Source organism: Amphiura filiformis, chromosome 19 (assembly GCF_039555335.1).
Source record: "Amphiura filiformis chromosome 19, Afil_fr2py, whole genome shotgun sequence".
In the NCBI taxonomy this organism is placed as follows: Eukaryota; Metazoa; Echinodermata; class Ophiuroidea; order Amphilepidida; family Amphiuridae; genus Amphiura; species Amphiura filiformis.
In genome coordinates, this window is record NC_092646.1 from 39,846,211 (window position 1) to 39,904,142 (window position 57,932).

Here is a 57,932-nt window from a genome sequence, read left to right on the forward strand (position 1 = left end):
CCATTTTGTTCCGACCCGTTTAATAGTTTTGAGACACATAATGGGCATAAGGACATCTGACTAAGGCTACTGACAATTGCCCGGTGACTGACCTCGCTGTGTGTGTGAGTCGAGCATGATATGGTACGCCATAGGTCATAATTATGCTTTTAGACTACCCACGATTGGCCTATACACTGCGCTATATAATTCGGCACATATAAAATCAGAATTATTGTCAGTTTTTGAGTTCAAGACGCAAGCTTCTGTCTCAAGACGCAAGCTAACGACTATCATATCTGTTCAACACATATATTCAAGTGCAAGGAACCACATCTGGTTTCTTTAGACGAAATCATTTACGGGAGTTATTCATCATTTTCTACCCCGGTATCCAAAGATTTTCGTCTGAATAGCAAAATCGTGCATAGCACATTCACGTGTATCGATCCCGGGTATTGATTTTAGTATATCTGGTGTACCAAGTAATTATTAGCCAGGCGATGTCGGTGTGCTCCGTCGTTTTAGTAAACACGGATTAATAAACACATCCGACTTATTTCTTCAACTGTTTTGACTATTATATAGTTTTGAAATTTACTTTTTAACAAAAAAGCATTTGGTTGACAATTGACATCCCTTTTCAAAATATTATTTTGAATTATTTTATCTTTAAAAGAATCAATCAAAATGTGGTTTTGTTAACAAAGTACATTTCAAAAATATAATAATGTCTATACACTTCGTGTAACGGTAACATATTGGTTGTTATGGTTGTTGTTGCTACCATGGCTACTGCCCTCCCCCCTATTACTCCCCAAGTAACGATATCACATTACAGCTTAGAGGTACAATATCCTCTTCGATATTACTCCTTTTATTACCAACACTATTCAATCATTTGATTCCATTACACGAGAAATGTACATTATTGAAGACATCGTTGATATTACATATTATGTCTTTAATTGTTGAATACTTGGATTCAAACAGCCAGGACCAACTCAAACAATTTGCTGTCTACATTTTGGATCAACATAAATAATTTAAACTGCAAACAAGTCGCTGGTATCGGTTTTAGATACGAATCATTCTTCATGTTGGGGACTGTTGCATATATACACGAATCGTCATCCCTAAACCGATTTTAGTTCAGAAAGCAGAATTCAGATGGATCTCGCCCTGGTTGATGCCCTGTATTGGAAGAATAAGAAATAAAAATAATTTCTCTGATAATTACGGCAACTTAACAAGAATCATAAGACAATGTAGAAAACATTTACAAAATATTAACGAAAATGCTTCTTCCTTTTAAAGGAACACTGCGGCAATCACAACATTATGCCTTATATGTTAGAAAAATAATCACGTTGTTTTATTAAAAACAAACTCATATTGGCCTTAAAAACGAATAAAAACAGCTGTCTCTCGCCACGCAATATTCAAATTTTGCGAGCACCGAAATTGCCTGTGGCAATGACGTCCCTGTAACACAATGAAGGCTGACGACAATTGAGCACTTATAACCATGACGTCATTGACACAGGCAATTTCGGCGCGGGAATTTTGACAGCCGGCTGTTTTTATTAATTTGCTTTATGGTCATGAGTTTCTTTTAGATAAAAGCACACGATTCCTGCTTTATAATTATTTTTACATATCAGGCAAAAATGTTGTGATTGCCGGAGTGTTCCTTTAAATGAACAAGGTGATTTTTTTTTAATCACGTGAGCTGTTTCATCAATTATTTTGATTTTTTGTGTTTGTCACGATTCACTATTACAATGACCTTAAGATTATCTATTTTTTACCACCTTGTTTAGCCAAATCGGAGGTTATAAATCATATAGAGCCTGTGCCTGTAGCATACCACATAACGAATTTCTACCAACATTTGACAAGCAGTGAAGACACGAGGCGTACCGACCAGGTCAATGGGGTCAAGTCCACCTCGGCTCGAAATACTGGGACAAAATCTACCAGACGTTGTAATATGCCTCGTCATTTAGCGTGTAAAGCCCATATCCAAATTTAATTTTGGCAATTTTAGTAACAGGCCAGTATATGTTGATTTGAACACCCCCCCCCCCCCCCCTCGCGCTCGGTGACCCCGTTCCGCACCCTATAATTTATTTTATGTAACATATTGACCAGTCATATACTGCCGTATGTTGTGAAACAACCTAATGTATAGTCACCACAATAACAGATCGTACCTCAGGGTGAAGCCAACTTGTCAAATGAAAAGTTCAAGGCAGATGTAACGTAATGAAATGACGGGTATAACATTTTACCTTATTAAATTCGCAAAGGTTTTCTTACCATGTTCCTCTGTTAAGTCTTGACACACTCGATTGTATTCACTGGATGCCATAAGGTTCTCCTGGGCTTTGTTCCACCACGTTGTTAAATCACTATCCACACGTAGCATAAGACCTGGACCAGAGTTATAGCACTTGATTTCGGTCTCGATTTGGTCTAACTGGTCGGCACTGATTACATTATTTAATGCAAAAGCTACGTCTACCTGTAAATTTTTATAATAAACATGATTAGTTTTTTTTAAAGAAAATAGTACTGATATAGTTAATACAAAGCATCTGTAAATTAAAAGGTTAAAATAAACATCAAAACATACAAAGTACGTCGGACCCTTTTCGCTATATTTTAGAAACCCACACTTGTGACGGGTCACATGTTTCGAGACTCGAGAAAATGAATTGCCTGAACTCGGATTTTCCAATTTTCCATGTAGAAATAATACAGTGATTGGAGTCTTTTAGGGCGAGTTTCTCGACAGGGATGCCCTTGAGGCTACTAAGCCTAGCCCGCTCTCGAACCCCGAGTCGGATTTTGTGTCTTTTGTGTATTATTTTATTTCCACTTGACATTTTATGTGTCCTGCATGTGTGAATGATACTTCTATATTCGTTACTGACAGAAAGCCTACAGGGTGTGATTCCCCTGAGTAAAGCAAAAATGGTTTCACAATTCAAACAAATCATTCGAATGTTTGTCAAAAGTTAAACATCATTATTTAAGGATATTTTTGTTGCAAAAACATAACCATATATTATTTGACAACCATCATGCTATCTACTGCTGATATTTTCATGTTCTATTTGCGAATTTAGCATGTGTGCTTTATATCTTGTAAACAAAATAAATGTTTACTAGTTTTCTCATATCTCACACGAAGTAACATATACATCTCATCCGTAAAGTCTGTTTTAATACTGCATGCATTATTGCTTTGTATCACATATTTACTCTTTTGTTCTTCTATTGTATTAATTTGATGCCCAACCTGGTATAATATAGGCACAGCAAAATTAAATGCTTGGATAGGACAGGTGAAACCATATAGGTCTTCATGATGATGATGAAAGGTTTTGTTTCATGATCATTCAAACGTTTCAAGAACTGATAACGAAACGAATCCATTCACAAATCTCGGTCACAAATAATATATTCATTATTACCATCAACATGCCGCCAAGAAGTCGTACTCAGGCAACCAATGTGTACGACCGAATTAAACTGCTGCATATTTTGCAGCCACTGCTTCATCTTATTGAAAGCAAGACGTCCGATATTAAATCTCAGCAAAAAAGAGGAAAGCACGGGATTACGTTCATGTGGCATTTAATGCTAAGCGACCATTCAAACCAACATTCTCCAACGCACAACTGATCACAAATATAATCATTATTACCATCAACATGCCGCCAAGAAGTCGCACTCAGGAAACCATTTTGCACGACCGCATTGAACTGCTGCATATTTTGCAGCCACTGCTTCATCTTATTGAAAGCAAGACGTCAGATATTAAGAGAGTAAAGCACGGGAATAAGTTCATGTGGCATGCCCAGCGACCATCCAAACCAACACTTTCCATCGCACAACTGAAGGAACTGTGGAAAAAATTGAAGATCAAAGGCAAAAAAGATGGACGAGTTGACCATGTTAACTCTATTTCAGAAGGGCACCGGGGCGGATCTCCCAAAAAGGAGCCTTCAGCACAGACGAATTGGAGGTTCTGCTGGGGGAAATGCTTGCAACCTTATTAACCCTTCGAGACCAGACCAATTAGGCCTACAAATGAGTATGATGACGACGCATGTAACGCATCTGTCGCATCCAACTTATCAAATGCCCCCTGTAAGCCCGGTGCAAGTGTTAACGACCATGATCAATTGATTACCAAGTACGCTTGAAAATTTGCCTTCCATTTCATCCATATTTGGATAAACATCACATCAACACCAACACTCTCCATCGCACAACTGAAGGAGCTGTGGAAAAAATTGAAGATCAAAGGCTTAAAAAATGGACGAGTTGACTCAATTTCAGAAGTATACCAGACCAATAATATTGCAAATGATTATGATGACGAAATGCTTGCAACCTTCGATACCAGACCAATTGCAAATGATTATGATGCCGACGCATGTAACGCATCTGACGCATCCGGCGCATCCAACTTATCAAATGCTCCCAGTATAATAAGCCCGGTGCAAGTGTTAACAACCATGACAAATCAGTACCAAGTACTGCAAGTGCACATGAAAATGCTTTGCCCTCCATTTCATCCATATTTGGAGAAACATCACATCCAAACCAACACTCTCCATCGCGCAACTGAAGGAGCTGTGGTAAAAAAATGAAGATCAAAGGCAGAAAAAAGGTGGACGAGTTGACTCAATTTCGGAAGTACTCCAAGGGCACAGGTGGGGATCGCCCAAAAAGAAGCCTTCACCACCAGACGAGTTGGAGGTTCTTCTGGGGTAAATACTGGCAACCTTCGATATCAGAACAATTGCAAATGATTTTGATGACGACGCATGTAACGCATCTGACGCATCCAACTTATCAATTGCGCCTAGTAAGCCCGGTGCAAGTGTTAACGACCAATGACAAATCAGTACATTGACAATGACAAATCAGTACCAAGTACTGCAAGTGCACATGCAAATGCCCTCTATTTCATCTATATTTGGAGAAACATCACAAACCGTGAATAAGGCTTGGAGAAGAACAAGAACAAGAACAGGTATGCATTTATTTGTGATCAGCATGACATACAATGACATATTGTTTTCTGTCATAAATGTTATTAAGGGTGGTCTAAACCCTGGAATCTTCAGGGCCTCATAACTGCTAAATTATTGGTCTAAAGAATAAGAAAGTACATTTTTAGAATTGCAAAGACTTGATGAGTTCATCCGTGTGGTCAAATGGGCCAAAAGGCTAATTTCTGGAGAAAATCTTCTAAAACGTTTTTTGGCCCAATTTTTTTTCACCAGAAAAAATAGTGAAATGATATACATTGTACCATAGGGTAAGCTGAATCATGGATGTAGATAGTACCAAGTCAATACCTCGGCAAGCACTTCAGATTTAATCTGGGCTTCATGCTCCAGTGGCAAGTATTCATATTTATATTCATGGTGCACATGAAGTCTCCGAGTATAAACATGATAAAATAAGGAATGAAAATAGAGTGCATTTAACACGGACAAGGTCAAAGTGCTCGACTCCGACTCGAGATGGCTTCAGAGGGGCATCAAGGAAACTTATTACATAGCGGCCTGACCCGGACCTCAACCAAGACAAAGGACTCCGACCTCAACCAAGACAAAGGGCGACACGTGCTATCTGGCGTCTACAAACTGATCATCAAGTCATGGGACCGCGAGTTACCACGTGGGTCACATGACTAGGTGTTTACCGCTCTACCTCACTTTATTATGAAATTCCATGGATGTGTGATTAAAAATCAAGTAAGTCTAATATTTGTTGAGAGAACTGTTTAAGATTTCTGTTTATCATAGAGTGCATTTAATCGCTCTGATGAGTGTAAAGAAATTGAAATTCATTACATTCTATTTGATTGATCAATAAACATGCTAAAAAACTCAACGAATAATATAGCAAATTATTGAGAGAGTTAAAGTTGTTCTTTAAATGTATACTTACTGTGTCAGAGTTGACTGCTGCAACAAGATCGCTTGGAGACAAAAAGTGTCTGATTTGACTGGCGTCAAGAGGTGCACTCTGTCAGGAAAAAATAGTTTTTAAGTCACACATTATATTGAATATCCAACACTCAAAGTATCCCTAATATTCCCGAAAAATCCTCAGGGATTCAAAAGTTTTACAGCAACAGTATCAAATGCTTATTCATTGACGGTCAACATGTCCAAGTGACGAGTTCAGATGCAAAAAGCGATATATCAATTTTTCTCGATTTGAGATATAGGCAAAAATATACATTGGATATTTTAGATCATATACCTCATATATAGATTTCTATCATCTGATTGGTTGAATGTGCAGTCATTGAATTAACTATGCCCTCAAGATGAACTATAGGGACCGGTCCATGGAATTGAACTATGGACCGGTCACGTGCGTCCCGATCAAAGTGCGCAATCGCAACATCTACGTATCCATTCGGTATAATTATAAAACAAATATTGACTGCTTTATTCGGGACATGGTTAAGATTATAGGCCCGCGGTGATCTCAAAACCATGCTATGACCCGAGGCGCACATATCATGGTTTTAAGATCATCTTGGGCCTATAATCTTAAACCATGCCCCTCATAGCAGTCAATATTTGTATACTAGTTCTAAAGCTAGAAGATGATGATGCCCTTAACGTAAAAGGTTTGATGACTTATCGCGTTTTGCATTGTAGGGCCCTTAAAACATAAATGTATGATCTTACAATAGGAATTTTGGTTGATTTTTTTTTCAAACCTGACTTTTTTGGCATATTTGGAATGTTTACACAAGTCCCAACTTGCATCTTAATGGAATCGACCAAATTTCTTGTGTTTGTCAGGTAAACGGAGCAATTTTGACATAAAGTCATATTATGACTTTAAATCCACCATAGAACTCCATGTTAAATAGCCAAGAGGACCAGTGGGTTTTTTTTCAATTAATCTTGTAATAACAGTATTAAAATTTGACGGAAATTGTACATTATGTCTGTAAGTGAAGACTTGTATAGTTGAAAGTCATTAACATAAATGGATTTCAATCGTCTATGCCTAAACTTGCATGCATCTAATTTCTCTTTTTGTAATGTTGTTTACGAATTCAAACTTACCGCGATACCTGTCTGCCTTACTAGGCAGTGTTCATCGGATGAGTACCCATCTAATATACCAACTTTCTTTCCTGTCAAATCCCGCCAGTTGAAAGTGGCACCCACTCCTTTCTTAACAAAGAATGTCTCCGTCTCAGCTTTACCGTAGGGATCCGTGAATTGAAATGTACGATGTCTGTCGTATGTACCCACCCAACCTAAAGAGCATATTGTAGCGGAAACAATTTGTGTTCGTCAATCTCAGGCCACAATCATATTCGTATACCGGGATTCGTATAATATCATATAGTAAACTAATGACAGCGGTCATGGAGACCTAATAATTAGGTTTTAAGCAGACATTTTCATTTATTTCTGAAAATTTTATAAACAAACAGTTGCATCAAAGGAAGCTTTTTTATATAAGGTCCGTTTTGATACTGTTTCATTTGCACATAAGTTTTTCAAATACGAATCTACACAAGGGATTGCATACCTACGCATGCGTCATACCATCTGCCCGTAAGCCCTACACCGCCTCGCGCGGGTTCTCCTGGATACGTATCCCAGCAACGCGTCCAAAGATCACCCATAATACGGCAGTTCTTGTTGGCCGTGTTGCATACTGTTGGATAAGAAGACATCGGGACAAAATAACCACATTTGTGCAAAAGAAATTGACAGAAACTGTTATAAATTTATAAGTGTTAAAAACGTTTCCTAAGCTAATGGCCTGATGGGATATCTCCCAGGGAACTGAAAGAATGTACTCAGGAAATTGTTTCTCCTTTGTGTCCCATTTATAACTTATCATTGAGTTCTGGTATTATTCCCGGGGCCTGGTTGACAGCCAATGTTGACTTAACTTATCTTGATTTCGCAAAAGCTTTTGACAGTTCTTGTCATGACGTATTGCTTCACAAATTGCAATCTTTTGGTTTTCATTCTGACTCCCTCAATTGGTTTCAACAGGGAGGAAGCAGAGGGTTGTTATTGATGGGGTTGATTCTGACTGGCTTCCCGTTGTATCAGGGGTGCCCCAAGGATCAATATTGGAGCCTATGCTTTTTCTTTTATACATTAATGACATGCCCAGTGTTGCCCAGAATTCTTCTTTATATTGCTTTGTTTGCAGATGACTCTAACGTATGGTGTCCATTTGGAACCAGCTCCCTAGTGTTATCAGACCCACAAATTCTGTTGCTTCATTTAAGCAGGGATATGATTTAAGCAACAAGGTTTGGAGTTTTACCAGTCCAAATTTGCTCGCACCTTTGATGTCTTTGCACTTGGACCACTTCTTGTAATTGTCCATATCGCGGGCAAACTTAACTTAACCTGTATTTTTCCCTCTGATTTCTTTATTCCCTTCCCTTCTTTTGGATTTGGTGGGGCGGCCTTAATAGAGGTGCATAGTACATGTTCCTTCCAGCCATTCACTGGACCAAAAAAAGTTCATTTTATGATATTGTGTAATTGTTGATGTATCATGTGCAATAAAATATTTTTGTAAATCTGTGCCAGTGATAAAGTGTAATAAATGAATAAATAAATAAAAATAAATAAATTTATGTTATTTCCCTCACCTGCATGTACAAAATCCACAAGAAATCCTTTCAACTCTCCTGATGTTGCATCTCTGAAAATTAAATAAATTGTATGGTATACAATAATACAATTCAGTTCACAAAAATGAATAAGGTACCAGATACGTGACAGGCGCTGCTTGCATAATTAGACTAACTGTCACAATTCTTACAATTCTCTTATGTTTAATTTGAAGCATTTATTCTGTTATTGTTGAATGGAAGTATTGATTAAGTAATCCTGGCAAAATTCATCAATAATATAATTTTTTTGCAGTTTGGTTGTTGTTGTCTTTTGTACACATTTCGCCACAATGATTGTAAAAGAGACAAACAAAACTATTCATTGTGTATGTATATTACTATGTTTTGTTTTTAAATATCACAAATACATAAACATTGTCCCTTGACTGTAAAAAATTTTAAAAAAATTTGCCTTTAAAATAAGCTGTACTTACATATAAGCCTCTCTGTATTGGCCATCACCAATGGCGAATGTCCAAATCCTACTATCGGCGCTTGAATCTAAATCAAAGAAAATACAGGTATACATTATGCATTAATAATAAATACGGAATAACGCATCATGTCCTCGATCATGATCATGGACGGGTAAATGTTTCTGAAATGATTGCATTTTAAACCCTCATATTAGCTCAAAGTCATTTGGACGTGAATACGCGCGTTTTGTTTGCCGGATGAAAACCCTTAGGGGTGGTACACCCCCATTTCGGAGAATGGGGCTTAATATCCAAAGACAATCCAAGATATTAAAATAAATTGTAAACTGATTCATTTTGCCTTTTCTACATTGTCTGCACGTTCATTTGGTACATGCAGAATCGTTTGGTAATAAAATTAGCGAACTCACGCTATCACAGGAAAGTGGTGTTGAATAGTAAGACGGGTGGACGAACATTTCTTACCTGTTGATGTCTCTACATTCCCGCTTTGCGGATTTGATGATACATTGATATTGGTAACACCGCCCTTTTTCCCGGCCACACCCACACATGCTATTATCAGCGCCACCACAGCTACCAGGAGCGCTGTTACCACGAGAAATATTAATAAGTTGCCATTATTACCACCGCCCAGTCTCCTATATCTGACAGTCGAGGGTGTCAGATTGTCATTCGAATCGCTGAAATCCATTGATATCTGAAAGATATATATAGTGTATGACGTGACTTAGGTTATGTTTTTGAACTCGATGAGAGAATACTATTGCTTATCTTACATATTTTGTAAAGACGGAATCGCCGTTTTACGTTTAAATGACATGAACGTTTGGAAAAGGTCTCAAACTAATAATAAGACAAATAATAAGACAAAAAATAAAACACTGATGCGATGGTAAAAATTAAGTCGGGATATATCTGCCTCGCAATGTTTTGGTTTGGAATTTGGAATTTGACCTTAAAATTTACGATTTCATGACATCATAATGCCTATCATTCGAAATCAACAAAATATATTTCAATGATTCATTCTTTTCTCTGGAATTTTTTGAACATGTTTGTGAAATAGCTTTAACAATGGTTCGCTGGTTAATAGTAAAAAATATACATCTCCTTAAAAGCATGCAAATCTAGACAATTTCTCACCGGTTGATCAATATGCTTCCATAATACCACTATAACTAAAAGAATGTTTTTCGCTCGGACAGCGTTGACATTTTTGTAGCGGATGTTATTTATTCTGTTAATTAATGATGAAATTTGGATGAAAGCTATTTCGATGCCAGCGTATCTTTTGAGTAAAGGATGCTCATTTTGGAACAGTCTAAACTTTAGTTGAAGTGCAATATAAGCAATATTTTTGCCCTTGGTGATAGGATGTTTTTACTTCTGAACTTCCATTGGTTTACACGCTGTCATGCTTCAGCGAATTCGACTAGATTTCGATTGCTATGGTCTCTAGCCTCGCATGCCCGGGCTCGAATGTGAAGTTATCGGTGAGCAAATTCATGGCTACACTTCTAGAGCAATTCCAAGGGCTCTTTGATTTCTTCAAATATTTGTTATAATGATAGAGTGAATCCACTGACCCTCTATAATTACGGAGAAATAATCCCGTAACCATAAGCTGAAAGAACACCAACAGTGTATTAGTGATACACAGCGTCATCATCCCTATATCTTCGTGTCAGAAATTGCCATGATAGTAGGGCGAATCCACTACACCTTCAACAACGTAACCACGCATGGCGAGTTTGTTCGTGATAGGCCGATCGACTCAGGCTAAGCACACCACCGCAGGAGGGTGAAAGTGCATAGGAACAATGCCGGAAACTACGTCACGCTATTGTTCGACCTAGGCTACATATTTTTTAACGCATGCGTGTTCGTCAATACAGCTCCTCCACCTTCGCAACACGGTACGTGGAGTGTCTGGAATCACACTGACGGCAGAGGAGAATACTAGCTGGTCAGACAGTTTAATTTTATCAAGCATATAATACCTGAACAATCACCGTCATTTGATCGATTTACTACAGAATATATTGTATATTCAAAATATAATTTTAATATTGTAAACCTGTTAACTTATATATTTGTGTACTAAAGTATAAGGACACGTGAATAAAATCATATCGAAGACAAAATGGCCGCTAATCCGCCTATTGTCTAGACCTAGGATACATATTCCGAATGAGGGCAGCAGTCTAGGATGCTTATCCCTTCGTGTAGATCCCTGACCACCGGTTACCATAAAAATACACGCTTCTTCCTCATTACGAATGCAGTGTTGCCATTTATCAGCTGAAATGACTCATTTTTACGATCTGCGCATGCTCATTATCCTCTTTAACGTTGCCAACTCAAAAAAAATTCGATTTTTCGTCAGCTTTTGTTTTCATGACGCAGGTTGGGTTTTCAATACGCAGAGTAAAGCTTATCATATTCTTTCAACACATATTTTCAACTGCAAGTCTTACAAAAATATAATCATACCAAAGAATCTACACCATCATATCACTGTCTACATGCAGTCTATTTTCATTATAGGAATAAAATCAATTTATCTCAATATGCAACGGAGGAATGTGATCTTATTGTCCCTGAGTTTACTATTCTATACAGACCATTGAAAGACTCCACCTTCAACAATACAGTGACAATTGGTTTAGCCTGCTTATTTCAAAAGAAAACTCATAGCTAAATTAATTACATTGCTGGGCTATTAGAGCGATTGGTTTTTAGCCAATGATTGGTTTTAACCAATCGCTCAACGAGCGCGGAGTACAAGTATAAGCTCATTTTGTAATAGAAGCTATTCGCAGCAGCCAGCGGGCAGTTTATAAAGACACGTGCTTTGATGCTCTACAAAATAATTCTTTACCTGGCGTGGACGATGTGTGATTACAGCAAAATGTGATTTCTAATCGTCCATTGCAAAGAAATGGCATGAAATGAATACGAATACACGCCATAAAATGATGAAAATAAACATCAAACACTGATCAAATACAACATAATTCGTCGGTCGCAACACATAGTAGCGTACGGTGATTTTGGTCAATCTTATGAAATTTGGCCCAACGGTTTTATATAATCAAGTTCTTCAAGTATACCAAGTTAGAAAGCTCAACTATACTTAATTAATAAATAACGTTAATTAATTAATTGACTTATGTTAACAATCCCGTAAGAATCCAATATCTTCCGTTTCACAAACTGACGTACGATCATCATACGCCATTATGTGAAACGGCGAAAATCGGATTTGATGACATTTAGGCACATTATCCGTCAATAATGTGGCGTACGCTTCAGAAACCAGCCGAAGACCCCAAATCTTCCGTTTCACATAGTGGCGTACGTGCGACTTACGCTTCAAAAACCTGCTGAAACCTCCAAATCTTCCGTTTCACATAGTGGCGTACGTGCGACTTACGCTTCAAAAATCCGCCGAAACCACCAAATCTTCCGTTTCACATAGTGGCGTATAAGTTTAGAGCTAGATATATCATGTAAAAGTTATTCCTTTTTAACTATTTAAGTTACAGTTTATTAGTTTAATCCTTTAACTTCAATTTCAAATGTAATCGGTCCACTGAGAGATAATATTGGAGGAGTACTGACTATGTTATAAGTAGCATATCCTTCAAACGCGTTTTCTCGGAAATGTATTTTGCGTTTGTCCTGCACGTACGCCACTATGTGTTGCGACCGACGAATTGTGTGATGCGATCCAGCAAAATCAGTCGGAACTCTGAAATATTAAATTTACAAAGCTTTATTTTGCAGAAAACCCCATTGAAATTGAACAACCAGTTCCAAAGATATGAGCAATTAAAGAGTTTCCAAATCAACAGGAAACATTCCTTTGTTTAGCTATATCTCAAAATTAATATTTCCGAATTCCGACTTATTTTGCTGGATCGCATCACTATGCACTAAAATTACAAATCGGTGTCTTGTTACTTCCCACACCCATTCCCGGCAGTAATATTTTTCCGTAGTTAACATTTGATTAGGAGAAACTTATATGTATAGGTTTCCTAACCTTAACCCTAACCTAGTCCTAAACCTTAAACATCATTTTCCCAGGCGCGGAAGTACACCAAATTGGTGTCGGGTGACCTTTGACATTCTTTTGTGGCGAGTGACATGGTCTTTCAATTCACGCCGAGTGTCCTTGACAGGCTTGACTATGCTTCAGTGGTCATGAAAGAATTCAAAAGATAACCTCTGCCCCAATAATCCCAAGCTATTGTCTGAAACTGCACCTCAGAAGATGTATGGTAAGAACTCAGTCCGACAAATGATAGTCATACATTATATAACGACCAAAAGATAAGTGACTGACTATCATTGAGGACTGAGTTCCACAGTCTAACCCTAACCCATAACCCTAACCCCAATAGCCTTGTGCGGGACACCAAGTATAGTTGCTTAAACGGGCGCGGGTTCCCTATTCAAATGTTAAAACTTCAGTTATAATAATTAATATAATATACCAACCTTTTGAGAAACCATCGGATGTTAAACCAGAGCTAATTCACGGAAAACTTGATGTCTAAATATTTAGTACGTATGTTTCTTACAGCAGCATCGACCTGCGGAAGTATCATCTGCGGCTAGCTATCCACATGGTAAGTCTTTGACGTGTTACCAGTTCTTCTATGGTGTTACGCATGGCTCGCTGGACCAGGTCGACTGGATTACGTGTCTTTGTCCAAAACCACGATCAAAATGATCGCAACACAACGGGCTTTTTCATCTTTTCTGCATAATAAAAGAAAGTGATCGTCAACGGCTGCAAACTTTGATCCCTGCTTTGATCCAGTGCCCTGACACTGAATAATTTGCATGACAGAATGACCCATCTCCTCCGCAGCCAATTTGGTTTCGCTCCATCGAAATCAAGCTGGCCACGGAGGAGGCTACCCTCATTTGTGTTTGTTCATTTGTGTATGGAGAGCCTCTCTTGGAGTCCGTAATGACTTAGGCTACGCTCTCAGCTAGAGTCCGACGCTGCATTGTACTAGAAATACATTTTCTGTGAAATCGCTATAGAGCCAACCGGGAACACGTATTCATTTTATAAATATAGCATTAAATTAGTATCACCCTTGTGGCCACCGCACACCGACATCGCCCGGTTAATAATTACATTATACAACCAGAGACACAAATGAATACACGGGATCGATACACGTAAATGTGCTATGCACAATTGATATTCAGACGATAAATCTTTGGATACCGGGGTGGAAAATGATGAATATCTCCCGTAAATGATTTCGTATAAAGAAACCAGATGTGGTTCCTTGCACTTGAATATATATTTTGAACAGATATGATAGTCGTTAGTTTGCGCTTTGAGAGAGTAGCTTGCGTCTTGAGCTGAAAAAGTGACCAAAATTCAAGATTTTAAATAGCGCAGCGTAGACCCTCGTGGAGGTAGTCTCAGGCCAGACTGTATGTGGCTATCACGAACATACAGGATCGACGAGTGTCAGACCGACTGACACAAACTGGCTGTGTAGGAGACTATCGCAGAGGCAGTCTATAAGCAGATAACAATGGCGAATGTATGCTCGCTGACCGTACAGAGGTTAGTCACAGGCTAATGTCATTAGCCTTAGTCGGATGTCCTTCAGCCCACTATGCATTTAAAAACTATTAAACAGGTGGGAACACAATAGCCATGCGTGGCTGTGGATTCAACCTACCATGGCATTTTCTGCCATGAAGATATCGGGGCGATGACACTGTGCACCGTGCAGTGGAAACCCTTAATTCTTTCATTAAAAAGAAATGAAAATAAAAACAATTACGGATCCACCTGTGCACCTATAAAATGGGCACAGCAATTTGTCTCAAATATGAATGAATTTTAAGAAACATACGGGATATGATGAACCATTGACCTGACGCCATGATAGTAGGATCTATTAGTCGTTTTATATACAATGTATACCGTATTGTCATAATACCAGTATTTGTCATAATATATAATGAGTAATAATATTTAGCAACGTAAATGTGCAGTTCATATGCACAAACGAATACTGATCTTTATGACATTCAGGTTTTTGGACATCGCATACAACATGTCACGTAGGAGGTCATACGTGTTGACCTTCATCTATTGTATTTGTTCATCTGTGTATGGAGAGAAGAAACGCCATTAAACGCCATTCAAACTCCATCAGTATTAGGGCGTAGTTCATTGAACTCACCGGATTGCTATTCCAAGTACTTTGATAATACAGATAATATGTACTCATGGGTCGAGGCGATTGCATTGAAAAACATAATAAAAATATTCATAACAGTTACGTAATCAATCGATAGTGCGGACACTTTTCATTGGCAGACCACCAAAATTCGTGATCTTTTAGCGTTGGAAAAGAAACCACGTGAATAGAGTGCCCTTTCAAGGATAGGTTCTCTGTGCTTTGATCCTTGCCTCCTTGCTCTGACCCAATAGAGGCCCTGCATGATTCTATCGATTGGCTCCAAACACAGGATTTGAACCGGTGTCCTTCACCGTAATCGGTGAGGCGCAATGCAGTCCATTCAAATATTGTCACCAACCTATTTGATTGTAGTGCATTTGTTATGTGTGTGAGACGAACTGTCGCGGTAGATTGCAATCAACGCTACATCATTTCACATTTTAGGTGGGATAGACCCACAATGCTAGACAAAATAGGTTGGAATGAAAAATAGAATGTGCACCTTGTAATAGCCATATTTTCGTTATTTCTCGAGTGATGAAATGGCGCTTTCTTTAGTGTCAAGTCTAAACATTACCCTCACCCCCTATACCTCCCCCTGTCCCACCAATCAATGTTGGTACTACTGAGCGCACATGAACAAAATGTCAGGATTCAACATTGATCGGGGGAACGGGGCTCATTTGCAATACCGTACTAATTTCATTCCAACCCTTTTGTCCAGGGTTGCAGCTATGGCTGCCATTGAGGTGTAGGAATGCGTGAAATTGGATTCGTGATTCGTCTATATTCAAATTTCACGCAGTCCTACACCTCAATGGCAGCCATAGCTGCCCCCCCCCCTTAGGTCTATCCCACCTAAAATGTGAAATGATATGACCTTGGCGGGGATATTAAACTGCATTCCATCACCCGTGTTATACACAGACAAAAGAATGATGAAAGGTTACAACACAATACAATTCAACATCGATTTTTAAGCGGATGTAATCCACCCAATTGGGCAGTAACAACACCAGTTTGGTGCAGACGGGACCCAGTAATGGCCGACTAAATTATGACCATCACTTGGCTCGTTGGATTCGTCTATATCGCCCTGTTTTATTTGGTCTGGTCTTTTTTTTTTTTTTTTTTTTTTTGGCTTTGTAGCAAACCGTTCTTTGTAGCGAACCGTGGCGTAGCTATGGGTTGTTGTGCCACAAGGATACATAATGGCGCCCCTCCAAATCTTGACACAATTGCGCGTCGAACGCGCGAATATTTGCCCAAATACCCCTGTTTTGCAGATTTCATTCTACAACTGCTAACCGTCTAGGCGTATTATTTTTCAAGAGTTGTCCACTATCCATATAAATGTCATGCTAGAACAGGCACAAAATATGCTCAACCTCTTTAATGCTTCCGCCGCCATTGGCACTGTCACAACGTTTGCATACAGGTGTTTAAAAATCGCCTCTTTTTGTGGATGAGGTTAGATTTATTTTAAGAACGATATAACACATGCAAATTAACTATTGCAACTTCTCAAAGAAAGAAAGCAGGCGATATTTTTTTGGTATTCATTTTATAGTACTTTATCATGAAGATGTATTTTGAGAAACAATATTGAATTGTTAGCCAAATAACATGAATAAAGGCAAAAATATGACTTTGTGCTAAACAAAAAAAAGTTTAGTCATAAATGTGCCTTATTACCTTGTTAAAGGAAATCTGTACCATAAACTAATCAATGGCTATATAGTTGCAGTAATAATAAAAACGACAAACAGTTAAAGTCCTAAGCTTATAATACGTCCAAATAAAGGAGAAATTCTTAATTCCTTACGACGATCAGTCGTCAGTTTGCAATCCATGGTGGCTGCCATATTGATACCCGATGCATTTTTATTACGCTGTAACGGTACCCCGATTTTGAAACCAGCGAAATCCGTGCCACAAGCCTCGTACCTCGTGAACTTTGGTGACACGAAGCGAATACTACCAAAGTTCAGATTCAACATTCGTTCAAAAGAAAACGCGACAATTTTTACCCATAAAACTACAGAAGAACATAAACAAATGTATTTTAAGTAATATTTATGATCAACAATGTCTTTTGAGAACGAAAAGTGTAAAAACAGCACTAAAAACCAAAATACGCTGTGGGGTCGCGAATGCCACACAGCAACACACGCACGCCGAAGGTAGCCGAGGGTCTGTGTGAAAGGTTACACTACCGCTTGTGGCAGAAAGGATTCGCAAGCAGCTATCATGGCGGCTTCCATTAATCGCAGAAACGAAGGATTAAAAGTGCTTTTTCTTTGTTAGGAATATTCCGAAATTCATATAGACCGTCTGGTATGTTTAATTTAGGGGTATATAACTATATTAGCCATTGATTAGTTTATGGTACAGATTTCCTTTAACAAAATAAGGCCAATATTAAAAAAATAAAAAATTGTGCTTGCATTAAAAAGAGCCTTTAGATTATATATTAATCTTTAAAAATAAACCGAGTGCAATAGCTGCCTTTAAAATGATATTAATTATATTAATATGTACAAGAAACCATAACCGTTTAAAAATAAAATAATCATATGGTAACAATATCACCACAATATTACCGATATTGAAATGTTTAAGTCACTGGCATACTTGATTGTAGAGTTAGAACTTTTTTTATAACCAAATTTTCTTATGTAATTATTTACTTTGGACTATAATTATTTCGATTTCAAGTTCATCATCGTCGACTTTGTTCTAAATTGAATGAGATCATGTCATGAATGTAATAATAATTATGATAATAATACCTTTAAGAACACCTTTATCTTTTATAATACCATGAATAAATATTTATGAACCTCATATTAAAGTTATGCAAGTAATAAATTATTTAGTCATCTGTTTTGTTGTTTATTTGCCTAATCTAGAAAGCACAGATCTTTTGGTTTGCGTCCTGGTTGATGACCTGAAAAACATAAGTACATGAAACATAATTATTACTCGAAGAAAAAGAAAAAAGTACAAGTTAGTAAATAAGTAAAGTAAGTTAGTAAGTTGTAAAGTAAGCATAGGGGCCGGAAGCGGAGACGGGGGAACACGTTATAGGTTTAAGCTTAACTTTGCAAAATTGCAGTTTCCGTTTTTCTGTTCTCTACTCCACTCCGGGATTTTGTTCCGTTTTCCGTAAAACGGGAAACTTGCCATTTTAATAAGGCTACCCTCTATTAATTATGTCATACAATTTTGAAATAGTCTACATAGCAAACAAAAACAAGGTAGGGCAAAAGCAAGACAGCAAGAATGACAGAAATAATCTTAAATTACCCAAGACGCTTACCATGTTCTTCGTTTAAGTCCTGACAAATCTCGATATATTTATTGGACGTTAGAAGTCTAGCCATTGCCGGGTTCCACCAACTGAGCAAATCGTTATCCACACGAATCATTACACCCGGTCCAGAACTATAGCATTGTATTTCTGCATTAGTCTGGTCCAAGTCATCAGTTGATATGACGTTATTCAGTGCAAATGCCACGTCAACCTGTGGTATTAAGAAGTACACGGAATATACGCTATCAATTTAATTCCGAAGAATTTATAAGTTTTACTCACACATGTCATAATAACACCAACAAAAATCGGTCAAACAAATTACGGTTACTAGATTTTTCATTACGTTTCACTACCTGATCAAAAATTGAATTCCCTCCTGAGGTTAGTATCTGTCAATGAATTGACCACACCACCAGGCTGTCATTATAGCTGGAGGCAGTATATGACACACATGGATCAATAAGTTACATAAAATATCCTTGTGTGTATGGTATTTAGTTCCCAGGAAGTGAGTTTTGCCTGAGGCAGTTTGTGGTTAAATGTTGATACCTCACTACAAGAGTTATTATACCGTCGATTTGGTTGAAAAAAGAGGTGAGACATGATCAATTATGTTCAGGCAGTAAAACCTAATGTAACCTTTTTTTGGTCATAAGGACGCAGTTGGCGTCGGTTTAGGCCCAAAGAAGATATCTTATACTTCCATAATGCAGTTCTCCCATTTCAATTTTCTGCACCGATTTGCTATCTAGGGCAATTTGCACTGAAATGTACCTCAATGAACAGAGTACATCCAGATCTTGCAAAATATATTTATCTCTTGATTCTCGATCCATGTTCAGCCAGACTAATCTCAAATTGAAAACAAAGGGGGAGCTGTACAAAGTAATGGGCGTGTCATTTGATTAACCCCATGAGAACAACCTGTCGATTGGCCAAAATGAATATTTTGTCCAATTTTGAACCAATCAAGGAGGGTATTAAAGGGGCATTTCGTGATCCACAGCCTCATCCCCCCTCCCCACTTTTCTCAAAAAAAGTTGAGATTTTTATATCACTGGAAACCTCTGGCTACATAATGTTTATGTACAAAATAGTTCTTGCAGATTAATTCGTTTTGCAAAGATATCGTGAAATTCGAATTTCGTTCTGGTGCACCAGAACGAAATTACAACGCATTGTCTATGGAGCAGTGTAATACACATAATCATGCATAACTCGCAAACGCAAAATCGGAATCAACTACAATTTTGGGAATAGGCTTTTTTCGTGGATATGTACTGAAAAATGTCATAAAAAGAGGATGCTAGGATCACGAAACACTCCTTTAATAAGAACATCTGCAAATGCAATTGAACATAAATAGTTTAAAGAATGTCTCCGGCAATCACAACATGATGCCTTACACGTTAGAAAAATAATTATCAAGCACGAATCACGTGGTATTATTTAAAACAAACTCATATTGACCATCAAAACGAATAAAAACAGCCGGCTCTCAACACGCGATATTCAAAATTCCCACCGCCGATTAAAATTGTCTAGTGCAATGACGTCATGGTTATTTGTGCTAATTGTTGTCAGTCTTCATTGTATTACTGGGACGTCATTGCACTGGTCAATTTCGGCGCACGGGAATTTTGAATAACGCGTGTTGAGAGACGGCGGTGTTAATTCGTTTTTATGGTCAATATGAGTTTGTTTAAAATAAAACCACGTGATTCGTGCTTGATGGTTAATTTTCTAACATATAAGGCATAATGTTGTGATTTAAAGTTATCAACCAATCAGGTTGTTAGATGACCAAGGGTTAAACGAGGTAATGTATCATGTTGCAAATGATTCTGGCTAGGGTAAGAGATCTTCTCTGGTTTATGCCTATAATGGTGTTTTACACATGTATTTAAAGAATAATCCGATTCCCCAATTTCGAGTGATTTTCCTCAAGCGGTTTGGATCATGGAAGCAAAACGCGTAACTTTTGCTAATTCGTTTCTCACAACAAAGACAATTGCCTATAATAATAATAGTATTTAGATTAGAAGACATTTCTGGTTCGTACCACGGTGTCTTTTAAAAGCCATTTCTTGTATAGTTAACCTAACAAACATGTCTAATGCTAAAACCTTCACAAAAAGTAACGCAGACGTTATAAAAATTTATTTGTATGCCTATATATTATAGCTTCAAGACAATATCAAGCTCTTACCGTGTCATCATTAACAGCAGCGACTAGATCCGACGGTGTTTGGAAATGAAATATTTGACTTTCATCCAGGGGTACTCCCTATTGTAAAAGGAAAAATAAATTACGTGTAATATATATTTTTTTAAATACCTAAACTACAACAAACACTCCCCATATAATGGCAAAGTGCGAACAAGTAAAATGGGGACTTTTGGAGCTGCGAACAGTCAAAGGGTCTTTCTTGGCTTTCTGGTTAAAAATCGCCTGAAAATACTTTTTAGAGCTGAAATTATCAAAATCAGGGGTCTTTCGGAGCTGTATTTTGGTCAAATATAGGGGGTCTTTCGGAGCTGCGAAATCCAAAAAGGGGGGTCTTTCCGGGGGAGCATACCCGTATGGTCATTTGTGTAAGTGCCCCCCCCCCAGGGAAAGGAACACTTGTAATGTTCTTTTTAGGACTATACACTGTGAAAAATAATTGCCTGGGCGGATCCAGGTTTTTGAAAGACTTGGCGCACATGAACAAATTTGCGCCAAGCAATCGTGAAAATATGTTGTTTCCTTTTTCTTTTTGTTCCACCTTATACTTTTTTAGAGGATCCTGGATCCGTTCCTATGTGACATCTGGAAATTTAACCTCAGAATTTAATACACGAATTCAAGCCATGGTACTGCAATGAAATGCCTCACTAGTTTTTCTCAAAATGAAGTAAGTAACGCGTCATAGTAAAACTGATACCATATTAGGGTGAAAGTCTAATAATGTCTCTGCTGTTTAAGGGAAGGGGTATGAACGTTTGGGCAGTATTTATTGTGGGACAATAGAGCACATCAGACATATCGAATTGCATTCTGAATACGAAAAATGCCCTTCTGATATCAAATAATTTTGATTTTTTGAAATTCGCAATGTAATACACATTTTATGGCAAATTATTAAAAATTGATATTTCTGATATTTAACAGTACTCGAAGTAAACTTTATGAATCTGATGATTTATACTTAAAGTGTATGTAGGTGGGATGAAAAGCCGATGATCAATAGAAAATTTTGACCTTTCGTATTGAAGATATGGATTTGTTTTCCCAAAACACCAAAATCATTAGATTTATAAAACTTACTTCGAGGACTGTTATATATATATCAAAAATATGAAAAATATCAAATTTTAATAATTTGTCATAAAATTTGTATTATATCGTGAATTTCAAAAAATGAAAATTATTTGATATCAGAAAGACATTCTTCGTATTCAGAATGCAATTCGATATGTCTGATGTGCTCTCATGTCCCACAAAAAATACTGTCGAAACGCTCATTCCAGATCCCTTAAACTACTGCACATGGAATTCATTCAGATTCCAGACGTTCATGAACTTTTACTAACATTATAACTTAATTATATATAAAAACAAAATGCTAATGTTGGCGATGTCACTGAAACTTACCGTGATGCCTGTTTGCTTTGCTAGGCAATGTTCATCGGATGAGTACCCATCTAGGATACCAACTTTCTTTCCTGACAGATCTCGCCAGTTGAAACTCGCACCCGCTCCTTTCTTAACAAAGAGTGTCTCAAGCTCGGCTTTACCGTAAGGATCCGTGAATTGAAATGTACGATGTCTGTCGAATGTACCCACCCAACCTGTAACATAGACATAATTAATTTAGTCATGGATGAAATGCCGAGTTGAACTATGATGTCCATATATTAGCACCAAACCATTATTAACTTCAACAAACTCTTTTCTTTACAGCATGGCATCTTGTAATTTTGAAAACGATGGATATTACTAACCCATCATGTATCAAGATGATTGGTTATCTTCAAAGCTGGTTTTTGTTGAGAAATTCTGCTTCTTCCACCATTTGTCCACATGCAACATTGGATCCTCTTACCGCAATAAAAACCATCTACACGTGCGTTGTTCTTATACTGCGCCAAAAGAGTATCCTTACACTTGGAAAAATAATCACAATTTCAAAACTGAACTGCAATTGGGCAAATTTGTTTTTGCAAAAGATGCACTATCTAATCCTGCACATTATGCCACCACATTGAATTCAATGTGACTTCAAGATGTAAAGTTACAGGCAATTGAATAGACGAAGGTCCAGTTTTAAAAGTGACAAACTGGCCTATACGACAGTTGCGAAGTAAATCTAGCAAGACCAAAATTAGAAGCTTTTTACAAATTCATGCCAAATATAAGGGGCCCCGCCGTAACGGGCGCCCCCAAAAGACCTACGCCAAAACATATAGGCTTATATCTGAGACAAACAAAATACCTGGGCATCCGTCATACCAAAATCCCATCAGCCCATCACCACCTCGAGCGGCTTCTCCGGCTTGGTTATCCCAGCAACGCGTCCAAAGATCACCCATGATGCGACAATTCTTATCAGCAACCTTGCAAACTACAAAAAAAGGGAAAGAAAGAAAGATATTTCATAAATAACTAATTATATCACTGCAAAAACTGCAGAACACATCGGATGCAACACAAAACATTTTGAATTTTTAAAATGTTATTTTTGAAACTTGTCGTCTGCAGTCGACACCCGCGTGAAGTTAAATAAGTTCTGCATGTGTTTTGTGTTGCGTCCGATGAATGCTATATAGTTACTAAACTAACTAAAGGATTAGGATTTAGCTATGTTTCATTGGGCAAAACAGGATAATATTTTTAATCCCAAAAAATGAGTACTGTATTTTTCTGGAATGGGGAGTAGTGTTTGAAAATTGAGGCATATTTGAAGACCTGGGCGCAAGAAGACCGTAAGTCCATTTGGCCCCTCAACATGTATACACTAAAGTTGTGTATAGTTTCGTATAGTTTGGTAATGTTTTATACATGTTCAGGGGCCAAAACAAATCTTTCACAACCTTTCATGATGTTTTCACCCTGGAACATGTATTAAAACCCTAAGAAACTATACGTGACTTTAGTGTATACATGTTGAGGGGCCAAGTGGACTTACGGTCTTCTTGCGCTCAGGTCTTCATTTATTAAACACAAGTGACAAAACGGGTAAACGGTTACCTGCATTCACAAGGTCAACAAGAAAGCCTTTTAACGTTCCTTCTGCTTCATCTCTGTAAATTGAAAAGAAAGATATTTAATAAAAAATAAACAGAAACAAGTAAATAAATAAAATTACTATACTTTTAGAATTACACCATATTTAGCATGGTTTTTTTTATCATGGTTAGTGTCCCTATTAATATTTATTTACGTATAGCCAGCAAACACAAAAATATTCTTAAAACGTTATTTCAAAACTTTTCAATAAACAAAATCGAAATGTCGGGTTATATTATCATGAATGCGTTTTTAAAACGTTATTGAAAAAATATTTTGGGCAAGCATTTTTGCAACTGGATAACATCTGTTTTGCATCATCTGTTTTCAAAAACGTTTTACGCATGTTATTAAAACGTTTTTCTGACAAGACTTGACATTTATATAGTTTCTGTAAAACGTGTGTTTGCTGGGTATGCAGTTTCTCATTGTGGTGATAATGTTCTCGATAAGGGTATACGATGTACTGTTGGTCGAAGCAGCAAAAAAATGTAGTTCACAGCATCTTGCGAATGGTAGTGAGCTTTAGCAAAATTTGCATTGCTCAATTCATAGCGAGCGTGTAGAAGTACTCAAATATCACAGATATACTTTTGTATGTCCTGTGGTTCTTGAGTTATGTTTTAAGAGGGCTGAAAACGTACATAACTCATTAACAACAATAAATTAAGCAAGTTTTCAAAGTATATGATTTGTAGAATGAACTTTTGCAAAACACCAAAGTGTTATTTTTCAATAATATATTGATTCAGAAATGAAAATCGATTTTTTTTGGCTGCTTCGACCAACAATACTTCGTATACCCGTAAGGTTTTTGTTTTTCAATCTACGCATTGATCCTACTCCCATACCAGATTCAGATGATTAAACAATACTTCATACAACAAAGAGTTGTTTTTCGCTGTTTGTATTTGAGGGATTGTTTGGTCGATCCGTCATGTAATTATTTCGTGTAAGCTAATCCTAATCCTAACCCTAACCCTAACCCTAATCATAACTCTAATCCTAAACTTTTGTTGTGGTTGTGTTTTTATTTTGATTTTGTGGTCTTTTTTTCATATGAAACAAAAAATTAAATAATTATTCTTTCATGTACTGATTATGCTATGTTATGTTATGTTATGTTATGTTATGTTATGTTTTTGTTTGTTTGTTTGTTTGTTTGTTTGATGGAATCATGAAGTCATCTATCAATACAACCATACGTCTATACTTACATGTATGCTTCTCTGTATTGGCCATCACCAATGGCAAATGTCCAGATGCGGGTATCGGAAGTTGACCCAGATCCTGAAGGAGAAAACGATTAAACATGTTAACGAGCCCCGGCGGAGGTGCCATGGTGTTGTTAACTTGGGCAAGCCGCTTTACATCACTTGCCTCTCTCTACCCATGGGTAAAATGGGGAGCTTAACAGCGGCACCCACCGTCTTGGTGGTGCATCCATATAAACAAAAGTTAACAAGAATTAAAAGATACTGAAAATATTTACAAAAGTTAACAAATACGAAAGAGTACTATAATAAAAATACTAATATTGTCCATTGCCATGATTGAGCGGCGAGCATGAAAGGCGATATATAAATGCCAACATTTATTTTAATTATTTATAATCAGTTTAGTTCAGTTACAGCCTACAGCGTGTATTAAAATTAATAAATGTACACATTCACATATCAGAAAAGCAGTTAGAAGTGCATCAGTCGCGGGCAGTTTCGCGTCTTTCAGGATTAATTATTTTTTCTGTAAGGTGTGTGCATTGATTTTGGACAAATTTCCCGACAATTTTGGTATTTTGTTGCAGAAATAACTTGTCACGTAAGAAATAAGTTAATACCTTAAACGTTCGCCTAATGTCGCTATGATGGTAGTCTGTGTTACAGACCGTGTACCTATATTATCCATAGGGAGAGAAACTACTGGGAACCACACACTCTTCTATATAGATATTTATATTTATATATTATTTATATTTTTTATATATTTTTTTAATTAATAAAAAATACTTGTTGTTGCTGTTGTTGTTGTTGTTGTTGTTGTTGTTGTTGTTGTTGTTGTTGTTGTATTTGTCAAAACAAATCAGGGTAAAAAAACGCTTTGGGGGATTTTCCCCAAAGTGAGCATTGTTGCCTAATTTTAACTTTACAGATGGATTTGTCAAGTCTTTGCCATAAAAAAATGCTTACTATATATTTTAGACCAACAATTTTGCAATTATGAGGCCAAAAAGTTTCCATAATTCCAGGGTTAAGACCAGTGAATGAAACTTATTGGCAGGCATTGTTGGAATTCGTATTTTCATTTCCAATTTTCACACAATAATGGGTCAACGATCATAACAAAAGATTGATTTGGTCCAATGGTTGCAAATAATTATACGTACTGAAAACACCACAACTCGCACTAGTGGACCAAATAGCCTCATATCAGATGGCGTAGTTAAATAACCTCCATTAAACAACAATGGCATAGCATATGACCTCAAGTTGTGGAGTATGAGTTTTATTTTTGTTCCCAATGCTCCGGCCCAATGCACTAAGGTCATTTGATCAATGTTCACATGGGGTTATGGAACTTTGACTTGATGAGTGAGCATGTTTCAGATTCTTGTGTCATTTGAGCAAACCAAATTACCAGAATAGTGCGTTATGCACGCTTGCATTTGGTATGCACTTGAATAGACTAGATATAGTTTTTGTAGCTTTTATTCAAGGGCAATATCGCGTAAAAATAACAATTTATACGTGAAAACAAATCTTATAATTCTGCATATTTTTGGGTGAAAAATAATAATGGAGTTTTGAAATTCAATACGGCTACTTTAAAATTGCTCATTGGTTGAGGACCTAAAAATATGAATCTTCCTGCGACATGATGATGATATCAGTGACGTCATATTAAGTGGCTATGCAATAATGGGGGGGGGGGGTAAAATTAATTTATTTATTTATTTATTTATTATTTTTGGAAAGTCAAAATGGGGTGAAAGCAAATTTCGGCAGGTCGAAAGGAGGGGGCAAGCGATTTTTAGCACGCAAATGGGGTTTCTTTTTTAAAAGGTATATAAAAAATTATTGTAAAATAACATCCAAGAATATTACACGATGAACTTGCAAATATATGACAAAAGAAAGAAACTGTTGACCTCCATATACATGATATAGCTTTGTCATGAAAGCATGATCGTGCTATAGCTAATTTCAATGCACACAGCAATTATTATGTTATTGAACATACACCATGTTAAAGTAAAATTATTTGACTTTATTTCGAGAAATGGTACAACGTGACACATCAAAAAGCATTCAATATATTATTATTGTTTGCACACGTCATGTTTGAAACTAGACATGTACTTTTTTAACCATATTGACTTTTATCAAGTTAGTATTCAGTTTGAAATCATTGCCACTTGATAAAGCGTTCAAATTTTACACCAGATACTTGATGGAAATTAATAATTTATTAACCCTAACCCCCTAAGGGCTTTTTGGCGACGGGAAGGGAAAGAAGGAAAGAATAAAGAGAGAAAAGAAGGAAAGAAGTTGTTTGCTCTGGGTGGGATTCGAACCCGAGACCCCTCGCTTGCCAAGCACTCGGTCGGCGACACTTTGCCACGGGTCTTGGGCTTCGCTGGCCAGCGAAACCGTGCCTATATATCACTTAGGGCGATTGCGTCATCACCCCACGTGGGATGCATGCACGAACAGCGCATATATCAAGTAGTATTTTGTAGTATTCAGGCGGGTTAGGGTTAAGGGATGTGGTATGAACGTTTGGACAGTATTTATTGTGGGACATTAGAGCACATCAGACTTATCGAATTGCATTCTGAATACGAAGAATGTCCTTCTGATATCAAATAATTTTGATTTTTTGAAATTTGCAATGTATAAATACACATTTTATGGCAAATGATTAAAAATTGATATCTTTGATATTTAACAGTACTCGAAAGAACAGCCGACGATCAATTGAAAATTTTGACCTTTCGTATTGAAGATATCGATTTTTTTCCCAAAACACCCAAAAAAATTAGGTCTTACCGTCTTTTTGGGAAAAAATCTTCAATATGAAATGTCAAAATTTTCGATTGATCGTCGGCTTTTCCTCCCAGCTATTAGATCATTAAATTTATAAAATTTACTTTGAGGGCTGTTAGGCCTATGTATCAAAAATGTGAAAAATATCAAATTTTAATAATTGTGTGTAGTAGCTTACCTGAATCACCACTACCTGTACCTGCACCACCAGAACCTGTCTGAGCTCCTGTAGTTCCTCCTTCAGAATCAGTAGACCCACCATTGATATAATTATAAGTATCTCCTCCTCCCTTCTGTCCAAGCCCAACACATGCAATAACCAGTGCAACCACGGCTACCAGTAGTGCAATGACCACCAGCATCAGGCCAACTTTGTCTGTGCTACGATCCATCTTGGTCGCGAGGTTCTCTTTGGACTCGGCTATTTCCAGCTACGAAATCCTATATAAATATCTAGATATTCAAAAATTAAAACAAAATTTAAAGATTTGCAATCCATTGTTCTCTCCATTTTCATGATTTTGGCGGGGGAAATCGCGGATTTTTTGCGGGTTTTTTTTTTTTTTTTTTTTTGAAAATCGGGGTGCGTTTTTAGGTCTCCAAAATCGCGTATTCGTAGCAGCCCTACAGATTTTTCCAAAAATCCTTGATACTTGGACCACCATTGTTAGCAATCTTAGTGCTCTATCTATATACGCATTTGCATAATTTTGCTGAAGCTGTTTCATCTTCTTTTCGTATTGATTCCATAAGGTCAAATAAAAAATAAGCATGTTTCACGTCCCTCCCGCTTCCATTTTTGATGTTCCTTCAATTATATTTCTATTTTTTGAAATTCAGTTAACATGACTCAAAAAGGAAGTTGAAACGCTTTCTAGAGCCTTGCTGATAAACAAGAAACACTTTTGGAAGGTTCTGTGATCATTAAAGGGGGCCTACCTCTCAGAACAACACAATTATTAAAAGGGCATCCTTTTTCGATACGTTAAAATAGCTCAATGGGTATTTACACCGATTTTGCGATAAAACATAGAAAATAAAAAGCCCCCCTTCCTTCAGTTTCTTCTTTCTTTTTTTTTACTTGGCCTAACTCATCTTGACCTTCATTATCACCATTGTTATTTTTCATATAATTTCTATGGACTCTACTTCTTGATTGGATTGTCATTTTTGAATCCCACCATTGTTTGTTAGCCCTTTTACATTCTCCAGTATCAATTGTTCGATTTGCTGCTAAAAGAATTTTAGACTCCAATGAATTCCAAATAGTATTACGGTCCTCAAAAGAAGTTGCATCCCAATCAATAAATTGGTTTTCAATTTCATTTTGATCATTTTGTCAAGTCCTGATATTTTGTGATATCCCAAACAATGGGACCCCTATTGTTTTTTGTGTTGGTTTTGCCAAAGCTGGCGTTTTTTAAGTTGAGTAACAAGACATTATGGTCACTTCCAAGGTGAAATTCACGATCTTCAGCAACAATCATTTCATGAATAAAATTTACAACGTTGTAAAAGAGCCATAAGTAAATAATCAATTGTCAGTTAAAATGGATCGCATCCAAGTTATTTTTCTTCCCCGATATATTAACGTCTACAATATATAAGTAGGCCTATATCAGAGGCATCTAGATAGTCGAGCAAACGTTCACTATGTGGATCATGATGATCATAATTTTTAAAATTTCAGAAACTAATTGTTTATACATTTCCTACACTACACTATGTAGGCCTAGTAGGCCCTATAGTATCAGTTGCCAAATTTATGAACAGTCTAAATTTGAGCAGAGTTTTTGATGCTATATTACCCGTCGTGATCGCATACGGCTGTGTTATAATAATAATAATAATAATAATAATCAGACTTGGGACCCGTCATGAGTACGGGTACGGGTACAGGTCCGAGCCATGAGTACAGGTACGGGTACGGGTCCCAGACTATGGGTACAGGTACAGGTACGGGTCCCAGGCCATGGGTACAGGTACAGGTACGGGTCCGAAGCCATGAGTACAGGTACAGGTACAGGTCCGAACCCAAAATAGGGTGCAGGTACAGGTACGGGTCCGGAGCCATGAGTACAGGTACAGGTACAGGTACGGAAATTGGGACTCGAGTACGGGTACAGGTACGGGTCCCAGTATGGGTACAGGTACAGGCCTGGCCATGGGTACAGGTACAGATATTGGGACTAGAAACATTGTATGAGTCCCATTATGGGTACATGGGTATAAACAAAGCTATTGTTATTGATTATTGACATTAATTTATTGGCTATTATACCTTGCTGTAAATACACTCTTTGATGTCATTTATACCACAACAAATGAATTAAACTACATTTCACACCAACAGAATTAGCCCTAGAACTCTGGCCATAGTATCCGTTTTTACTTCCACTAGGGCCAGAGGCACTTACATTGAAAAAATTGTTGGAGATGGTTGAACGCAACAGAACAAATAAATGATGAAAATTTACCTTTTCATTGTGTTCGTGGGTCACCACAAGAGCTGTAAAATTCCATTTGAAAAAACATATTTTTCATATTTATGCACACTTTCCCTACCTATTTAAATGAACCTCAATATTGACCAACATATTGTACCCATTTGTGTTACCTTCAATTTGACGATCCCTGTTGATTTGCCGTGAAAACGCTTGCATTTACTTGGAGGGAATTATTCAGTTCTTCCGTTATTTACATCATTGGCATCATTTGACCTCTTGACCTGATGCGAAATCTTCCCTATAAATTAAAGACCGAATTGAAAAGACTAGTTTGCGTATGACGTCCTGTCAACCAGACCAAAAATGCCGTACTGCGCAGGTCAGTAACCAATCACGTCGCGCCTTTGCCCTGACGTCAGACGCAAACTAGTCTTTTTTAATTCGGTCTTCAATTATACCATCATGCAACCGCATCTGACCTCGCCACATCTCGGGGTCGTCATGTCCATTTTACTTGTGGGGTGGATAAATGACGGAGTAGTGGACTAGGAATAGTAAATTAACATGAAACGTAAAACACCTGTATAAAACGAGAATAACTCACGCATGTCCGACCGGCCGGCCGCCCGTTGGAATAAAAAATACACGCTGGATTGTCTTGGAACTCCAAATGCTTTAGTTACAAACAGAGATTGCGCTAGTAAAAAATGCATTTCAGCCCCTGCCAAAGTTCATTTTCGGACTCCCCCGTAAAGTAGAATAGTCCAAATTATCGTAACCTTTGACATTGCCAATATCACACAAATGTCGTCTATTTCATACCGTAAAGAAGTATGACCAAGTTTCTGAAGAATATTGGTAAGTTTAAAGGCCAGATATCAGGCTAACGAATATGATCTGCATATATAGAAAGATCCGATCGTTGTCCGAACGTCAAAATTTGATAAATGTCAATGGTACAATTCCAAGCACGTGAAAGTCGTTAGGTCATTTCTCAACACAATACCTGTCAGAGGATAATTTACATAGGCACAAAAGACCGTGTTCAACGTAGCGTTACTCAGCCAAACATGGCAGAGTAGGTCCCGGATGGTCGTACATGTTCCTATCTCCACAACGTTATACCTTTCCAACAAGGAAAGAGATACAAAAGGCAACTGTCTAAACAGAATTAGAGAAATTAATTTTGTCATAAGCATTAACGTTTTGAGTCATCATAAATGTTGCATTTTGTATGATTTTACTATGCACTTTCTATTCAACATTCACTGAACAAACAGTATAGTCATTCACCATGTGCAGTGATCGGTGATGTGACTTGAGTGCAAAGGCATGCACGACTATTATGGGTAGGCTTAGTCCGAATAATCAGACCCAGAACAAAATATTAATTTCTGACATGATCGTGTACTGGGGTAGGCTAGCTCGAGATACTCTAGCTAAAATACAGGTTTACATTTACTATCTTACATTATCTTGCTGTATTTCAGCTAGAGCTCATAACGACAAGCTTCCGGGTTTTTTTGGAGAACAATACTGTTACGTAAGATGAAGAAGAAACCCGCCTCGGAGCCCGCCCTACTCATTATTTCATTGTACTTATTGCAATTTGCCTCCACACATTACGTAATCAACACAAAGCTGTTGTGAGGATTAGTGAGTGGATAAGAAATTGACAGTGGAGGATACGAAGGACACGCCGATTGTTAGTTGTCAATCATGAATTGCCGCAACGTAAAATATTTTACTGCATGGCATTCCGCAAACACCAAGACAAATTATGCCGTATTTTTCCAAAGATCATCTCATATGAAGTAAGCTGAATGCGATATGTACTTTTGTAACATTCCGATCGCTTTTGATCACCTATTATCGGCGAATTTGCTTGAAAACACGTGAGTTCATGTTGTGTAAACATAATTAGCATAGACACAAATGAAATTACGATGCAATACAATGCAATTTGAATGCGCAGCAGATCTATAGAAATAACGTTGCCCGGTTTTATGCAGAATTAGACCCTGTCTGGGGTAGGCTATGGTATGAATCGTAAGTTACACGGATTTTAATTCGCCAGAAAACTAGTACTAGTAATAGCTAAAAAATAAGCCGAAGTTTTCTCAAAACGCCTAAACACTGTAGACCTGGAGGCTTGCATTAGCACTTGTTCAGTGCCTGTATGGGACCATGACAACCCTTCTTTGAAATTACAAAATTTTCAAGCGCCTCGTTGACCGCTTCGCGGCCATGCCCACCCGTCGAGGAGCTTGATTTGCCAAAATTGCATATTTTGATGATATTGTTCTCTTTGTGCGTAGAGTAGATCAGAGAAGATGAGAAAGATGTATTTTGACAGCTTCTGACTCGAGCCTCGAATGCCAAGCTATCGATGAGCACAGCAAATTCGAAGCTAGACTTCTTGAGCAATTCTAAACATACTATTATTCCCGGGCTATTATTTTGTATTATAAATAATAGTAGGCTAGTAAGCCTATAATGCAATACTTCCCTGCTATCGTAACTTGTTACATCTGTAGTATGGATACCAATTTGAAATATACGTAAATGTATATCCGTATTCTTTTTTTTTTTTTTTTTTTTTTTAGATAAGCATAAACAGGTATTTAAGTTTTGAAACTTACCAGTTACTGTGTGATTGACTTTCGTGTGCCCGTCCTGAAATGCATGAATTTACACTGCTACCATGGCTGCTATTCTCTGGTAGAATTATGAAACTACTCACGCACAACGCCAAAGAAAACCAAGACTGGGCTGGGCCAGTGGAAATAAAAGTTGCGTTTCGATCCAGTGCTTTAAAATTCATGCAGCACTGGCTCAGAGAGTCTTGGCGACTGAGATGGGTGCCGGGTGGGTGGGTCCGGAATTCGTTTCACGTATTAATTTATTTCTTTTGTACTTTTTCTCTTTATATCGATCCCTGCTTTTCTTTCTTTCCTTTCTCTCCTTTCAAGAGGGGTTTGAATTGGAGCAAACTGCCTGAACAAGGCATTCGACTCTTATAATGAGAATTTGGCTAATTTTTTACCGACCTGATTTTTTGCTCTATTGATATTGCAATGTTTTTTACTTATTTCATTTGCTCCTACTTATTTACTCCTAGTTATTTTTTATATTGTTTTGTTTCGTTTAATTTTATTTCATTTATTTTGGCCCATTTTATTTTCTAATCTAGATCTTATTCTATTTTACTATTCTATTTCGTATTCCGTAGAGCGCCCTATAGGAAGTGTCGTGTAATAAATAAATATAAATAAATAAATAAAATAAATAAATAAATAAATAAATAAATAAATAAATAAATAAATAAATAAATAAATAAATAAATAAATAAATAAATAAATAAATAAATAAATAAATAAATAAATAAATAAATAAACAAATAAAATTTATTCTAGTCTTTTTTTAATACCATGTACCATTCCAGTTTACTGATTACTCCATGTTACTTCATTTATATTTTTCACTACTTCTTTTTCGGTTACACAATTTTGTCACCGAAATGATACAGGCAACATGACATTTATTTCTCCAGGCCCTAGTGAAAAACGGCGAACTTATATTATTATGGGTATTGGCATACGGTTTACTTGTACTTTTCAGAGTTTTATATCCTTGACTAGTTTCAATGAATGAAACAAACTCTTGCGCATTTATTTTGTTTGTCCGACTGCGAAATCTAAATCGTCGTGTATTATTTGCAGTCACTGATCACTGACCGTGTGCATTCATTCTCCTACACAGCCATTTTGCTTCCACTCCCTCGAAAATCAACTGGCTGTGGAGGCGACTACCCTCCATTGTGTTTGTTCATCTGCGTATGGAGATCGATTCTTGGCTGCCTTGGGACTTGTATGCTATATGCTACTGTCTGTTCAATTAGCTTAGATTCTTGTATTTCCAAGATATTTGAAAAAAATGTGGTCAAAGTCATCAAAGAAAAGTGTTAGCCAGCCTTAGACCCAACGTGATTTATACTTTTCAAATTCCAAAGTTCAATTGAAAACCCCATTTCTTTTCAAGTTTGCCTCATTTTAGGCAGTTACTTCAAGGGTCCACCAAAAGGGTTCGCGACCTTTTCACAAATCGAGTGGGACGGTCCATTCTCAACTTAGGGCATATAGACCCTATTCAATTTGGCAAAAAAATCTGTCCACCAATCTGTCCTACCATTTCAATTGTTATACCGTTCCGGTTATGTGATGATAGTCCACCGGTTTTGCACGATTATAATATTAAAAGTCTGCACAAAAAGTAACACAGCCTGTTATAAATACGCCTATAGCTTCGGAACTAATAATTGTTTCCTCTATATTTCTGCATAGAAAGAAGGATGATTAATTTACGCGCATTTTGGTACAGAAGGGTTCGACAGCCGACATACAAATGTTAGTTTAAAGTTTGCCAGATTTCGACTAGACTACGTTTAAGGGAAATTCGTAATCACGTCCTATTTTAAGCAATGGATTCATCTTGACGTGGAAATAAGATTAACGGTTTGTTAATAACCTTGTATATACTAACAAAATACAAAAACGGTACAGAAGACTTATTTGATTTTAATTATTTATGAACCAACAAGTGCTCACCCGAACGAAGTCAACTACCTATGGAAAAGGCTCAATATGAAGGCTATTCTGAACATGTATCGGTTGTGTTGTACAAAAGATATGATACCCTAGCCTTTCTGAAAGGCCCGTTGGTTATTTTCCCACAAAAATATTGTATCATTAAAAATACCCAGTAGTAAAATAGCGCAGCCGCTTCGCGGCGACCGGCTCGATCTCGTCGCTTCGCGACTCGCTGTCATTCGCCGCGACCTCCCCACTTGACAAGGATCGTCGGGAGGGATAGTGAGTCGTCTTTGACAAAGACTAATGATACCCAGTAAAACTGTATTATCTGCAAGAATTAGATATTGATTAAATTATTTGAACGTAAATAAAGCAATTTAATCATTTTAAGAAACAAATTTGTAATGATTTCCACATAGATGTTGGTAACTGTTTTAATCAAAATCAGCCTTTCTTTTCAGACCATTTCCGACGTACCAAATCTGTATTCACTTAAAACAACACATCTTAAAAAACAAAAATAACATTTTAATCAAATGGCTATTATTTTGTAGCCAAGATTTAAGAGTGTAACCATGGGTGATTTCAAAATCCTGTCACATAAAATAATAGAGATGTGATGACGGTGGTAGAACTTTTTGAATGACCCTCGTATATTAAAATTATTCATAAAAATTAATTTTGAATAAATTTATTAACAATAGCAGGATGAGCGTTTTCTAATACAAATATATACGAGTTGCTACAAATATCCGAAGACTCATTCACTTTAATTAACCATAACTTCAGAACCGAAAGTCGGATTCACATCAAACAAAAGGCATTTTACAGCTAAAACTTTGACTTTGACTTCAGCCCCCCTATACTTGACACGCAATAAGGGACCGATCACAAACACTTGTAATGAGGGGGGCTGGTGTAAAAAGGGTGCCCTGAAAATTTGTACCCGCTGAAGGGGGTTTGGGAGGGGGGCTTTTCTCGTAGAACATGAGTTTACACTATTTTCTATTTGGTTCACGTACATTATTCATGGTCAAAGGGGGAGGGTGAAAATAATTTAAGGTCCAAAAGAGTACCCTGCAAAAAAAATGTGAATTTTTCTTTTCCATCAGACCCCCTTACAAATGTTTGTGAACGGTCCCTAAGTTGCCGCTAGGTAATAGGTCCTTCAGCAATTTGCAAAAGTTATAACCGTATTGCTTATTATCTCAATTATATATTACACTGCATTTTGTATTGTTGACAATCTTGTCAGATTACAATACTGATCTCCACGTCTATAGCAAGCCAAAAGGCCCATTACGTATTGCGAGAATGCGATGCTTTCAAAAGAAACGCGTTGCTAAGCCAGCCAATAATGCAACGAGTTGCTACTTGCTTTCGCCTTCTGAAAGCAACGCGTTGCTTTCGCAAACAACACGTTGTTGTCATTCTTTACGTCTTGTGGCGACAACCAATCACAGCGACTCTTACAGGATATCTCGGTCGTCTGTTAGCTAGTACCACTAAGGCGGGATGGACATAACCAACAGCTCTTCAAAGCGACGATATGATTGACTAGGCTCGGATTGGGCGCCTCTGAATTGAGTATGTAAGCAACGCGTTGTTTTGTGAAAGCAACACGTTGTTTGTGAAAGCAACACGTTGCTAAAAGCTCTATTTCTATTTGCTGGCTTAGCAACGCATTGCTTTCAAATTGCTTCGGCGAAAGCAACGCGTTGTCGCAATACGTAATGGGCCTTTTGGCTTGCTATACACGTTGACATCAATCAGCTCGGACAATACATTGTCGGTCACCACTGTCTCTACTAATACTGTCTCTACTCTATAGGCAATACATTTTAAACCAAAAGCGTCTTAAATATTTACATACAGTTGTTAACCAAAATGTTTTATATGTGGTGTCAGTTACTGAGCAAAAGTCTATTGGGGGAGGCGGTTCAATTTTGGTTTGAGTGAGGATGTGCGGCTGGAACTCCCAAAAACTACAAGACCTTTGACGAAAAACGGACATAATTTTTATAACGATGAAAAATTGGGACTTTTCCATTGATAAACCTAAATGGCCATTGATAAACCTAAATGGCTAAAAATGCACCGAGTCTAACCTCAATGGCTGTAAAAATGCACCCTGGAATCCGCCACACATCATTTTCACTAAGACCCCTCCCCCGGTCTATCATACTGGAAAGTGGTTATTTGAAAGAGGTCACGACACCCCTAACGGGAGTAACTCAAAGTACTTAAAAGCGCTTTAATGTTTATATGTGACCCCTCGGCACAACTGAGCCCGGATGTCGCCAGTGCCACTATTGAGATATGCTCCATCGAACTTAACAATAAACATTAGGAAACAAAGGATTTATTGACTGTTTTATTGATTTTTCACTACTTAAATGTCAAGTACTATAGATATGATATACATCATTTTAAAGCTAATTTCAAGCAGAATATTTTGGTTGAATATCTCAAAAATGATAATTGGCGACTTCAGGGCTCAATTGTGCCGAGGGGTCACATATTTAGTCCATCGAATCAGGCCAGGCCGACGAACATTATGAATACATTAATATCCGATGCATAATTCATCCGGCGCTGGTCCGGGCCAATGACCTGAAATGGTAAATAAAAAGAACATTTTAAACATAGTGCAGTTATTCTTTACAGCAAACATGATTCGACCTTTGGAGTACTTAAACCTGGTTAACAGGAAATTACTCCAGCAAAATCAATCGATAAAGTCTAGCCCATCCTCCACATTGAATGGTGGACTGTACTTATGCCCAAATATGACAAAATACAATGCTTTGTTATCTACAACTTGAACAGGATTTAGCCGAAGCTTTCAAAGACAAGAACTATTCTATAGAAATAGGTAGAAACTTATTATCCTCTTCAGCAATTGGATTCTTGGTTGGTTTACCGTATTTGATGAATAACTTGTCGCAACGAATTGAAATACCTATGAATACCGTCCTTCACGCATATTTTACACTGTAACTCAAAATGCAATTTGCCGAGTTTCCGGCTCATTCGTAGTGTCCACTCACACATGTTTGAGCGTGTGCGGGTTGTGTATGGAGATGTAAGTGGGTGCGTTTGCCTTACTATTACTTCCGAGGACTTACACATGATAACACACCAACACAACTAGGACCTTGTGTACCGAGGACCTAAACACGCGTCCTCGAAGTGCAAATGATCAATTCCGATGCGCCTGAAGGGCACGGTCACATCTGTGAACGTTCCTAAGAAGTCCTCGGAAATGCTTAAAATAATGTTTACCTCCAACACGTCTTCGTCGGGTCCATCTATCCAAATATTACAACGCCCCCATTTGTGTAATTACTATTGCCGTCTGCCATATCAATTGGTACGGCGCTCTTTAGCAAAGTCATAGTTCAATGAATTTACAACCGTATGACAAAACAGGCGAAAATAGTAACTTTTTGCACAATATTTACAATTTAAAGAGAATTGGTCATTTTTCAATGAAATGCAGCTAGTATATGACAATATAAGCGTGCTCTTTCATTTAATGACATAAAATCTGAAAAATATTGCAAGAATCACGTGAAGTTTTGACTTTTAAAACCTACATTTTGGTCAAAAATTGTTCTTGGATAGGTCGATCGTTTTCAACAAATTTACCACATTCGCCTTGCTATTGAATTGCGTTATCTGTTGACTGAATGAAAAAACTGTGTTTAGGGGGAAGTGTTGGCTGATTCTGATTGGATGAAGGGAACACTTGAGGTTTTGACAAAAAAACAATTACGGAGGCCTATTTTCCGCTAGTCACCAGTTGGAAGCTCACACAGCTCTTATGATGCTATGTACTCAACCGTGTTGTGTAATCAAAGACTATGTAGAGACAATTCACTGCTTGCTTGGAAGCTCTTGGACGAAATTGTGTGCTCAGGTGTATCGAGGTGGAAACTGTGCATAGATGAAAATATGACACAACATCCAATGGGGGAGTAACACAAGACATATTAACTTTGTTAATATGTCTTGTGTTACCCCCCAATTGGATGTTGTGAAATAGTTTCCCTGTTTTCAATTTTATCCATTGCTAGTGTGACACTGTTGTATCCTTTTGGATCCATCCTTTGGTTCCCCCTGGTCAGTTGGAAAAGATTCCCCCTGTTTTTATATTGTGCATAGATGGTTTATAAGAGAATTGTTTTGTACCCAAACCTTTCCATATGTGTTCCTATGAAGTCCTTCCAACTATAATAATACTTGGCAAGTCCTCGGTTTGAATACTGTATATCGTTTTGAATTAATTAAATGAATTTCCAATACAGTGTCCAAAATCTTATTCGCTTAGCTTAAAAGACCAAGAGTGTTGCCTATTTTATTTTAATTTGAATGGCCCTTAAGTAGAGGTCCTAGGAATAATGTTAAGTTGCCAAGCTTCTCGGCAATAATAGTAATGCGAAGGGTGGGGTGCTGATGTCTGAGTATGTGGGACGGGTCTGTGTGTACGCAGGTGAGAGGTTGGAGTGTTTGCAGGGCTTTTTGTGGATATATAGGAGTTTTGTGTTTTGTGAGATACAATAAAATAAGGTAATTTAAATATTTTGCATCGTGTATTTAACTGGATTTTGCTTCAGCAAGTGCAATAATCTGAAAGTGACAGTGTGTAAATATTACATGTTTTTTAATGTAATTTAATGCAAATGAAATATTTCATGTAATGTGGCCTCGTAAATTAAATCTGAATCTGAATGTAATCTAAATCTAACAACCTATTTGTTCCCGGGGCTTTTAACCGTAGGCCTATTCATGTCATTATGAGACCATTGTGGTGAAAAAATAAACAAATAAAGAACAACAATTATTGTTACCATGCTTTTTCTTGAGATCATCACAAACACGTCGGTATTCAACGGAATTCATGAGTTGCTTCAATGCTGGGTTCCACCACTGTGGGAGCAGACTATCCTTCAATACCATCATACCCATACCAGCTACTACACAGTCTCGGATGTCATCTGATGCTTGCTCCACATCCTCATTGGCTTTGTAACCTTCTTCTATGTCAAAACTAGCATCTATCTGCAGCGAAAGATCAAGGTGATTATAAAACTGGTTCCAGTTCATCGAGAGAGTGGGGTGGTACTTTTTACTTAGAGCTTAATTACTCTGTACAAAATAGAAGAGTAAAGGTATATTGAAAAAGCGGCATCACTGGGACTGGAACCCAGAGTCTCAATATCATGTGGCGTCACTTCATGGCACTAGACATGCTACACTCTAAAAGTTCGTACTATTCATTTTTTTAATAGAATCCCTACTCATTTATTTTTGATCCCGTAAGTTTTCGTTTTGATGAGGTATAGGGGTTATCCACTTTACTCATGTGTGACTTCTAACGAAAGGCGCTGGTTCCCGTAGTATTCCTCATTCAAACCAATTCAATGGCACGACCTCGGAGTTACCTGCATGACTTTGACGGGCTATTTTGAAACATTGATGGTTGCACATGCAGGTATTTCTTTTGAAAGTCCTAAACAAGGTATAGCAGTCGCTGATAGGATATGCAACACAGATAACCTCTATATTATCACTTTGAACCGACGCGACAATCTTATCAAAATGAATAGTTTCCGTTTTATTTAACAAGTAAAAATTCAATATTCTCTCTTAGAAGATTAACTACCCATACTTGATAAGTTGACAAGAATCTATTCATTCTATAATAGTAGAGAGTATCCAATATACCCAAGTGAGACAAACTACAGTAGTGTTTATCACATGTTCACACACTCCATTATGTTGCATTCAATTGAGTTTGGTGAATCGGTGAAAGTCATTTTGAAGAGAAATATGTTATATCCCCCATTTAAATACTTTCCCTTGTGAAATTTGTATTCAAAAATAAGTATAAACTACGCAAAAAAAGTTTCTTTATGGTTAGAAAATTTACCCACTATTAAAATCTAGCAACTAATTTTGTACGTTTGCTAAATAATCGCATGCGGGTGATTGTCTTGCGCATTTTGACACCTCAATCACAACCCTATGACACTCCTGAGAAAAGATATGAATATTTAAGTACCAAGAGAGCGACAAATAAAAATGGCAAAGAAGCATATTCAATGGTTTTAGAGCTGTTTCACTGATCCAAGACAACGCAACACCACCCATCATGCACACTGCAGCCAGGTGAGCTGCATTCCTAGAAGCAGAAGGAATTGAGACACCTGAGTGGCCCTCCAGAAGCCCTGATCTTAACCACTTAGAGAACCTTTGAGATCCGCTCAAGAGACGAGTCAACAGGAAGATAAGGCAGATACAACTCTGGTGGGATTGCGTCGCATCGTTATCAACGAGTGGAACGGGATTGAGCAAGGTAACATTTGACGCCTCATTAGGAGCATGAGACGCCGCGTGGCTGCTGAAAGGGAAGCCAACGGTGGACACACAAAGTACTGAAAGACTCAGTATGATGCCTGAAATGTGCTCAGCAAGTAAACAAAAATGTTATCTGCATGTTTGCTTGTTTTTGTGTGTGTGTTCTTTTATGCTGAAAACTTGAATGGGCCTTTTTGCAATTTTTATTTTTCGACTTCGTGTTAATAAACATTCATATCTTTTCTCAGGAGTATCGTAGGGTAGTGATTGAGGTGCCAAAATTCGCAGGACAATCTCCAGCATGCGATTATTTAGCAAATGTACAAAATTAGTCGTTGGAATTTAATAGTAGGTAAATTTCCTAACCATAAAGAAACGTGTTTGCGTAGTGTAGATCGTAAGGGTGTACACTAGCAAGGGAACGATTTCATCCTACAATAAGATTTACAGAATAAATCAAATAACAATCGATATTCCTATTATAATTCCCTGCCAAGTAAACTAGAGGCCAGTAGTATTTTAATACTATAATTGCCCTTAATTTAAATTTGCAACAACTACTTTCAACGACGAAAATTTAACATAAACTGAGCTCAAAAAGAAACTTATAATTTTTTACAACTTGTGAATCACAAGGTCATATCTTAAAATAGTGTCAATCAAAATGAACCAAAATTACACACAGCATTACTTTAATACTCTACTCAAAACACATGTCAGTAACCAAGCAGTTGTCCAACTGACACAACAGCAAAATGCACTGTCATGGGACAGCTTTCAGGACTTCCTCCACTTTCACAGCCCGACATTTGGCACCTAGCACAAAAAATCTGTGAGAATGCACGCAAGATCCTTGCACAGATGATAAAACGGTGCTGCTTTCTGCTTTTCATACACTTTTTTCATGAAACAGGGCTGAGCTGTGAATGTGGTCCAGGAAGCTGTTCCATGTCAGTGCATTTTGCTGTTGCGTCAGTTGGATAACTGCTTGGTTACTGACATGTGTTAAGAGTAGAGTATTGAAGTAAACCTGTGTGTAATTTTGGTTCAATTTGATGGAAAGGATTTCAAGATATGACCTTGTGAAAAATTATAAGTTTCTTTTTGAGCTTAGTTTATTTTCTTCAGTTTCTTATTTCCTCACAATTGTGTAGACATAGGCTCTCTTTGCTGTATGTTTTGTTCTTAATCCTCATTTAGTTTGCCTTAAAACACAAAGAAAAATTCCCCGGCAGCTGAAACTAATACTACATGTCATTATTTTGTGTAACATTCAAAAACAATATTTTCCTTGGAAATATAAGCAAACATACCTCTTCATTAAGAACGGCCGTTATTAATTCATCCCTGGAGGGAAATGACTTGATTTGGGTTTCAGTTAAAACATTTCCCTGAAAAGTCAAACACAACAAGAATAATGAAGCTGTGGAAATTTGTTTTGATTTCACAAACACAAATGAAATAAAAATGTAAAAACAAAGCAAACCATGAATACAAACAGCCACACCGTATGCGTGCAGCAGAAAGAAAAAACCGGAAAGGAAAACAGTTAATTTTCAAACATGTATAATTATTATCATACATGTGCCTCTCGTGTGTCCATCAAGTGTCCATTGTGTGTGTTCATCGTATGTTCATCGTGTGTCCATCGTGTGTCCATCGTATGTTCATTGTGTGCCTATCTCGTGCCCATCGTCAATCAACATTAAAGACGAGTTTTAATGTTGTTAGGGGTAGAGTTGTGGATAACTTTGACCGTGTCGAACAGTTTCAGTGCCGGGAAAACGGAAAGCTTGTATTCAGTATCGAAGTTACGTAATGTTACTATGTCAACGGGATCATGCTCTTAAGTAATGAACCGCGATCGAAACGATCACCACACAAAGTATATAGCACTCAAAGGCATACCAAAATAGCGTGATCCGGTAACCAAGAGAAATGCGTGAACACTTCGATGCTGAATTATAAGGTGCTTTGAATAAACACAACACAAAAAGAAAATCCTCCCTTATGTAACCCGTCATAAATCTAAACCTGCTTTACATGCTGCGACGATTTGATTGACGCGGTCGTGTGCCGCATCTTGTTAGCTCCAATTTAATACCACATTTGCTACCAAAAGCTCTAACTTGACAGACATTGATACCAGTATATGAAATTTGGTGCATTTTTAAATTTAAAAGGAGCCCGCAGAGCTATTGAGTTTTGGAATTAAATCAAATACTGGAACTTACTTTTTGCAACTTTGCGACGTTGCGTCTGGAACCACCAGACTTCATCAGGCAACTGACTCTTCATTGGACATTGGAGGCTCTTCCTGCCCAGTAATGTTATTTTATATTATTATTGACAGAAAGAAATGGTTCAGCAAAATAAAAAGCCTCACCTTGATCTGCGTCACTCTTGAAATACAATGTTCATTAAACGCCATTCCATTGATGAATCCAATGGTTCTGTTGGTGAGATCCATCCAGTTGAATTTCCTAGGGTTAGTTGGTTTGATGTAAAATGCACCAGGCTTTGTTTGCGTCCAAGGGTCTGAGAACTGAAAGACACGTGCTCGCTCGTATGTATGATGCCAACCTGACAGAAAGGAGTAAAAAGTGTCTTAATTAAATGCTTTTTATTATGAATTTGAGATTGTAATCTGATTTACTGGACTTATTACGAGAGGAAAATATTTCAGATCCTATCCCGGATGCATTATCCGGGATGTCGGCAAAAGCTCGTTGACCTGTGAAGCGGATGTTGTTGTGCCATAGGTCAAAGTTGAGTTAAACCTCCGAGGGTCCTCTTAATCACTGAACAATAGGTCCCTCCCAAGTTGTGACGTAGCGCGCCTCCCTTATTAAGTGCAGGCTCCTGCAGTTTCACATAAATTGCTGCCTTGATTTCTCTCTCAAGCCATCTGCTTTAGCTTGCTTTCCCGGTCTAATATTTTGACATCCATTAAGTATCATTATCGATGAGACAGGGTCAGCTGCTAATTGTCTGCCTCTTTAAAAACAACTTTCCAACCTAGGACTCGAGCCTATGGCATCAATCGTATTCGCTAAACATAATAGCTAAAGATAGTTAATGTATATCATAACAGAAAAAACAAACCGACTTGCGTTTACTTATAGTTGTGACTATAACCATTTTACTTATCGCGACATGCAAATTTTTATCATTTTCAGGTCACTTGCGCACCATAATATACTCATGTTTCATCTCTTATCTATGTGCACAAAATACCGGGAATTAAGAGAGAAATGACTCGTGTATTCCATTTTCGAGTGTTTTTAAAACAAAACCTTATTAATTTTGCCGGCTTATTTTCAACATTTCTATTACGTCATCGTAAAGGTCACGACGGTAATAATTACCGGAAGTGTTTGAATTATGTTATCATAACTTACCGACACAACCATCGTAATTTCTGCCAAATAAACCCAGTCCACCTTGAGCGGGCTGACCCGGTACTCTATTCCAGCAACGCTTGTACCAATCTTGTACCAACTGGCAGTTTTTATTCGCTATCCTGCAAACTGTGCATATAAATATATACAGCCTGTCTCAAAAAAGTTGTGCACATGAAAAGCGCCCTCTTCGGCAATTAGAAAATAATGTCGTGACATAGTGCTTACATCAACGTCAAGGGCACAGTCTTAGCTTTCAAATGTCGTTTGGTCTGTTCGCTTGTTTTAATCTCGTTTTAATCTCTTATATAATTGAAGACCGAATTAAAAAGACTAGTACGCGTATGACGTCCTGTCAAGTAGACCAAAAATGCTGTACTGCGCAGGTCAGCAATCAATCACGTTGCGCCTTTGCTCTGACGTCAGACGCAAACTAGTCTTTTTAATTCGGTCTTTAATTATAGCTAGGAATATATACCAGAAATGATTTCAAGTGGCGGTCACTCAATTCATCTCAATGCATCTATGTGGTAAGGAATGTGCTCTTCATTGTCACTGTCTATACAGACAATGAGACACTATTAAGGGGGTACTACACCCCTGCCCAATTTTGTGCCCAAAATTATAGGGCATTGGGGACAAGTAAGATATGTATATTATAGGGGCAATGACTACAACTACTGCACTGGTAATTTTATTTCAGCACAGACAACAGTTGTGGAGTTACAGTCAAAAATGAGGAAAACCAATATTTGATCAATAAATCAATAACTACTTGCTTTGAGTTGCTGAATTTTCAGTACAGTAGTTGTAGTCCTTGCCCCTATAATATACATATCTTACTTGTTACCAATGTGCTACAATTTTTGAGAAAAATGCAAAAATAGGCACAATTGGACAGGGGTGTAGTACCCCCTTAAATACAAGCTAATTTGTCCGACGTGCAACCATAGGATTTTGCCCGGTGGTTTTGAAAGACATTCATAGCTGGATTTATACTACATGTACATCGCTGAGCCAATGAGATACAACTCCGGGAAAAGCGAACTACCTTATTGGTCAATTACAATATATAAATTCAGCTTATTTTGTAACATCAGCCACTCTCAGCAGCCGACTACTGTGCATTTGATAGAGCCATGTGCTTCGCTACAGGGCGTATTTCTATTAGTTCGTTTACTACTTGTACAAAATAAATATTTACCTGTTGTGGACGATGTGCCTGGATCATATCAATTTGTAAGCGCTCTTTTTAAAAGTCACAGTTCATTGAATTTACAACCGTATGACAAAACAGGCGAAAATAGAAACATTTTGCACAAGAGTTGCAATTTAAAGAGAATTGGCAATTGCTCATTATAGTGACTCTAGTATATGGTCAATATAAGTGTGCTTTTTCATTTAATGGCATAACATTGGAAAAATATTGTAAGGAACACTTGAGGTTTTGACTTTTAAAACCTATATTTTGGTAAAAGAATTTGCTTGGATAGGTAGTTTTCAACAGATTTTCCACATTCGCCTTGTTATAACATTGAATTGCGTTATCTGTTGACCTAGTGACGAAAAGTGTTTTAGGGGAAGTATTAGCTTTCGATTGATATAAAAAAATCAGATTGGATGAATTGAACACTTGAGGTTTCGTCAAAAACCAATCAAAGAGGCCCATTTTTAAGAGAATCGTTTTTGTATAGATACCTTTCCATATGAAGGAACTGCTATTATTGTCTCGTTGTAACCCGTACAAAACTCGGGGTGTTGATCCTGGCTGCGAAAGACGATTGTGGAATGTCATGATTGTGCACTTCTTAGCTGCAAGTCCCTGTGTTGTTGTTTAATAATTTTTGGAATGTGGGGCGTATTGGTCAGCGACAACCTGTAAAGTGTGCTGAGGCTTGTGGATCAACGTCTAGGTGTTGTGCCTGTGCGTAGCGCACTATAAATCACTGTGTTTCCGACTTTCTGTTTCATTACCTCACTTACTTACCAGCATTGACCAGATCCACGTTAAATCCTCTCACTTCCCCACTCGCCTCGTCACTAAAATTTAGAAACAGAACGTCAATGATTAAATAAGCAAAAACACAAAAACAAACTTGAGCCACATTTTATGCAGCAAAATCAGACAGAATCAGTCAATTAATGATTCATGAAGGACGAACTATTGTATACCTGGTAGTGAGTAAAATTTGCCTGATTTTGTCAAAAAAATGGAAATATGCATTTAATCAACAAACATAATGAATATATTCAACGAATTTTTTCTGGAATTAGGAGTAAGATTTTAATTCCCGAAGCCCGGCGGTTTATTTAATATACGATAGGTGTGTAGTGGCGTAGCGAGGGGGGCAGTGCGGGCCACGTGCCATGGGCGCCACAATGGGGGAGGGGGCGCCGAAAGTGATATTTAATTGAACTGAACATTACAAAATATCATAACCGTTATTACTATGATATATTTGTAGTTGCATTCGGCAGCAATGTGGCCACTTGCCCTGGGCAAATGGCATTATACTTTTTAAACAATTAGGATGCTAGCGCCTATTACCCCCTTTTTTTGTTTTGTTGTTGTTGTTGGTTTTTTTGTTGTTGTTGTTTGTTTGTTTTTGTTTTGTTTTTTTGCTCTTCACTTTTTCAAACCATCGACAATCGGGGGCAACCTTTTGGAATCCTTGTCCCAGGAGCCACAAAGCCTTAGCTACGCCACTGTCATGACTGTCGGTGTGTCAACTTACGTGTATTCAAGGTTTAGACCGGAATGATGAATAGCAAACATCCAAATCTTCTCATTATTTAGTGACGTAGACGAAGAACCTAGTGTTAGAAAAAAGAAGAAACGAGTTAGTCTGAAATGCCATTTGACAGAATGCTACAGTAGTATGATATTTGTAAACCCACCAGTAAGACCACATCTATATCAGACGGCCCGTCAGTCAGAATTTTCTGACTTGTGCAGGTCTTCGAAATAGTTAAGTGGTATGTGTCATAAGAATGTTTGAATTTGTATGAATATGAAAGGGTTTCAACCGACGTCCATTTTATCTATAAGGTAAGACTGGGCGTCAGATCACCTTCTTAAATATAAAGAAGCTCATACTCTGATAAAGTAAATATCTGACTATACCGTAGAATTCCGTCTAGAAGCATATATGCCTCTAAACGAGGGTTTTTTTAACGAAAGATATGAAAGGCCAATACCCTTCTCAAAAACATTGCAATAGATTGGTCTTACAAATATACATGTTTGTACAGCCGCCTTTATCAGTAATATAGTTGTTCAAACTCCAAATAACGTTTTTGTTGAGAGTGTCTGCCTCTTGTCTCTTGTGTCCAAAAAAACCTCGTTTAGAGGCATATATATGCTTGTAGACGGAATTTTACGGTATTTCGAATTGACCCCACGTGACACATTGAAAATCAATGAATATACAATTGTTTACACACCATGTTTGAAACTAGACATGTACTAGGCCTATAATTAATTTGATCAAGTATGTGATATCAGGGTGATATACAGTTTGATATCATTGCTCTCGGCATGTTTAAAGCATTCATCATACATCTAGTCCTGGACCTGGCTACAAGCTGGCTTACAACTCATCCGCCAGAGATTTTGAAAGTTGATTTGTGTTGGTGGACCACTCACTTTTAAGAATCACACAGGTGGATTTTTCAAAGCCCTTGCGAAAACGGAAATCCAAGATGGCCGCCAACGGCCATATTGAAAATATAAAATTTCGGCCTCTAACCACTGGAGTATGTGTAATACCTCTTTTTATGGGTTTTGGCATGTGGGGAATCCATTTATGACATCATTTTAATGATTAGAGGTCAAGGTCACGTGATAAGATCAAGTTGAATATCAAATTTCAAGATGGCCGCCAGTAATTACATGAAAATCTTCATTTTCTACCATTCGGCATAGAAGAATGCATAGTACCCCTTTTTTGGGGTTTAGGTGCGGAGAAAATATATTTCTTATGTCATAATGGGTGGTCAAGGAATCCGCAAAATAACTAAAAGTTCCCTTTTGTACACATTAGTCAGAGATAGAATTAAATGTTTTGCAACCCATGTCATCTTTTATTTCCACTTTAGTACTTCTTTTCAACTTAACAAGATTATGAATGTTTTGAGCCATCCAGTAGTATGAAATACACAATATGAATCAAATTCTGGACTCACACTACCAACTATTTTTCAGTAACGTTGCGACCCGTTCACCAGCTCTTCATCAGACTGCGCAGAGACTTGACTGATGGTTTGGTCATGTGATGAACGGGTCGCAACGTTACTGAAAAAATCGTTGGTGAGTCCAGAATTTGATTCATATTATTGTCTACTCTTTTAAACCTTAATACTTCTTGTTTGGATCACAATACCAGACGCCCAGCATTAAGCAGTCCATCAAAGACCCCAGATACATACTCTACCATTTAATCGTGCGATCATATACCTACGATATTAAGCAATACATTGAAGAAATCCAATATAGTTTGATATTTATTGACGTCACAATAATATTATACCATGTGTGTCGGAAATATTTTTGATAAAATTGCTTAATTGTACATTCTGTATCTAGGGTAATTGATATTTGATCAATATGATTGATCGTGCGTGGGTCGCTTTATAAACTGTTACAGCACACAATAATAGGTCCAGATTTACAGATGTATTCAGAGCATCATTTCCAATGAAACTACTCTTTGCTTGAGGCCTGTAAATGCTGCCTAAGTGTGCATGCAGCAGTGCTCGAGTCAAGAGTAGCTGGGTTTAATATAGCACTCTGCATACATGTGGCACATTGTAACCTTTTTCTAATTCTGAGTGGTTGAGATTCCCAGACAAGAAAGTTAATTTTGGGACTTAACTCTTACTCATTTATTTTCGCAGGCAGACTCATTGACCCTTTTGTGGCAGTAGATTACACACTTAACATCTGCTACTTTGCAGGAACAGCTCCTTGACTTACACTTTCCACCACAGCTACACAGACTAAGAATTTCGGCAGGTAGTGGTTTCAGACACTTAAGGGGCATGAGTGTACCATCGTTGTTGATCCAACCAAAGTGTATGGGGTCAAGCTGACTAGTATCATCCAGCAAGGTGGCAGCATTCCGTATCACATAGAATGCCCTCTTCAAATGTCCCTGAATGACACAGGATGTTGGTGGCAGGTCCTCTAGCCTAACAATTGAATTCCTATGGACTTCAAGTCTCAAGAGGTCAAATGTAGCTGCTGTAGTTTTGCTTCTTGCACCGACCCACACAAGAACAAGGTATGCTTCTGCTTGCTGCATGTCTGCTTCTGAGGGAACAGCCGATTCTCCAAAATTGGAGAGGAACCTTACTGGACTATGTACGATTGCTGCATGCTTCGTTCCTATCTTGCTGAGTGCATCATCCCCTGTCAAGACATGGGCCTTGATGAGAACACGACACAATTCGTCTCCTAGCTTGAGATGCAGCAGATGAAGTGGGATCATGCGTCTCTTCTCTCCTGTCCCAAACTGAACCCAAAGCTCCTGCAAGCCAATGTAGCGAAGAAGAAGGATAATAGTATCTGTGTCATTAGACACAACAACGGCTCGCTCGCATCCACTTTCAACTGCCCAATGCACGTGAGGTATTATACGGCAGTCTGCCTCCTCTTGCCAGTTGTCAAGGATTGTTAGATCATTCGCAGCTGATCCATTCAGCTTCATTCTTGCAGATAACAGCTCTTCATTCACCACCATTCCACTCAGAACTATGTCCTCTAGATCTCGTTCTGCTACCTCTCTTGCTAGCATTTGTAGATTCTGTTTGTTCTGACTAGATGCACAAAACTTGTCCAGCTGCAAAGGAATAGGCACAGACTCATTAATGGCGGCCAAATCAACAGTGCTATTCTCACCAGCTCTACGAACCCGCTCTCCCTCCTTAATGCTCTGCTCTCTGTAGCTGTCAAATACGATGTGAGTCATTGCCAGTGATGGACAAACTCGGGGGGCACTCTGGAATACTTCTTGAATGACTCCACCAAAGTTTGCATGCGAAGATCGGAGATTGGGGAATTGTCGTATTTTCGACATAAAGTCAATCACAACATGTGTTGTTTGATTATTATCCCTCTTGAATTGGTAGTCTCCAGGAGTGAGATTACTTTCAAGCTCAGCAACCAATTGCGCTTTGTCAGGCTTTGTTGTGAATACCCAAAAAAATATCGGGCTAGACTGGAGGAGGTCATGTGTATATAGCTCTTCTGGAGCAAGTCCACGTAGTGTAGCAATCTCTGCCTCCCTCTGTGCGGATGCGATGTCCTTCGTAGAAACATTGGTCTTAGTTGTTTCATTGCTGGGTTTACCCTGTGAGTTGAAGGCTGGAAGATTCACCCTGGATATTTTGTCACTCAGCTTCTTGGATCTGCGTACGTAACGCTCATCACGAAAGTTCAGATATGCTGCGTCACCATTCTCCAGCGCCTTCAGCAATCTTACCTTGACGATGTCATCGACGATTTGTTTTGTAACAAAGTTGTAAAGTGGTATAGCAGGTTCCCGCACTATGAAGGGGTTTTCCCGTGCCTTTACGAAGTCTAGAAGCCTTGCCACATTTTGGTCGAAGATAAGACCCTTGCGTCCACCGATCTCATGCTGTATGGATGTTTCCAAATGATCCATGAGTCGAGCAGTGGTGAGTAACTGGAGAAGATTGCTGATTGCAAGGATCTCATGAAATAGAAGTCCAAACTCGGCCACAACAGCAGCATCTCCAGAGCTTCCAACAATCACATGTCCACCTGGTCCCTGTGAGAATCTGTTTTAGTCCCCTGCCACAGCAGTGAATACGGCACCAGCTCGATCCTTCACAACAAAATACCCCATACAGAACCGGCGGTAGAGGGTGGGGTAGGTGACCTCTAGAACCTGAATCCTCTCCAAATACCATGATGCATACCGCAGGTAGTTTATGGCATCAAACTCACGTAGGATCCCCATGGAAGGTTTAACTGTACCAACATGCAACGGCCAGTTGCCATCTCGGTCTGCAACAATCAGCTGCTTGATGAGAGAAACGATCTTGCGAAAATTCATGAAATACTTGCATAAAACTTGGTGACGCATTCCTGACGCTTCTTGATTTGCAACATATTCTTGAGCTCAATAGCTGACTTGACAATGGGAACAGATGCATGGTCATTAGATTGCCAGAACGCACTCCACATGAGCAAGTCAAGGACCTCTGAAACGATCAACATTCCTTTCAAAGACCTAACATAGTGACCACCAGATAGAACCGTAGAAACTGTTTTCGGCCCAAACACTTCACTTTCAATAAGAGCATCGGCCATACCACTGCCAATGAGGTACTTTCCTGCACATCGCAAGAGGACTTTGGCAAAGTGGAACATTCCCAACATGGGAAATAGGTCATCAAAAGTGCCTGGTTCATTCATGACTATATCAACTACAGTGTGATACACACCCTCATCAGAAACTATAGCCATCGCTTCTTGATTCAACTGCTCTCGGCATGCCTGAAAGTTGGTCAGTGCCTTACGGACTGTGGCATATTCTGTCACTGGAGATGGGATAACAGGAAGAAAACCAACTCTCATCAGTGGAACATTGGCCGTTGTGATCAGGGCATGGGTACCACCCCAAGGGGGTATCTCACCTGGGGCAGGAGGTAAAATAATCACGTTTGCGAAAACTACCGCGGTGCAGATCGATATCGAGGCTGAGATTATTCGACACTCGTCGTACCAGTCAAATCGGAATACCGTCCATCCCATTCTTACGCGTATAAGAAATGATATGGTGAGATTTCATTGGTCGAAGATGAATACGCGTAAGATGATAGGTTGTTTGGGGTTTAAATATGGGTTCTTTATATATGATTCGTCAATTTAAGCATCCCGCTAGATTCTAAGACGTATAAGATGCGATCTTACACGCATAAGATGCAATCTTACACGTGTAAGATGCAATCTTACACGCGTAAGATGCCATCTTACACGTGTAAGGTTACACGTATAATCTTACACGTTTTTTGGTCCACTTGGCCATTCATACATATGAACCCATAGATCATAGTTTATCCCTTACATAATCTGTGTTTTGAATAGCCATTGCAGCCCACCAACCCTGTTCCGTCCCACATGGCAAGGACTATTTAGCCCATCTTGCAATGAGACTGTACAGTGTAGGAAATTTTTTGTCTTTTTTCTAATCATGTTTACTATTGCATTCTAGCCATCACATGAATGTAATAAACTTTTAAGTCTTTACTGATTAGTGAGCAATTGTTTACCAAGTGGTAAGGCTGAGCATATAGGAAAAATACACTGGATATTTCACACAGCCAATATACTGACTGCCAAATGAAACCACAGATCCATTTATACTGACTGCCAAATGAACAGATCCTGATAAAACTTAGTCCCTATTCTTAAACATGATATCAGTATTAAGAAACCAGTAACATCCATGCTTTGTAGAATTCAGTACATATCTAACCAGTAATGTGTAAGGTCTTGTGTATAGATTGGATTTCATATTTTCATTTCCAATTTCACACTAAAAGATTCATTTGGTTCAATAGGTGCAAATAAATACGTACTGGAAACACCAAAACTCGCACTAGCGGACCAATTAGCCTCATATCAGATGATGTTGCTTCAATAACTTCCATTAAACAATCATGGCATAAAATTTGACCTCAAGTTGTGGGTACGAGTTGTTGTTCCCGTTGCATTCAAATGTCATTTGATGAATGTACAAATATATTGGGGTTATAGAACTATGCCTTGATAGATGAGCGTGTCGAGCCTAGTGTATATCACAATAAACTAGACGTTATGCACGCTTGCATTTGGTATGCACTTGAATAGTTTTTGTAGCTAGCTTTCATTCTAGGGCAATATCGCGTAACAAAATATTTTTTACGTGAAACAAATCGTATTTTCTGCATATTTTGGGGGTGAAAAATAATAACAATAGTAAATATCTGACTCTATTTCGAGAATTGACCCCACGTGACACATTAAAAATCAATGAATATCATCAATTGTTTACACACCATGTTTGAAACTAGACGTTTACTAGGCCTATAAATAACTTTTATGTGATATCAGGTTGATATTCAGTTTGATATCATTGCTCTGCTCACTGTATGTTTAAAGCATTCAGATTTTACTATTTTACATGCAGATAAATGTCCATTTGTTAAGGTGGTACTACACCCCTTGATAAATTTGTGACTATTTTGGCATTTTTCTCAAAAAAATAATAACACACTTGTGACAAAAGTTATGTATATTAGAGGGGCAACGAATCCAGTTACTACACTGGAATTTCAGTGACTTAAGACAAGCTGTACGTTATTTATCATATTTATGATAAGAAAAGAGGTACTGCTAGAATGTACCTCATTTCTTAACATATAATGAACCACTTGTCTTGAATCACTGAAATTTCAGTGAAGTAATTGAATTCCTTGCCCCTATAATATACATAACTTTTGTTACCAGTGTGTAGTTATTATTTGAGAAAAAAAGCAAAATTAGTCACAAAATTTATCAGGGTGTAGTACCAAATTAAGTCATTAAATTTAAGTGGTTAACATGACTTTACACATTATGACCTATATTGGAAGCACATCTCTGATTCCTTAGCCAATGCAAAGCATTTGGTAAGGTCTGTTTTTGTAAATCCGTTTAAGTTCACAATGCTCCCACAAAGGCGTAGAATTATTTTTTGTTAAAATTTGAAATAACTAAAAAGGGAAGAATAAGTCTGAGAAATGTTGCATTATATAACGTAATATTGTGGGCACATTTTGATTGTTTGCAAGAATGCGTGCGTAGCGAGTGAAAATTTTGAGTGACCAGCCCTTAATAATTTTAACCCTCTCCCCCTACTTTTGGTGCAAAAAATTATGACCCCCCTATTTTTGATATAAAAATTCTATGATCCCCCTGGTAAATTTACCGCCATTCCGAAGAAAATAACAGCCCCTTACATGAACCACTACCTGTACCTCCACCACCAGAACCTTTCTGAGCTCATGTAGTTCCTACCTTGAGAATCCGTAGACCCACCAATATAATTATTGGTAACTCCCCCCTTCTGTCCAAGCCCAACACATGCAATAACCAGTGCAACCACGGCTACCAGTAGTGCAATGACCACCAGCATGAAACTCATTTTGTCCGTGCCACGATCCATCTTGGTAGTGAGGTTCTCTTTGGATTCGGCTAAATCCATTTACAAAATCCTATTGGTCTATCTAGATATTCAAAAATTAAAACAAAATTTAAAGATTTGAAATACATTGGATTTGTTGTCTCCATTGGATCCACGTCAGGATGTGAAGTTTCAAGACATTTGGCAGAATTAGTTTTACCAGTTTATTAATCGCGAAAGCCCGAGTTAAAAATCGACTATGGACTTTGAATCTTAAACGGGACTTTGAACGGGCAAAGTCCCTAACACACACACTGTCAATCATACTTGTTTATCAATCCAATTAAACCGCAAGCAAGTACAGACGCGCTCATGCACCTACTGAGAGTTTAATGTTCCCGCCAACACGGGCGGTACCATGTAGTTATAATAACTACATGGTACGCAACTATACCACCCTTTGTGTTGGAGGTGCCCGGAGGATTTAAACCATAACGAGATAGCTACGAGATCTGGGCGACCAATCACAAGCCAGATCCATTTAGTAGGCCAGAAATCCGACAATCTCATCCATAGACAGCCGTGTTAAGCATGTAAACCGCAATCCAAAGTCAGTAATCCACTTGGGAAGCTAACAAACACAGGGAGTACGGTGACTGAAAAGATCAGATGTGAAAATCTATCAATTGTGCACAAATTACTTAGTTTTAAGCTTAAATGCAATATCCAGAGTATGCACAATGGGCAAGTGGACTGCGGAGTAGTCTAGTCGATGTGCTGCTGACCCCACGCGTCGCATTTGTAGAACTCTTTCTTGGTATAGGGACATAGGCTTAGATCCTTCTCGATATTTGCCATATTAAATGATTATGTCTTACAAAACGAATTCGAAATGTGAGGTCACAAGCGGCCAGTTATGTTAATATGAAAAATATTAAACTCTAAGCCTATAATAAATAAATACATAATAAATAAATTTTGTATTTATATAGCGCCTTTTTTCAGAGGATTCAAAGAGATGTAATTTTGCTGCCAAGGCGTATTATTAACACAATAAATCGCAACCACCGATTCATATTTTATTTATCTAAATACCGTAGAATTCCGTCTAGAAGCATATATGCCTCTAAACGAGGGTTTTTTTTAACGAAAGATATGAAAGGCCAATACCCTTCTCAAAAACATTGCAATAGATTGGTCTTACAAATATACATGTTTGTACAGCCGCCTTTATCAGTAATATAGTTGTTTCAAACTCCAAATAACGTTTTTGTTGAGAGTGTCTGCCTCTTGTCTCTTGTGTCAAAAAAACCTCGTTTAGAGGCATATATATGCTTGTAGACGGAATTTTACGGTATTTGTAAAAAATGACGTTTCTGTATCATAAACACAATTTTTCACCAGGTTCGCCGATAAGTTTAAGTGACCGCTGATGGGTTCGAATTTCAGCCATTCTAACCATGAAGCTCCCGTTCCCGAGTGGTTAGGACACATGTTCGATTCCCGGGCGGGATCACTTGTTTGATGTGATCATTAATAATTTTTCTAACCAAACGTTATATAATTTTGAAGTCTAGACCTGGACAATACCAACAGCTATCATACTAATATACACACATATTTTTAGCTATTTTTAACACAGCGTTTTCTTTCTTTCTCTTTCTCTTTCTCTTTTTCTGCCTTTTTGTGGTATATTATATTCTATAATTGTATATTATTTTGTCTGCAAATTCAGGGAGCTATTTACATATATTTTAAGTTTAATTTAGCCCAATAATATGAGTTATTCCTTTAATTTCATGATAAATTATTTTTAGAAAACTTCCTTGTTATTTGTTACTCATTTTGCTGATGTTTTAATGTCGTTATATTAGTGTCTACTCCTTGTATAGCTGCAAACAAGATTTAAGATAAATAGCGCCATCAGTTTTCAACTTCACTTAAAAATGAATGCAGTTCTACATGCCATCAAACAACCGTGGCCGTGTTATCCGATTCATTTTGATTAAAATATTTGAATAGATCGGTCTTGTCAGACTGTTATGATTTTTATTACTATAACTTTCACTTGTGACTGTGAGTTAGGTTTCTAAAATGTGTAGGGCTAGAGGTTGTTAAGATGCCTAGAAAGTATGAAACAATAAAACTGAACATGTATATCTATTGTTTTCAGGTGCGTTCCGTTTAATGTGTCCCTCACGGAGGTCAATAACAGGAAACTGGGTGGGTATTTGTCCACCTAGCCCAAAAATGACCATCCAGTAAATTATTTTTCTCACAAAAAATGAGCACCATATAATTATTATGAAACTAGTACCATGATGATATCTTGAAATAACTGTTGCTATTTGAAAGTGATGTATCTTTTCATAACATTTGCCAAGTTAATTCAGTTGCAACTTAGATACGTTACCACCAATACCTATATATAGTAGGCCTACAAGTTATATCACGGCTGTTTGATGTATATAGAATTGGCTTCATTATTAACTAAATGCAAACTATAGATGGCGCTATTTATCCTAAATCATATTTCTTTATTTGCAAGGGTTAGGTGATTAATACCGCCATTAAAACAGCTGGAATAGGTGAAGCAAGCAACAAGGAAACTTTATAAACATACTTTATCAAGAATTACGCATCGCACACTAGCACATTTAAACATGAATTTACAAATGGAAACATAACATGCATAGGCAGATATACCAGAGAAAAACTCCGGACATACCTGCCTGTGCGGGGACTTGAACCCCAGACCTCTCGCTTGTCGGGCGAGCGCTCTAACCACTGAGCTACACAGACTGTCCCTGATAAACAGGACTCAAGTCTGGTACTTATGGATATGAGCAGTCAAGGGTGAACAGTACAAACAACACATTACACACCAGTGTACGAGATCAATTAATGATGCTTACCCGCCAGCCTAATATAATCATACAAACAGAGGAAGAGGCTTACGCATCA

At 37.8% G+C, this 57,932-nt stretch overlaps 3 protein-coding genes across 3 annotated transcripts; all 3 read right to left on the minus strand.

The window, feature by feature from the left end:
• Window positions 1-707: 707 nt before the first annotated feature.
• On the minus strand, window positions 708-13,869 carry LOC140140723 (uncharacterized). The gene is made up of 9 exons (XM_072162475.1): window positions 13,636-13,869; window positions 9,592-9,826; window positions 9,124-9,190; window positions 8,666-8,718; window positions 7,576-7,704; window positions 7,101-7,297; window positions 5,959-6,036; window positions 2,302-2,506; window positions 708-1,173 (listed from the first exon to the last, which is right to left on the minus strand). Exons 1-9 carry the CDS (start codon window positions 13,648-13,650, stop codon window positions 1,127-1,129), a joined length of 1,026 nt encoding a protein of 341 aa, XP_072018576.1. The 5' UTR covers window positions 13,651-13,869; the 3' UTR covers window positions 708-1,126.
• A 2,838-nt stretch (window positions 13,870-16,707) lies between these two features.
• On the minus strand, window positions 16,708-33,285 carry LOC140141288 (L-arginine-binding protein-like). Its single transcript, XM_072163114.1, has 9 exons — window positions 33,083-33,285; window positions 28,172-28,446; window positions 25,168-25,240; window positions 23,912-23,964; window positions 23,157-23,285; window positions 22,316-22,512; window positions 20,888-20,965; window positions 18,682-18,886; window positions 16,708-18,309 (listed from the first exon to the last, which is right to left on the minus strand). The coding sequence occupies exons 2-9, from the start codon at window positions 28,383-28,385 to the stop codon at window positions 18,263-18,265; spliced, it is 996 nt and encodes a 331-aa protein (XP_072019215.1). The 5' UTR covers window positions 28,386-28,446; window positions 33,083-33,285; the 3' UTR covers window positions 16,708-18,262.
• A 3,807-nt stretch (window positions 33,286-37,092) lies between these two features.
• Window positions 37,093-55,065, minus strand: LOC140141289 (arginine-binding periplasmic protein-like). Its single transcript, XM_072163115.1, has 8 exons — window positions 54,863-55,065; window positions 47,532-47,610; window positions 46,784-46,836; window positions 44,797-44,925; window positions 43,782-43,978; window positions 42,709-42,786; window positions 39,886-40,096; window positions 37,093-37,645 (listed from the first exon to the last, which is right to left on the minus strand). Exons 1-8 carry the CDS (start codon window positions 55,047-55,049, stop codon window positions 37,599-37,601), a joined length of 981 nt encoding a protein of 326 aa, XP_072019216.1. The 5' UTR covers window positions 55,050-55,065; the 3' UTR covers window positions 37,093-37,598.
• Between the last annotated feature and the right edge of the window lie 2,867 nt (window positions 55,066-57,932).

Coding starts and splice junctions, on each gene's coding strand:
- LOC140141288 (XM_072163114.1), bottom strand. CDS start 28,385: ATGGATCGTAGCACAGACAAAGTTGGCCTGATGCTGGTGGTCATTGCA. Junction 22,513..23,156: donor TTGGTATGACGGATGCCCAG/GTATTTTGTTTG, acceptor TCTATGTTACAG/GTTGGGTGGGTACATTCGAC. Junction 20,966..22,315: donor CAAAGCAAACAGGCATCACG/GTAAGTTTCAGT, acceptor CTTTTACAATAG/GGAGTACCCCTGGATGAAAG.
- LOC140140723 (XM_072162475.1), bottom strand. Junction 9,191..9,591: donor GAATGTAGAGACATCAACAG/GTAAGAAATGTT, acceptor TCTTTGATTTAG/ATTCAAGCGCCGATAGTAGG. Junction 1,174..2,301: donor AGACTTAACAGAGGAACATG/GTAAGAAAACCT, acceptor CTTCCAATACAG/GGCATCAACCAGGGCGAGAT.
- LOC140141289 (XM_072163115.1), bottom strand. CDS start 55,049: ATGGATTTAGCCGAATCCAAAGAGAACCTCACTACCAAGATGGATCGT. Junction 47,611..54,862: donor TGGGTCTACGGATTCTCAAG/GTAGGAACTACA, acceptor TTCTAACACTAG/GTTCTTCGTCTACGTCACTA. Junction 44,926..46,783: donor CGTGGATCTGGTCAATGCTG/GTAAGTAAGTGA, acceptor TTATATGCACAG/TTTGCAGGATAGCGAATAAA.